The sequence below is a fragment of the Rhipicephalus sanguineus genome, chromosome 2 (genome assembly GCF_013339695.2).
Source record: "Rhipicephalus sanguineus isolate Rsan-2018 chromosome 2, BIME_Rsan_1.4, whole genome shotgun sequence".
NCBI classification, from domain to species: domain Eukaryota; kingdom Metazoa; phylum Arthropoda; class Arachnida; order Ixodida; family Ixodidae; genus Rhipicephalus; species Rhipicephalus sanguineus.
The window spans coordinates 185288391-185360479 of NC_051177.1; the positions used below are offsets into that span (position 1 = coordinate 185288391).

Consider the following 72089-nt stretch of genomic DNA (forward strand, 5'->3'; position numbering starts at 1 on the left):
GCAGGCACAAAACGCGCACACACGACCGACACAGCTGATCACTTGAGAAGTGGCGTTCACAAGGCCTAGCCGGCCTAGCTACGACGATCGCGCCGCCGCGGGAACGACTCCCTCCTCGCGTTTCTTTCTTTTTCTCTATGTTTTTTTTTCTTCGCGCGCGCATGCGGCGGTCTGGCTTGCTTTTAACCTGGCGGGGACGGGCCGCAGCAGGCTGCAGCCGCCAAGGCCAAAGGGCTTCCTCGCTTCCTCTGCAGCCGTTCGGAGGGTCGCGTATATCTCTTTCTCTGGGCTATCTGTGCAAGGGATTTTTAGTGGGCTGAAGCATGCCGCCTCTTTCTTTTACTTCTTTCCCCCGCACAGCTGCATACATGCCCGCCAGCACTGAAGGCATTATGGAAAGCTTCGGAAAAAAAAGAGAAAACATGCCAGAGGAAATGAGATGGGAGTTTTTTGTCCTTGAACTCCATTCGGCGAATGGCGTCAGATAGTGAATTTACCTCCTTTCTTCCACATAATTTATCAACGAAGTAAAATTGAGGGCGCAGAACTTTATTACATCCACCTCATTACACCCTAAGGGAGTACTGTCCAGATGAAGGTAGTATTAAGGAGGATTGTAGCCCTTAAAACGCCCAATTCGGCTAGTTTGCGTTTGCAGTGTACGTTGAGCAGATGTATGTACATTTAATTTTAAATAAGACGTTGTCCTCTATTATTTTTGAAGCAAAAAAAATATTTCGCTGCTGTAGTCACCGACGTATGTAATGTATAGAATTACCGCGCGATTAAAATGTAAAAAATTTCCACTTCGCATGCAGGTAAAGTGAACATGGAAAGTGTTAATTGCTCCAAGAAGTAGGTGCCGGTTAGCTGGGATTTTATTGAATGTCCTTCCGCCTTGTGTCCGTAAGTAACACGATACGCCAAGAATATTCGCGTTCACATCGTCGCTTTCGGGGCCTATATGGCGCCTTACTATTTCGACCCTTTTCCGCAAAGCAGTTTTCCACCGCCGACTGAACGCTTGCGAAACCACCTCAGCGCGTAACTAACGGTAGCGCACTCGCGATCAAGTGTAACACATTTGCCGGAACAGCATTTTTTACAATTTCATACGAAAAGTGCCACACACAAGCATCGATCTGTTAACATTTAATAGAACACAGGGGTGGATACAGGATTTTTCGCAGGGGGATCAACTTCTTGGAGAGCCTGACATGTGCTCTTCTTAGGGTATAAATTAAAAAAAAAATGTAAGGAGGGCGGTCAGACCATACGGACCGCTCATCTGAATTTGGCAGTGATAGCACATGAAATGTTTGTAAGATACGAGTAGTGAAGCAATACGCGAGCGATGCATCCCACCAAATGCTACCTTGAGAAACTCCACAATCGAAAACAAACTACAAGCAACACGCTGCACAATCGGTCCGTTCGCGGCGAATCGATGACACGCGCGAGCTACCCGCCTACCATGTAATTGTTATCTCAATATAATAAACAAAGTAATGGTGTCATCATCAGCACAAGCATGCGTGAGTAGCCACGATGCAGCTTTGAAGCTCGTACACGAAGCCGGTCTGTGCCAGGAAGCACAAGCGACGAAAACTGCCTGGTTGACACGAAAAGAGTGCTCTCTGATGAGTGCCGATGCTGTCCCATACATCACCTATTAAGAACGGCGAACGTAAACACGGCGTTAATCGTAAGCAGTAGCCGGAGCAAAGGAATGATCGCCCGCTTCTCGATGGCGGTGAGGAAATCTGATAACATGGGAGTTAGTTTCCTGTAAACCTTTTTTCAGCACCGCAGTTTCCTCAATCTGAGCAACACGGCACACGAAAATATGTCGGCATTGCCGTTCCTATCAGCCGCCACACGTCGATACGCACGCTGCGTGTGTGCACATGCGGAGCGAGCTTAGGCTTCAACACGTTGGAAACGTGAACGGCGGCCGCTAGATGTCAGCATATTTTGCATAAGTTCTATAGCCACCGCGTACACAGGCAAGAGCCCCCGAACGCAGAATTCCAGAACAAACTAGTATTTACACTCAACGCCCGTTTGCCTCTCCTTGCGGCAATGCGGGGTGTCCCCCTGAAAGCCAGACGTCGCCGTAGTATTGAGTCAACTCTTTTTCTGCCCGCGCCGCCCCGCCGGAGTCGCGGGGCACCGTCATGTTGAGGAACAATATGCGAAGGGAGGGAAGGATAGACGAAAGACCCCAACCGATTTCCCCGCCACAGTCGCGCAGTCAAGGCCACCGACACCTAAATGGTGACTGTCGGTAAAAAAAGAGGGGGGCGAGACAAACACCTGGCAAGCGAGTAGGTCGATAGACGTGCACTTCCGCACGCACCAGCCCTTCCCTCTGCCGGGCGCTCGTACACTTTGTCTACATTAAAGGCACCGCCGCGCGAACACACACAGAAAGCAATCCTTCCATAGATATAAGCATTGACGACGCCACTTGCACTGCGCAGTGACCCCTGGAAATATCTCCGCCTCAAGTTCTTCTTTTTCTCCTTGTTTTCCCTCTTTATCGTCCTTCCTTTCTCGTTTTTCGTGCAAAACTGTATAAATATGAGTGCAAGCAAGTACCCTTATCCCTGATGAAGGCCAGACTCTGGCCCAAACTGTCGAAATAATATATATATATATATATATATATATATATATATATATATATATATATATATATATATATATATATATATATATATATATATATATATATATATAAGGCTTAAAGGCGGATGAGTTACAAGTATTTTAGGAGTATACGCGCCGTCATAAAAAACATCTTTTTTGTCGACGTTTCGATCGGAGACCGACTTCATCAAGACGCTCCCATCGCAACGTCGACAATAAATTTGTTTTCCAGCGAAAGCTGTTATGAGATCACAACAAGGGCCGTTTTTAGCGCCGTACTGTCCACCGCCGCCGGTGTCCGTAACCACTATCGCTCGAAATAATAAAAAAAAAAAAACGAAACAAGAAAAAACTTCCAGCATGGAACGAGGTTGGAATCTAGGCCCTCTGCGTGTGGGCCCAGTATTCAACCTCAGAGCCATGCTGGTGCTTGAAACTGCTTTGCAAAATGACCCTATACAGGCTTCATGTCGGGAAGGAACCACATTAACATATGCAATGTAGCGTGGTAGAAGAGTAAAATAACAACCAAGTCTCACACAACGCGAGTTCTGTAAGCTGGGCATCACACAATACGAATTGCGCAACGAGTTGGTTGTTGAATGCTTCCAACCCATTACAAAGGGCTCTGCCATAATTCTTCATCGTCATCAGCCAGAGCATCAACACAGTGCGCATAATGCCTTACAGGTGTTTAGCAGGTACTACGGTTCTGCGCAGAGTGAAGTAAAATTGCACAGTGGCTGCTTCCCTAAATAACGAAAATAACGAAATAACGAAAAACGGAATAAAGAAATAACGAAAATTGCTCCACAGCATACACTCATGGAATGCACAACGTTCGCTCATCTGAAAATACCTTTGTCACGCTGGTATTCACGAATTTAGCACGAGCGAAGAGGGCACACGTTTATAATTTTTATAGCGGCACGACACGGTGAACCGGGGAATTCGGAGCCGAGGGTGTTTACGTCGATCGGCTCGGCCTGCATGACGCCCCACAAATTATGTATTGACCTTCCGCAAGAGCAAACACACGCCGATGGTACAGGAACAGAAGTTCGAACTTGTGCCGACGGGTTACCAGCGGCTTTGTACATACATTGGTACATATATAACCCCATGAAAAGTGGTGGCGCTGTGGTGTAATGGTTATAGTGCTTGCTTTAAGTGCGTGTGGTCGCGAGTTCGATTCCTGTGTCGTGCGTACTTGTATGCAAATGTCATGTTGGTGCATAAATACTTTGATGTTCATTTTCTATTATGTACTAGTGAATAACGGTAGCGGAAATTGGCCGGTAAACGTAATATAGTGCCTAAAATATACTTTTTTTTTCATTTCGCGAACGCTCTAGGGCCTCGTATAAAAGGAGGCTTTAACAGCTCTCAAAAGAAGCAGGAAAACTCTCATTGCGCTCTGTTCAAGCCCCCAAAATGGGTTACATAAAAACACCAACTTTACCTCCAAAAGGAGGCTTTAAAAGCTCTCAAAAGAACCAGAAAAACTTCCAATGCGCTCCGTTCAAGCCCTCAATATGAGCTCAATAAAAACACAAATTTACCTCCTTAGTTCCGTCTAATCAGTCCCTTAAAGGATGTAAATAAAACCCCCTTTTGAACCTCCTTTTGAAGGGGGTTTTGCGTAGTACCTTTTGGATTCACGTTATGCGTCGAGCCCGAAACTCCCTAAAAGGCTCAAACCCGTTTGCAGTGTAACACAAGGGGAATATATCGTCTGTGTGCCCCATAGCCGTAATCGTCATCAATTTCTCGTGTATTTCCTTGCGTTTACGCAAACAGCACTATGTGCGCTATACGCGCTGCCGCTCGTATCGAATGACAGAACACAGTGGAAACGGCAAGAATCACAGCACAGGAAGGGCCTCACTACGTGCCTGGGTCTAACGTGCACGCCGCAGTGTGCCGCGACGTTGGCCGAAGCGAAGTCTTGGCCACTGTAGCTCCTCGCGACGCAACGAGCCCTGTGCCACATTGACAGAATGTGGCCTCCTCATTCAGCGGCTCCGACAACGCCATCGCTGGAGAATGTGAGGCGTGTTCAACGTCTACGAACTCTTGAGCGAGGATGCGCCCCCACATTGCTGCTGTGAACCTTCGGCTCCCCGCTGGTGCGCGATGTACACAGAAAGGCCGCCGCACTGATCAGCAGAGGCGTCACGGTCCATTCGCAGTGGGTCTGAAGCCACTTCAGTGTGCCCAGCAACGCAACCGCCGCCGACTTAGCGGCAAGTTCACATCTACTGTCACCTTCGCTGTTAAATTCCGTTTCTGTGTTTTATTATTTCTCTCAGCTTTCGTTCATTCATTAAAGCAACAGATTCAACAAATTGCACATGCCATCTCGAACACTTCTCGCAGCGTCATGTCCGATTGTTAGCGACGTCAGAGCATCAATGTCTACGTAGGTGAGCGACGTCAGTGCCCAAATAAAAACGCAGGACCACTCATTGTTGTACGTCAGCCCCTCTATCTGGTGAAGCCAGCGCCTCCTCTATTTTTCAGTGCCTGGGCGAACGCTCTCCTCGGGCCGTCGAGCGCGCGCTCCGCGTCCGCTCGCCGCTGCCGCGTGGTGGCGCTGTGCAAGTAGACTACGGGAAGCTGGCGCTGAACGGCCGCGCGTATCACGAAGCTCACGAATTCGTGTATGCATCCGAGTTTAATTGCATGTGTGCTTCTTGCAGGCTTTCACAGGTACAGGGGCATGGAAAGAAACGCGAACATAGCGGCGCGCTGTTTTCATCACGCTCTAACCGTGGTGGCAATAAAGAGATGCTAGATGGTCCGTTATTGTGTCATAGATGACGTCGTCTTTTCATCAATAATCCAGGCTATAGCTACTTGAAAATAAATGCGAAAGAGCAAAGAATGCAGATGCCGCATGTTCGCGTGTCTTTCCATCCCCGCTGTAAGTATTCCGCAGGCAGACTGTCAGGCCGTGGTGCCGGCTCGATACTTGCACTGGAGTTTGATAGTATTCGCGTTTTATTTTCTACTTCAGTCTATTGCAACCGCCCCAATGCCTTAGCATGTCATACTGTTGTGTTCCACTCTGCAAATGGAACTGAAAGAAATCACGATTGTCTTTTTTTATTGCCCTTTATTGATAAAGAAAAAAAATCTCACAGGGTCCTGTATGCATTCATCTAAGACGACTGAAATGCGAAAGCCATCTTCTTCTTTTCCTTCTAGTCAATGTATTGAACATTTCCTGCCTCCCTCCGAGATATTTCTGTGCCTAACGTGGTTTTCTTACAGCCTCAAGGACCGGAGGCACTGCAAGCTTTCTGCACATCAGCAGACCTCCGTGATCGGCCCATTTTGACCAAGCCAAGATGTAATATGACGACGTCACGTTATGTGACGTCACGACGACGTCACAAAATTTTATGATCAGTGATGTCATATGATGACGTCATCACGTAATTATTTTTCGCATCACTCGTGCTGACGCCGCCGACGGTCAATTTTCGCGTTTGATGAGGCATCTAAGGCTTTCGCCTTAATACACTGTTCGGCTGTCGTTCCATGAAATTCCAGCTGCCGCTGGTGTTCGGTAGAGGTGGGTTGCAGTAATTAGGCGGGATAATTGGTCTCCTAATACATCCTCAAACTACACTAGAATATGCAGCCGTCGTTTACGACGCGAAGATTTCATAGAATATAAGAAGCGGCGGCTTACGAAGGATGCAGTGGCGTCACTCTTTGCAGACTACCCTTCACATTTGCAGCCCAAGGTATCAACCAAATCAAGCATGGCAAGTATCCCTAAACGTGACAGTGTTGCGTCCGAACAGTCAACGAATGCATGTAGTACCAGTAGCAACGCTGCCTCGCGATCGTCGCAATCTGCATGCAGCGCTGACATTAGGTCCCGAAGCTGAAGGATCGGAGCCCATGGACACTACATGCGCTACCGGCGAAACAACCGACAATCATTATGTACATATTCACTGGAAGCAGTTTAGTGACATTTCATGCTATTTAGCGCATGAACTCATGGCTTGCGTATAGTGTGCTCCACCAGTAGACGGTAGCACGCATCGGGGAACTTTAAGCGCCCAAGCTTTCAGTATTAGCTCTTGGCAAATGCTGCTTTCGAAAATCGACTTTCAGACAGTCAATAACCGACTCTCAGACAAGCGAACATAACGGTGACAAAACAATTTTCCGCGCATCACTGGCATGGGCTCTCTGGAATCGGGCTAGCAGACGACGCGCGAGCGTCTCGATCAAATAGCCGCGAAAGACATGCCTTCGAAATGGACTGGTTGACCAGAAAGACAAGTGCTTCATGATTCCCGTTTACAAGTTTTCATTACACTTCAAACAACGCGAATACAGCCGACAACTGAACCATATAGAAGCTTCGAATGCAGCCACGGCATTCGTTTCCGCGAGCGACGACGCGGCGGCTAGTCTACTACGGTGGCGGCGCCCGGCGGCTAAAGGCCGCACTAACGCCGACGGTCGGTTCCCATTGCGCTCCGCTCCTTCGCCCAGGCACAGAAAAATAGAGGAGGCGCTGGGTGAAGCGCGCCTACGAGAAAAAAGGCAACGGCGTTCAGTTTGAAATTTCACGTCTTTCCGCAGCGCGTAGCGTCGCAAACCTTGGCAGACGTGATTGTGAGCGGCCAGTGCATCCATCACACTTGTCAGCTCGAAATGCTCAAACCTGGTGAGGGGATCTTCGGGGTGCTCACCAAGAGGGGAGAAATTGACCCTACGCGATTAGCCCCGGCCAATACGAGGCATCCCTCCCTTCTGGTCTTTTAGTGGTCTGGGCATCTGCTCCTGTGCTACCCTTCTCAGCCACGCCGAAAAGAAAGAGACCCAGGAGTGTGTTGATTCGACGGTGGACACTTGACTCACCATGCAATAAAAGGCAATAAAAGGAGAGACCGTGTTTTGCGCACCATGCGGGAAAAAGGACAATTTCATGTCTGTGTTCAACTGTTGGCGCCTTTGTGCCATCATGAACAACAACATTTCTGACTTTGCTGTCGTTGATACGGGTAGGGCACATCTTTGTTTGAAATTACTTGAATTTATGTAAAAACGTATTGTACCTATATTTAATATATTGGAGGCCTAAAGCGCTCTTTTGCCTGCCTATTTTAGGCGCCTAAAACGCGCGTTTTTGGTGCCTACAAATCCGGCCTCTAGTTATAACGTCAAACATCATCATAGGTGTAGGCAAACCACAAAAACAGCAAACACAAACGAGGGAAAAGAGTGCACGGCGGCGGCCGCAACAACGCGCGATGTCGAAAGTCTCGAGCTTTTCTCCTTACCGGCGAGGCAAGTCCAACTTAAGTTACTGCCACACACGCGCTGGAGACATCGTAATATATCTTCATCCTAAACTGCCGTCGTTATGCCAACAAAAAGACATTATATATAGCGCGTCTAAGTGTTCTGTACACAAACTTATTTTTAGGTCCCCACACGCGGAAGCATGCTGCACACTTAATGTGGATGGAAATGTTATTATGAAGTACGCTAAAGCGTGTCGACATCTTGTACCTTCTGCAGCGCAGACACAATGTGTCATCAGAAACAATGATCTTTGATAATTGTTTGCATCGCTCGTTTTGTGGGAGCTTGTACAATAACACGCATAACGGTATCAACTCGTTAAGTGACAATTTTAGTTGGGCATCCGCAGGAGGCCCCGCAAGCAGGCTGCTGTTGGAAATGGCTGGAAGCCGACCACCGCAGAGCTGCTGCAGACGCTCAGCTAAAGGTGTGTAATTAGTGCCTACGAATGCAGTACACTCACCATTAGCAGCCGCACGTTGTCAGTGTCCGCAGCTCCATGAATATTCCGACCTCCAAGCGTCACTGCGAGCACGGAGGGCCTTACCTCACCGCCACGGAAGATGCGCATGTTCGCTCAAACACAAAACTACAAGACGTGCAACTGACGCAACCCGCACAACGCATTCCTAATGACTGAGGAGACTGGGAGAGGAGGCGGATCCGCCGCGCTTCCTCGGCTCCGTCGGCGAGCCATGGCGCCAAGACGGCGCCGAACGGAAAACGCGCGATATGTACGGCGTATAGGCCTGGTGCGCCACCGATGGCGGCGCTGCGAACGGCGCTCCGGTGACGCAAAGGCGGGGATTCGGCTTTTGTCGTCTGATAGGCTGTGGCTAGAACAGCAGCATTTTCGTTATAGACGTCACACTGTGGAGTTTCCAAGACACGTGGCTCCACCTGCCGGAAAAGTATTGGGTAGTACGAAGACCGACTCCCTCGCACAGTTTGCTGTGGGACAAGGTCCAACTAGCGAGTATGAAACAACGATTGTGCTTAATGTTGCGCATTTAATCCGCAGAAAGAGAGCTGTGAACTTCTCTCAGCTAGTCGGACGCGCCACTGAACCGTCATGAAGTGCCTGCTGGATCACTCGCCAGAACGACGGCGAAAACAACAGCAGACAAGACCGCTCCGCACGCTACGAAGAAACGCCGCGATCGACGCTACTATTGCGTTGTGAATTGCCACGGACGTAAAGCACTGCATAACAACGTTCCGTTTTACCGATGTCCACAACTGTCGTAACATAATTAACACGACTCAACATGAAAATCATGAAAGCATGTCATGTACAGCATGACTTGCGTGCCGCGCTCATGGTGCGCTGGCGGCCGTTTCGCTAGCTTGATATAACCAAAATTGGTATCCTGCGACGTGACTGTCTGATGGACATAAATACCACTAGCTAATATGAAAATCATGATACACATGTCATGTGCAGCATGACTTACGTGCCACGCTCATGGTGCGCTAGTGGCCGTTTCGCTAGCTTGATCTATCCCGAAATATTATGTGCATTTTGTTGATGCTGTGGCTAATGACGATGAAGAATTATGGCAGAGCCTTTTGTAATGGGTCGTAAGCATTAAACAACTCACTTGTTGCGCAATTCGCATTGTATGACGCCTCGTTACAGAATTCGCGTTGTGCGACATTTGGTTGTTATTTTGCTCTTGTACCACCCTACATTACATATGTTAATGTGGTTCCTTCCCGACATGAAGCCTGTATAGGGTCTTTTTGCAAAGCAGTTTCAAGCACCGGCATGGATCTGAGATAGGATACTGAGCTCCCACGCAGAGGGCCCAGGTTCGAACCTGGTTCCATCCTGGAAATTTTTTTCTTATTTCGTTTTTTTTCCTATTTCGAGCGATGGTGGTTACGGACACCGGCGGCGGCGGCAGAGGCGGACAACTACGGCGCCAAAAACGGCCCTTGTTGTGATCTCACAACAGCTTTTGCTGTAAGACCTAGCAGACCCTGCATCTCCCCGCCCACGTCATGCATCCGGAATTGAGGGCATACAGAAAGGGCTTTATCCAGCGACAATGATGTGGTCGTATTCACCGTTTTGCGCAGCTCTATGTTTTTCGCATAAAGGTTCCGATGGAATGTCCCTGCTTTGTATGCGCGTATTTAACTCTTCACAACCAAAATACACATCCAAAAGTTATTCGTTAAAAAATCGTTGATTTTTTTGCCGGGACCAGGACACCTGTAGAGCGTGTGCGACAAAGTGTGTCGCATTTTAGTTTCCTCTGCAAGCCATTTAATAATCACAGCTGCACTACAAGCGCTGTTCTGGCACAGTTATTGTGCCGTGTACCTCGAAATGAAAACAGGAATGACGTATAGAGAATATATTTGTTTGCTTGTTAAAAGCATTTGGGTCAAGGTTTCGGTGGAAAGCAGCACAGGTGCTGTCGCTTAGCTACAACGTAATCCGGAGCAAGCCCTAAATTTTAAAGTAAAGCAGCAATGAAAAAGAAATGAAACGTCAACCTGTATATAGCATGTGTAATATTCCTTTCCCTCTGAGCTGCGCATGACCGACCTTCATTGGCCGTTTATCCGCGCGCTTAGTGCTAACAGCAAATAGAGGAATATGCGAGCAAGACCTTGTGCCATGATCCTGATTGTTGTTGCAGCGTTGATTCGTCGGAGTGATGCCTTTCTTGATGACAACCCTGCACTTGGAGCCTACCAGGACGAAAGCAAGGTTATTATTTAGACCTGTTTATTTTGCTTTCCTTACAGAAAAACGCGTGGCAGTTATTTATACGCGCCAGTGTTGCGGAATGGGCGCCTCAATTACAATTACATTTCGAGGGTTTAGAACTTGCCGCCATTCCATTCCTTTCGTTGCCTCGGAACGAAAAAAATACAGCCCATTCCTACTCTGGGAATGTTCGGGCAGTTCAATTCCATTCCTGTAATTTCTCAACGTAGAAAAGGCATCTTGATAGTTTTATCGAGTTCAGAATGAACGCCCCATAAAGCTGATGTCATCAGATGCATTAAGTTCTGCATAAGTACACAGAACACGTTACCAAAGTCGAGGGATAGTATAGCTTGGTGACATTACAACAACCACCCTACTAATTCCCATAGGGGCAGTTCTCCCGCTGCCTATAGTATTTGCATGGTCAGCATGTTTGAACGAATGGTGCTGTTCTAATATTGTTTAGGCTTAAATGTACGTATTAATGCTAAAATGACGACATACAGTATTTTATTGCTGACAAAAGTAGTGATCAAAAAGACTAGCCAGTTTTGGCACGCGTCTGAAGCGGTCGAGAATATGGAGAAAACTAAGATTTGGTTTATGGGAAACAGAACACTGTAGGTCTACGGGTGTTAGTTGGAACAGCGCACTGCTCGGGCACCTTGTTCTTTTGCATCGAATACGGAACACTGGGCCGCACGGCTCGTCAGCACTCACGCTTGTCGAGCGCGCCTCGCAAGCATGGATGGGGTGACGAGAACTTTCTTTGTTCGCCCGTGCGCAGCTATGCAATTTCTTACTTGTCGCAAGGGTTATTTACGTGTGCCAGGTAATAAACTTCTCGTGAGATAAAGATCAGGCTGTGTTCTATTTTCGGAAAAAGACGCAATTCCATTCACATTCCATTCCGTGCACAAGGCGCCTAATTCCATTCCCATTCCATTCCTCCAAGCGTTGTCCCCATTCCATTCCAATTTCATTCGGGGGTCTCGAAAATGTGGAATGATTCCAATTCCACAATTTCATTCAAATTCTTGAGGGGCAACTCCGCAACACTGATACGCACAGGTGGTCAAAGTAGGAGCTAATGCTTATGTTTACGAAAAGTTGCTGAGCAGATTATACGTCACTGAACACATGACTATAGTTGGTGAAGAGCAAGGGACCGAATTCACAGAACTTCTTTTTCTTTAGTGCGTGCTCCAATTCGTCAGCAGTCTTCGCTAATGATATGCCCCACGTCTGTGGAACCAGGAATATTAACAAAAATGTTTCGCGTGAGACGTCTCCTGAATACGGGTCCAGGTGTATGCAACAAAATTTCTCTTACAAATGCTCCTCGCCTATTCGTCTCGCCCGTCGCAATTAGTACACACAAAGTAGCTAATTCAACTACATGAAATCCTATAGCTAGAGGGGCGCAGTGTGTAGACGCGAGGTACCAAGCTTAGGCTAAGCGCGTGGTGAGAATTTCAAGTTTTCCTAGAAATTCTGCTTCCCTACACAAGCTAAAAACACGTCGTTTATCAACATGCGCTTCTTCGCCTAGAACCAATGCAGGGTAGAGATGTGCTCGTTGACCGCAGTTTCATCTTTGAAAAGAGGGTTTGTATTCTTATTAGTCAGGTCCGTCGGGGCGCTTGCTCAGAAAACAGCTCATTGAGGTGGCCCAGCTCTTCACACAATTTATACATTGTGTTTGTCGCATGATAGGTTTAGTTGCTTATGTTCAATTAAACCCAACAAAAACAAACAAACAAAGGAAGCATAGGCGTGGGCAGGGCGTCTCATGAGTGGTAACAAATCATCTCGCAGACACCTCTCCCCTCTCAGCGGTTATCCTTTGTTTACTAATATTTGTAAAACCCCAACAATTATCATTTGTTTGCACATTCGATACCACACATGGTTTTATTTGATATAACATAACAACTAGCACAAATTAGATTACATGTAATAGTTAGGCAAATAGCAGAGGCAGACAGTTCTTGTTAGTTCTGCCTATATGATTTCAGGACTAAGAAAGTAAGGCAGTGCATTGAATTTTCCACCAAACAAAGGGTAACCAAAGATATAGAGAGAAAAATATACACTGCGATATAGTTCAACGATACTTGACAATAAGGAAAAAACAAGAATGAGTAAATTATGTGTTATCTATTAAATAATCGCATCCCACACTCTCGGCAGCGACAACGCAGCCCACCGTAAGTAAAAATTTTAAGAAGAAAAGAGAGTCCCGTTACTCATTTGCTCAGTCCTGGATTGTAACATATATAGCATTATTTAAAGATACACGTTATCTTTCTTTTAGATACCGTTATACAGCTCAGAGAGTCGCGCGATACGCGACTCTCTAAAAGACAGTTAATGTATATCCTTAGAGAGTTATATATGTGACAATTCATCACTCAGGACAAAAAGTAACGGGACTTTCTTTTTTGCTTGCAGTGAATGGTAAATTGACATGAAAATTATACCTGTCGAGGAAAGCTGACTGACTGTTGTGCATAAAGATTGACTCGTGGCAATATATACTTGTTACCTGCTCGCACATTCTCATATACATGCCAGTAGTCCTTCGTAAAGTACGTAGGTTTTCAGAATATATAAATATTTTACAATAGCATGCATTAATCTTCAATAGGTGGTGCTGTCGATTTGAGAAATGTTTCGGGAACCTACCCGACTTGTGGCACGACACTCTTTTTTTAAACAAGCATTCCACGGGATCTCCAGTCACCATGGGTCAATTCTGAGGAAATCTTTTGTTCTTTAAATACCATCTCTTCACCTATTTCCCTTTCAACTGATGCGGTCGGGGTGCGTGCAGTTATCGCCGAAGCAAGGCGAGGCATGTACTTATTCCAAAATCCTGGTCATGGCTACACTTTTAAGAGCTAAGCTTGTACTCTCTGTTTGGTCCAGGATGGATATTCAGGACCTCAATGCCTAAAGAGCCACTAATTCCAGAAAATGTCGATTGTCGCCTATTTATGAATGCATGCGCTTCTCTCCCGGAATCTGGTGATTGAAATATGAAAACAGAGGTAAAGCGTCACCTTCCTAGAGTTGATGAATATTGGTAGATTAAGCGAGTTACAGGTTTTGCATATTATTCATGAAACAGCGCTATTGGCCGCGAGATCGAGCGGAGTCGCCGCCTAGCGGCTTCTGGCTGAACCGCGCCTACTGTGGATTGCTCCATGCGTCGTCTGCTAGCCCCGTTGTGTTTGCCTGTGCGCATACGTCATGCAGATCCTAAAAAGGCGGTTTGTTCCGTTGCGTTAGTGCAACTTTAACCGCTCGTACGTATGCCTAACACGATGTAAAGAAGCATTTGGCCTTGATCGGCTGTATATGTACTGTAATAGGATCAGAAAATGCACTTGTCGAGAGTGCTGTGTGTGGTCGTCGTACCCTCGGTTCACGAGAGTCATATCAGTGGAGGTACCGCTCTGTGGTTGAAGCGCATTGCAAAGTGCACTTGGCGTTGCCCTAAGGATACGAAGTATTAAATGTGATGTGAATATAGCCTTTTAGCGGCGCGGTAGTAAAAAAAAGGCTCGCATATACTTGAGCGTTGTGGTTAGGTGTTGTTTATACGTTACGCGAAGAGCTTTAGTTGTGTACGGTCCTGGTCTCACTAGAGAGAATTGCTTCTGTTAAGTAACGTCTGACACTTCGGTACTTAAATTGTCCGCTAAAAAGAACAGAAAATGAAGTTACATGGAAATTACAAAACTGAGTTGCCTTGACCAATTTTAAGTTGTGACAAAATTTATACAAAAAGACCCGTGTACTTAGATTAAGGTACGCGTTAAAGTGCGCTGACGGTCAAAATTAATCCAAACGGCGTAGTTTACATTTATGTCGTAGTAATTTCACGCGAAGCCACATTTTTTTTCTTTACATTATCTTGAGCGTTTGTGTTGGGTTGTTTAGATTGACGGAAGGCAGCGGACATTATTCGTATGAAAAAAACGTACTTTGGTCACATGAAATAACCGGACCTTTGTTCCAATACTGTCGCGCAAGTAATCAATCGAAGAAATTTCCGTGCTGTAGAGTTACCTCTGTGTAGCTGTTACTGGAACAGAAACAAGCGTGTGCATGTTAAACGTCGCCGTAGCGCTAAAGCGCTGTCAGCCACGTATATTTCCTCAGTAAACCTATCAACTGTTCTACATTTAACGGAGAACTGAATAAGAAATGCGAATACATATTTGAGCACCCAGTGCACAAAGTGCTATTTCAACTCATCGGGCAGAAAATGGGCTTTCTTTTTGTTGAGGGGCATCCAAAGGAACAAGATGTAAATAGTTAATTCTGTCGCGCTATACAACAGTGCGTAGTACGTGGAACACAAGCTAAACATGTACTATCGCGCTCAGTATGAGCTACATCACGCGAGCGCGTGGCCGAGCGCACTGCAAAGTTGTACAGTGGCGCTGATCATGGCATATTTTCGAGATATCAGGAGAGAGTTTGGCTGCTCGTACGAGCGCGCATTGCCCCCAATTGCTTGCTTTCATCCTCGAAGTTATCATTTTCGAAGCTGATATCACCGCAGCGCTGAACGAGGGCGAGGGTAAAAGCAAGTGAAGGCGATGCGCGCTCGCAGGGACAGCCAAACACTCTCCCGATTACTCGAAAATATGCCATGATCGGCGCCACTGTACAGCCTTGCAGAGCGCTCGGCCACGCGCTCGCGTGATGTAGCTCATACTGAGCGTAATAGTACCAATAAAACAACAAGGATACGTCACCCATTGCGAAAACGCGTACTATCGCCGAAGGCGAGCAACACGTTTGTTGGCAGGTTGCGCTTCTGTCACAGGTAATTGTAACGTTCGGCGCGCTTCGTGCAATAATTCGGAAATGAAGAGCGCACATATTACCACAAAGCTGCAGTCGACGCATTTTGTTTGCCGGAAATCGGGTCAAATTGCTCTCAACGAAGCGCTGTTGTGCACGTTTGTATACGCGCCGCCAACCGCCTTTCTACGCTAGCGCGGCGACGGCATTTCGAAAGCCCTTTATAAACTCTCTTGTGGCTACTAATACAACTACACTAGCAACGTACCCACTACGCCACAAATCATAATTTTTTGTGAAGTTGGGAAGCACCCACCACGACATTACTCGTCATTCTGCGGAGAAGCGAGGTACCATCTGTAAGGCATTATGTGCAATTTCTTGATGCGACGGCTGATGACCATGAAGAATTATGACTGAGCCTATTGTAATGTGTTGGAAGGTTTAAATGACCCACTAGTTACGTATTCGCATTGTGTGACGCCCGATTATTATATCACTCTCCCACCACGCTTTATAACACACGCTAACGTGCGAAAAGAGATAGAGAGAGGGGAATTAACTTTATTGAGACCCTGAGGAAATGGATCATGGGAGCCTTATGGGCTTCCTTGGCAACCAATAGAGGTGCACTTGCGAGGAACCCACTACGCTATATATCATAATTTTTGTGAGGTAAGGAAGCAGCCACTACGCAAATTTTTGGTCATTATGCGCAGAACCGTGGTACGTGCTAAACATCTGTAAGGTATTATATGCACTTTGTTGATGCTGTGGAAAATGACGACGAAGAATTATGGCAGAGCCTTTGGAATGGGTTGGAAGCATTAAACAACTCACTTGTTGCGCAATTCGCATTGTGTGACGCCTCGTTACAGAATTCGCGTTCCGGACACTTGGTTGTTATGTTACTCTTCTACCACGCTACATTACATATGTTAATGTGGTTCCTTCCCGACATGAAGCCTGTATAGGATCTTTTTGCAAAGCAGTTTCAAGCACCGGCATTGCTCTGAGGTTGGATACTGGGCTCCCACGCAGAGGGCCCAGGTTTGAACCTTGTTCTATCCTGGAAATTCTTTCTTATTTCGTTTTTTTTTTCCTTATTTCGAGCGATAGTGGTTACGGACACCGCCGGCGGCGGCAGAGGCGGACAACTACGGCGCCAAAAACGGCCCTTGTTGTGATCTCATAGCAGCTTTCGCTGTAAAAACTAGCAGAGCCTGCATCTCACCGGCACGTCATGCATCCGGAATTGCAGGCATACAGAAAGGGCTTTATCCAGCGATAATGATGTGGTAGTATTCGCCGTTCTACGCAGCTCTATGTTTTTCGCATAAAGGTTCCGATGGAATGTCCTGCTTTGTATGCGCGTATTTAACTCTTCACATCCAAAATACACATCCAAAAGTTATTCGTTAAAAAAACGTTGATTTTTTTCCCGGGATCAGGACACCTGTAGAGCGTGTGCGATAAAGTGTGTCGCATTTTAGTTTCCTCTGCAAGCCATTTAGTAATCACAGCTGGACTACAAGCGCTGTTCTGGCACAGTTATTGCGCCGTGCACCTCGAAATGAAAACAGGAATGACGTATAGAGAATATATTTGTTTGCTTGTTAAAAGCATTTGGGTCAAGGTTTCGGTGGAAAGCAGTACAGGTGCTGCCGCTTAGCTACAACGTAAGCCAGAGCAAGCGTTAAATTTCAAGGTAAAGCAGCAATGAAAAAGAAATGAAACGTCAACCTGTATATAGCACGTCTAATATTCCTTTCCCTCTCAGCTGCGCATGACCGATCTTCATTGGCCGTCTTTCCGCGCGCTTAGTGCTAACAGCAAATAGAGGAATATGCGAGCAAGACCTTGCGCCATGATCCTGATTGTCGTTGCAGCGTTGATTCGTCGGAGTGATGCCTTTCTTGATGACAACCCTGCACTTGGAGCCTACCAGGACGAAAGCAAGGTTATTATTTAGACCTGTTTAATTTTTCTTTCCTTCCAAAAAAGCGCGTGGTAGTTATTTATACGCGCCAGTGTTGCGGAATGGGCGGCTCCATTACAATTACATTTCGAGGGTTTAGAACTTGCCGCCATTCCATTGCTTTCGTTGCCTCGGAACGAAAAAAATACAGCCCATTCCTACTCTGGGAATGTTCGGGCAGTTCAATTCCATTCCTGTAATTTCTCAACGTAGAAAAGGCATCTTGATAGTTTTATCGAGTTCAGAATGAACGCCCCATAAAGCTGATGTCATCAGATGCATTAAGTTCTGCATAAGTACACAGAACACGTTACCAAAGTCGAGGGATAGTATAGCTTGGTGACATTACAACAACCACCCTACTAATTCCCATAGGGGCAGTTCTCCCGCTGCCTATAGTATTTGCATGGTCAGCATGTTTGAACGAATGGTGCTGAACGAATGGTGCTGCGCGACTCTCTAAAAGACAGTTAATGTATATCCTTAGAGAGTTATATATGTGACAATTCATCACTCAGGACAAAAAGTAACCGGACTTTCTTTTTTGCTTGCAGTGAATGGTAAATTGACATGAAAATTATACCTGTCGAGGAAAGCTGACTGGCTGTCGTGCATAAAGATTGACTCGTGGCAATATATACTTGTTACCTGCTCGCACATTCTCATATACATGCCAGTAGTCCTTCGTAAAATACGTAGGTTTTCAGAATATATAAATATTTTACAATATCATGCATCAATCTTCAATAGATGGTGCTGTCATGATATGCCCCGCGTTTGGAGAACCAGAAGTATTAGGAAAAATTTTTTGCGTGAGACGTCTTCTGAAAAACGGGCCCAGGTGTATACAACAAAATCTCTCTTGCAAAAGTTCCTCGCCTATTCGTCTCGCCCGTCGCAATTATTACACACAAAAATAGCTAATTCAACTACATGAAATCCTATAGCTAGATGGGCGCAGTGTGTAGACGCGAGGTACCAAGCTTAGGCTAAGCGCGTGGTGAGAATTTGAAGTTTTTTTAGAAATTCTGCTTCTCTAAACAAGCTAAAAACACGTTATTTATCAACAAGCGCATCTTCGCCTAGAACCAATGCAGGGTGAATAGAGATGTGTTCGTTGTCCACTGTGTTCGTTGCCCTCTTTTTCATCTTTGAAAAGAGGGTTTGTATTCTTATTAGTCGGGTCCGTCGGGGCCCTTGCTGAGAAAACAGCTCATTGAGTAGGCCCAGCTTTTCACACAATTTATACCTTGTGTTTGTCGCATGATAGCTTTAGTTGCTTATGTTCAATTAAACCCAACAAACAAACAAAAACCAAACAAACAAAGCAAGCATAGGCGTGGGCAGACGTCTCATCAGTGGGAACAAATTATCTCGCAGACACCTCTCCCCTCAGCGGTTATTATTTGTTTACTAATATTTGTAAAACACCAGCAATTATCATTTGTTTGCACTTTCGATGCCGTCATGGACCACAACACCAAGGAAGGGCGTACACATGGTTTTATTTGATATAACATAAGAAGTAGCACAAATTAGATTAAATGCAATAGTTAGGCAAATAGCAGATGCAGATAGTTCTAGTTAGTCCTGCCTATATGATAGGCAGAACTAACAAAGTAAGGCAGTGTATTGAATTTTCCACCAAACAAAGGGTAACCAAAGATATATAGAGAAAAATATTTACTGCGATGTAGTGCAAGGATACTTGAAAATAAGGAAAAGACATGAATTAGTAAAATATGTGTTATCTATTAAATAATCGAATCCCCCACTCTCGGCAGCGACAACGCAGCCCGCCGTACGTGAAAACTCCAAGAAAAAAAAACCCCGTTACTCATTTGCTCAGCCCTGGATTGTAACATATATAACATTATTTAAAGATACACGTTATCTTTCTTTTAGATACCGTTATACAGCTCAGAGAGTCGCGCGATTCGCGACTCTCTAAAAGACAGGTATTGTATATCCTTAGAGAGTTATATATGTGACAATTCATCACACAGGAAAAAAAGTAACTGGACTTTTTTTTTGTTTGCAGTGAGTGGTAAATTGACATAAAAATTATACCTGTCGAGAAAAGCTGACTGACTGTTGTGCATAAAGATTGACTCGTGGCGATATATACTTGCTACCTGCTCGCACATTCTCATATACATGCCAGTAGTCCTTCGTAAAGTACGTAGGTTTTCAGAATATATAAATATTTTACAATATCATGCATTAATCTTCTATACGTGGTGCTGTCAATCTGAGAAATGTTTCGGGAACCTACCCGAGGTGTGGCACGACACTGTTTTTTTTACCAGAACATTCCACGGGACATCCAGTGCTCATCACCATGAGTCAATACTGAGGAAATTTTTTGTTCTTTGAACACCATCTCAGTTATCGCCGAAGAAAGGCGAGGCATGTACGTATTCCAAGATCTTAGTCATGGCTACACTTTTAAAAGCTAAGCTTGTACTCTCTGTTTGGTCCAAGATGCATATTCTAGCACCTCAACGCCTAAAGAGCCACTAACTCCAGAAAATGTCGATTGTCGCCTAGTTATGAATGCATACGCTTCTCTCCCGAAATCTGGTGATTGAAATTAGAAACAGATATAAAGCGTCACCTTCCTATATTTGATGAATATTGGCTGATTGGGCGAGTTACAGGTTTTGCATATTATTCATGAAACAGCGCTATACCGACACAGGAAGAAGTATGAAGAAGGGAGACACACGGTGTCTATAGATTTATAAAACCACCTCACTAAATATCTTGCACTCTGGTATGCAAGACAGTATTTCCACCAAGTATAAACAGCGGATGAACGTCATGCGCTGCACTGAGGACACGAGGACACATGGAATACCTACAACTTCCCACAGCGCAGAAAAATGAGAGGAAACGAGGCTTCAGCTCAGACCTAAAAAGCTTTACACAAAGAAAACTTAATCGCCCTGCACTGCGCTCCACTAATATGTTTCCTGTTTCAGCCAACCATGCAGTGCCACATGCACACACACACACACACACACACAAAAAAGAAATCACTGAAAGTGGAGTCGGTTCCAGGTGGACAACAAAGTACTCGTACACTGGTTCCCAGAGTTTAGCTACCATTGGAAATAATACATATAACGGCCATGTAATGGTTGTAACAACTAGCGTAATAATGTAATCACGAAGCTCCTAATTACCTGACATGCAGCAGTTTTTCACATACTACGTCACATATAAAATAAGCAGCGTAACATCGACATAGCGAATTTGCTGCGCTGCGGCTTCATTGATAACTATTGGCAAAGGGAATCATATACGTAGTTCATATTATATATATAATCGTAAACTCCAGAACGCTTGAAAAACTGAATTGCTTCAAAGAGCGTGATTAACTTCCACACTTCAGTCTTTCTGCACTGGGCAGGTACACCGTTTTCCTTGTGCTTTCCGAACGTAAAATTTCTGCCACAGCTCGTGTAGTGTACGCGGAAAAAACCCTGAGGCAGCGGAAGAAGTGGCCATCGCCCTAGCCATCGTTTGCCCCGGTTGCAGGTATATAATAAGTGACTCGCAGGCGGCGGTCAGAAATTATGCACAAGGCAGAATTTCACCAGAGGCCGCGGCTATCCTCAAAGCGAACGCGAATTATATCACCTCTGAAGAGACGGAGGAACGACACATTATATGGTTCCCGGCTCATACGTCCCCCCACACCCCCATACCCAACCTCAATGGAGAGGTCCATCGCGTAGCGCGAGGTCTCACGTTCCGCGCTCGTGTAGAAAGGTCCTCTCCAGGGGATGCAAATCCAGAGGAGGGCTGGACAGAGAGAGACAGAATGACTAGATACTGTGACATTACAAAATTTTATCAAAAATCCAGGTGTATTTATCCACCCCCAAGCCCCAAACTCGACAGGGCCCAATCGGTAGATTGGAGGCAATTACAAACCCAGACCTTCCCCAACCCCGTTCACCTCAGGAGGATATACCCAGACGTCTATTCAGACGATAACTGCAAATTATGCGGCTGGACTCACGCATCTCTTAGGCACATTCTCTGGGAATGCGCGGTTATAGGCGAAGAACATGCAGTCTCCCCAGATGAAGCTGCGGCGCGGTGGACGGCCGCGCTGCGCAGCTCAAACCTGCAAGATCAACTGTGGGCCATCCAGCAAGCCCGTGAGGCGGCGAGGAGACAGGGTCTCCGGTCCTCCTCGGGGGCGGCCTAGGCCCAGGCCACGAATTTGCCGGAGTTCTGAATAAAGTTGTTACCACCACCACCATTTGCCACTTTCTGGGCAACATCGGATATCTGGCTGATTTGGGAAATGAATCTTATTATACAGAAAAATAGAATGTGGGAAATTTTCACTTTGCGCCTATTTAAACCCCATATCTGGCAATCTTTCCGCACATTATTCCGTACCACACATTTCGTTATAAGCTCATAATTCGCAGCGTCCCAACACCACAAGAACACACACACAAAATGCTTTTAAACACCTACACTCCTAAAAGTAGCTTTTTGTAAGTTGCGTAACAAGTGTTTCGAACAACACAAAATAAACAGAAGTGTTTCACAAACATTTCGGATGATTTTCGTTGTTTGAATTGTCCAATGCGTTCAGTAAAATTATGATGTTTCGGGTTCATCCGCATAGCATAACAACACACTTGACGAAAATGTGCCAGTCAGGCTAGATTCACGACAGGTCACATTATATGCGCCTTTTTACCGAACACATATAATATAAGTGGTCTGAGGTGTATACATGCATAGTGCGCAAAGCCATTACGTGGGGCAATGCTCTAGATTGAACTTCGATATCTAGAGCAGCAGCAAGTAGGATCAAGATCTCTTAGTTTACCAAGGAGGACTTGTAAGCTGCTCTGTTTGATGGAAACTGTTTATATTTAAATTGGGCAGATCCAACGCCTTGTGGGAATCGGTATCATGCGAAGAAATGAGCGAGCAGTTCTATGCTGCATTTTTTGGCTTACGCGTTACGAGGTGGTTGGATGTGTTTTTGTAAGTGTAGTAGTTGTGTGCACATCGTGGGCTTACTAGGCACGTCGGCAACACTGCTGTTTAAACTTATGGTCTGACGTAACGTCAGCACTCACACTCGAGCACATAAAGTGCACTTTACGGTGCGAATATGTGAATATCATACGTAACTTTCGTTATCGTTGTAATAATATATGGTGCGCGCGGTAAGATAGGCAAGAACAAAACAGTGCGCCGTGCGGTGGCGACTTGTGTGGACGTTTGGATGTGTGCGCCGTGCGGGGGCGAATTGCGTATGTGCCGTGCTGTGGCGAAGAGAATGACGATCGTGTGCGCGGCGTGCCTCGAGGCAGCGTGACCAGTGCGTGGCCCGTGCGCGAGAGTCGAATTCCAAGGCTGGGATCTCCTTCGCTGGGCGTCCGGTCCATGGGAGAAACCACAGCCCTACCTCCTGGTGCCTCGACGTAACGGAGCGTTCCCGCCGTTCCCGCTACGGGAAGATCGAGCCAGGGGCCGTGTACAAGGCCGGGCCAAGCCTCGATGCCGTGTTCAGACGGGTACCCTCAGGGTTCGGGCCCACGAGCCGAGGGCGTCAACAGTGGAGCGGGTCCCTTGGGCGCAGAGTCCTGGCATCAACGGCCGCGGAGTAGACCTCCGTGACTTCACGCGCGCAGACCAAGCACCGAGCTACGGCATCGACAGAGGTCTACGCACGACGCCTTCGACTCGGCAACGTCATCGGCTCCGACGGCAAACTGTACGCCACTGCTTGACTGTTTCGCGTAGCAGCCATCACGTCGCATATGTAACTGTTTTCTATATTCGTTGAGTCCTTTCGTGTGTGTAAAGATGTCTTACGTGTGCTTGTCCACCTGCGTGCTGCGTCATTCTTTCTGGAGCGAATCCTGAACCCAAACACAACATCACAAACTGGCGAGCCTGCCAGGATTCACTCAGTAACAGTGAAAGAAAGCAGTTTCACTCGTGTACCAGCACACGTTCGGACTCGAACATGGACTTAGAGAAGCTTACCGCTGTAGGTATTCAACTCGGGCTGACAGGCGCAGAACTGAGCAGGTGGATCGAGGCTCAGCAGGCAAAGCAAAGGGATGAAAGAGCTGCGGAACGAGAGGCACTCAAAGAAGCTGCGGAGATAGCGCGCTTAGCTGATGAGAGGCAGCGTTAGATCCTCCAGCTAAAGCTACAGCTTCAGGAAGGAGCTCGGAATGTACCGGCTGCAGCTAATGACGTTTTGCCTGTACCCAGCACTTCATCACCGCTTAACCCACAAAAACTACTTCCTCTCTTCGATGAAAAACGCGACGACTTGCACGCGTACTTGAAGAGATTTGAGCGAGTAGCAACCGGTCAGGACTGGCCGGTTGCCACTTGCTGTGAGCATGTGCCTCACGGGCGACGCCTTAACAGTGATCGGTAGGATGACTGCCGCCGATTCATTGGACTACCAGAAGGTGAAGAAAGCCTTGCTGCAGAGGTTCCAATTTACGGCGCAGGGTTACCAAGACAACTTTCGCAAGGCAAGAGCTGCGGATGGCGAAACTGGAACGCAGTTAGCCGTGAGAATTGCGAGTTATTTTCATCATTGGTTCGACATGGCCAACGTGTCGAAAACGTATGAAGGGCTACGCGATCATATATATATAATCTCCGAGCAATTCCTACGCTGTTGCCAACCGAAACTAGTTATCGTCTTGAAGGAGCCAGAGGGCAAATCACTTGATGAGCTTGCTAAGCTAACTGATCGCTTCCTCGAAGCACAGAATTTGCCAAACATTAGAAAAGGTCCCGATACCGGGAAGGATTTCGGTGGCAAACCTAATGAAGCGCCCCGAAAACCGCAAGTTAAGTGCATGCTCTGCAATCGTTTCGGCCATTCGGCTCCCGACTGTCGCAGCTCACCTAAACAAATGGTAATATGCAAGGTGTGCGGCAAACCGGGACACACAGCTGAAAATTGCAGAGGTCAGCGCGCAGACAACAAACCGACTTCGTCCTGTGCATTCACAGAAGCACAACCGACTGGCCCTCGTCAGGGCAAAACATCAAGGTGCCCACGAAAGCAAGCTAGCCGCTCCAGTAACGACGACGAGAGCAGGAAACCCGCTGTACCTTTCCTAAGCGACGGGATGCCAGTAGTCGAAGGGCGATTGCTAGGACGAAAGGTTCGCGTGCTTCGGGACACAGGCTGCAATACAGCAATTGTCAGGCGAGAGTTAATTCCTGAGCAGTGCTTGACGGGCAAAACACGCAATGTCGTTTTGCTTGATGGTTCAAGTAGTCGCCTCCCCGAAGCCATCGTACAAGTGAAAACGCCTTACTTTTCAGGCAACATAAAAGTGGCTTGTATGAACCACCCACTGTACGACGTGGTTTTAGGAAACCTTCCAGGCGTCAGAGGACCATACGATCCTGATTCTGACTGGGAGCGAGCAGTTGCGACTGAAGAAGAGGAGGAGTTGTGTAAAGAACCGAACGTGACCAGGAACCCTCCACAGGCTTCAAGCGTGGCTAAAGCCAAAGCCCAGCAACCAAAACACAGCAAGATGCGTCCCTTGTGCGTCCCAGAAGTTGTGTCGAGTGACATTACCAAAGCGCAACTGACTGAAGGACAGCAGAAGGACCCCAAGTTGAAATCGCTTTTTGCTAAGGTGAACAGAGAATTTAAATCTGGAAAAGGCCACAGCTTTGAATTCGTGGAAGAAAATGGATTGCTCTACCGACGTTATCGCCTTGCGACAGGTAGAACATTTAGGCAGCTAGTAGTTCCAAAGGCGTTCCGACGAAATATTTTAGAAGTTGCTCATGAAAACATCATGGCTGGGCATCAAGGAATAAAAAGAACAACCGATCGTATTTTGCAAGAATTCTACTGGCCTGATTTACACGGAGACGTAAAACGCTTCGTGAAGTCCTGTGACATATGTCAACGAACCACCCCTAAAGGAAAAATAGGAGTCGCTCCATTGGGCAACATGCCTCTGATTCGCACACCTTTCGAAAGAGTGGCAGTGGATTTGATCGGCCCCTTTTCACCAGTGTCAGACCGGGGAAACCGATACGTTCTGACCTTAGTTGATTTCGCAACTAGGTATCCGGATGCTGTAGCACTTCCTGCAATTGATGCCATTCATGTTGCGGAAGCGCTTATAGAAATGTTTTCCCGCATTGGTTTGCCCAAAGAAATAGTCACTGACCAGGGAGCAAGCTTTACCTCCGACTTAATGAAAGAGGTCAGTCGGCTTCTCTCTGTGAAGCTCCTCAAGACGACGCCATACCATGCCATGGCGAACGGCCTCGTCGAGAAATCCAATGGCACCCTGAAGATGATGTTAAGAAGAATCTGCCAAGAGAAATCACGATCATGGGATAGGTACCTCGCACCGCTGCTTTTTCGTACCGAGAAGTACCACAGACAAGCCTCGGGTTCTGTCCCTTTCAGCTTATATATGGCCGTCATATCCGAGGACCGCTGACAGTATTAAGAGAACAGTGGACAAATGAGGACCTCGACGGCGAAACACGGAGAACCTACACGTATGTCTTTGACTTGCGGAATCGGCTGGAGGAGACGTGCAAGATCGCGCACGAACAATTAGAGAAAGCTCGCGCCAAGCAAAGAACATACTACGACAAGAAGAGTCGTCCTAGAAAATTGTGTTCAGGCGACAAAGTTCTCATATTGTTGCCTACTGACTCCAATAAACTTATAATGCAATGGAAAGGACCATTCCCAGTAATTGAGCGAAGAAATGACGTGGATTACGTCACTGACGTCTTTGGGAAAAACAAGATATTCCATTTAAATATGCTCAAGAAATACGAAGAACGGGAGCCTAGAGAGCCCCAACAGGTGTCAGTTGTCACAGAGGTTACCGAGAACACCACCGAAGGACAAGACGACGAAGTGAATCCTATGCCAGTACTGAACCTGCATCGCACGCAATTTTGCACCAGTGTCAACCTATCCACAGACCTTACTGCTGAACAGGTTGAAGTGGAATGCTTATTGGAAGAGTACGCCGACATTTTTTCAGACCTGCCTGGAAAGACTGCGCTCGTGGAGTGTTCCCTTCGTCTCACATCCGATAAACCGGTGCACGTCCCTCAGTACCCTATACCATTTGCCTTGCAAGAAAAGGTCGAAAACGAAGTGCAAGAGATGCTGAAGTTGGGTATCATTGAGAAGTCTCAGTCGCCGTACCACGCACCCATTGTTGTGGTGAAGAAACCAGACCACACGCTTCGGCTCTGCATCGATTTCAGGGAGCTAAACAAGATACTCATTCCAGATTGCGAGCCAATACCACGCATTGATGTCGTGCTTGCGCCTGTTGGTCAAAAGCGGATTTTTTCCAAATTTGACTTTACGAAAGGATATTGACAAGTACCGATGTCAACAGAGAGCCGTGAGAAAACTGCTTTCTCCAGCATGTCTGGTCTCTACCACTTTATTTACATGCCTTTTGGTATTTTAACGCTCTCGAATTTAAATTACCAATGTCTGTTCTCGCCGTTCCTGGGTAGATATAAACTGTCAATCACTTGTGGCTCATACCCGTACACCGCGGCCCGCGGTAAACGGGAATGAGCCACACGTGTCTGGAGGAAAGGTTCTGATGACGTACGCGACAGGATGTTCGTGTTATTGATTTCATGACCAGACAGTCATATTCGTCAAATCCTCTTACCCTCCCATGCCAGTTTTGGTCTACGCAAACGTAAGGAGGCGATCACGAGTGCACCCAGACGTAAGCAGCTAAATAGATATATACGTAGATAGAAGCGCTCAAAGGGCCTAGGGTTTGCCAAGAAATGCGTCGCATTTAATAATAAACCGAAGTGCGGATGCGTTCTCCAATTCTCATTGTCTTCAATAGAGCCCAAACGAGATATGATGCCTTACACTGTTAAAAACATATTTCATGGCACTTTTTGCACCAAAAGTAGAGCGGCGAAGGATCGTACGCGGCAAACGTAATCTTCGCAATTTTTATGGCGCTATTTGTCATGCCAGCATTTGCCAGAAAATGTTCGCTTATATTATTAGCTCATAAAGCAGCACCGGAAGTTTAGCACGTTATTCAAGGCGCTGTTGTGACGCAAAACGGCTCTTGGCAGTGGCCTTATGAGTTGTCGAGAGACGTCGCGCTTTAGTAGTGCCGCCAGCGGCGGACTTTAGCCGACAGGCTACTTCGGCGAGCTATGCTGATAAAATACGTTCAAAGGTTGTAAATATATCGACGTTAAAAGAGGAAATGAGTTGACAAGTGTCCCATGACGTTCGTTTCTCCAAAATTTATGCAAAATGTTCTGGAATGAAAGCTGGATACCTTGACGCTTTTTTTAATATCTCAGTGCTATACAAGTGTTTGAAATTGAGCTTATTCTTCCGGCTTTCTAAGCCTCTCTCCTCTAGTATCGTCATTGTAATACGGGCGTGAAGGCCAGTAATTAAAAATCGATTGCTAGACCGGCGGTGCTCGACGCGTACGTTAAGCGAAGCATTGCGTCAGTCATTGCACCACTCGACGCTGACGCAAGTAAAACTGCTGGAGCCCATCCATAGTAGCACCAAATGTTGACACGGCGTTGACGCCACATTGAGAAAGTACTTCATCGTTGTGACAAACATTGCGTGCCACAAGAGATATTTACGTGGCGCAATTAAAAAAAAATCTGGAGCGCTTTTCCTATCGGGAAAATGGGACAAGCGAAGCTTGAGGTGCGCGTGGCTGACCTACTAATTTTCTTTCTTTGTTTCTGTCACATTGCCCAATGCCCCCTCCTTACTTTTTCCTTCCTCCATGCCGGGCGTTGCACCTTCATCCACGTGCTTAGTAGCGCAACGCTTCAGTTTATACAGGGAGCAACGTCGCAAAGGCGTTCATATCCACAAAACAATAAAATGTGACAACGTGAAAAAAAAGTGACCTTGACAAAAGATCACATTGCCATATCATCATCATCAGCCTGTCTACGCCCACTGCAGGGCAAAGGCCTCTCCCATGTTCCGCCAATCAACCCGGTCCTGTGCTTTCTGCTGCCACGTTGTACCTGCAAACTTCTTAATCTCATCTACCCACCTAATTTTCTGTCTCCCCCTCACGCGTTTGCCATCTCTTGGAATCCAGTCAGTTACCCTTAATGACCACCGGTTATCCTGCCGACGTGCTACGTGCCCGGCCCATATCCATTTCTTCTTCTTGATTTCAACTAAGATGTCCTTAACCCTCGTTTGTTCCCTGACCCACTCAGCTCTCTTCCTGTCTCTTAAGGTTCCACCTATCATTTTCCTTTCCATCGCTCGCTGCGTCGTCCTCAATTTAAGTTGAACCCTCTTTGTAAGTCTCCAGGTTTCTGCTCCGTAGGTAAGTACCGGTAAGATGCAGCTGTTATATACCTTCCTCTTGAGGGATAGTGGTAGATTCCCATTCATGATTTGATAATGCTTGCCGAGTGAGCCCCAACCCATCCTTATTATTCTAGTTATTTCACTCTCATGGTTCGGCTCTGCGGTTACTACCTGTCCTAAGTAGACGTACTCCTTTACAACTTCCAGTGTCTCGCCACCTATCGCAAAGCTGCTGTTCTCTGCCAAGATTGTTCCACATTACTTTACACACATTGCCTCCCACATTGCCTTATAGGAAAGGCTTATCGCCGACAGGCCCACGATAGAGATAGCTGAGTTATTGAAAAAATCACAGTTCAAGGCGAAGCAATGAATGCGATAGCAACAAACTGTAGTGTTACACGAAGTGAGGCTGGCAGCTAACTGTTTTGCATCCGATCTCGCGTAACTACAAAACGCTTGTGTAGGAGAATACGGCCGCTCCAGGGAGAGATCCTCCCCGCAAAGTCACTTCGCGTCGAGAGCGCAGAACGTAGAAGGGTATACGAGCCGCCCGCTGTGATGGCTTTCGAGATTGCGCGCGCGCCAGCGATCGCCACCGCCCCCTTAGATTCAAAGTTCAAAGTTGCTCTTCGCGCGACGCGACACTCCCCCCCCCCCTCGCGTATATTAAGTATCGTTAAAGATGGGCGGGCCATTTCCTGTCTGCTTCGACGGCAGGCATTCCGAGCGGGGTGATGTAATCGCATGCACCCTCCGAGCGATGGGCCGTCTTGTTTGAACTCTGATTCGGCCGCGTTCGTCGCCCCCGCTCGCGCGTTTTTACGCGCGGTAGAACATACAATGCGCGGGGGGATCTTATCAATTAGGACTTCAGAGCGGAAGGACATGACGGTGATGGCGACGGCAAAAACCCGTCGAGACTGTCCGTATCATTGCTATCACAATAAAATGGCGCGTACAAATACGCACGAGATCGGCGCACCTTCGAGGGCCTCATTTCTGTACGCTCACCGGCGCAGGCTTCTCGCGCACGACGCTGCCACCGAAATATGTCAGTCATAAGCGCTTCGCTTAAAAACACGTCAGTTGTCTCAGTGTTCCTAGACAGCGTCAGTTTTGGGGGCAGTACGCAACCTCTGCTGTGTGCGCACTTCGCTATGCCACAATCTGCATTATCTGCACTGGCTCGAATGAACCCATCCTTGTCATAATGAAATACTGAAATGCGCATTACTCATGAGGCCGACCAAGCAAGCGCTCCCTACTAGAAACAGCGGGAAAGGAGGCGTATTCTGTATTGAAGGAATTGGGGTATTGAGTACGTATATCGTCACGTGGTCGTGGCGGTGACAAAGGCAGCAGTTGACGTCTTCAAGACCAAACTCTTTATTCGGGCGAACTTGTGCCCGGAAAACAAAAAAAAAGCTAAAGTACAAGCAATACACGCTCTACACTGATAGCGGCAGGCACCGCCGTCGGTCTTAGGACAATCTGATCTGCGGTAAAGCGCGTCGGCATTTATACATGTGGCACCAAACATTCGAGGCTTATTGCCGGTAGCCGCGGTAGTTCCAGAATTACCTCCACTCTTCGCGTGTGCACGCTCAAGCCTATCAGAATATTCTCAAACAACTGGAAGGTTCCCAAACATTCGGGCGCGGATTGCGCAAGGCAGTGGTTATACCAGTAACGGACTACTTACGTAAAAATAGCAAAAGAAGCGCGCGCCGCAATATCTTTGCGCTGAGAATATTCATGTTTCATTTGTTGTTGTTTTTTTACTGCGTAGTTGTGCAGATAGCGGGTAACGTGTTGACGAACCAGCGCACGTGAAGGGGCAGTTCATACGGGGATACATAAAGACCATGGTTGTACGCATTCATGGAAATCACAATTTTGTGCGCATTATGCCCACGCATGCAACCCTTCGAAACCAGAATACTGAGGGCAAGCTTACTGCTATTTAATAGTAATAATAATAATTCCTGGTGTTTAACGTCCCAAAAACACGAGGATTATGAGGAACGCCGTAGTGGAGGGCTCCGGAAATTTCGACCACCTGCGGTTCCTTGACATGACCTAAATCTAAGTACACGGGCCTCAAACATTTTCGTCTACACCAAAATTGCCGCCGCCGTGGCCCGGATTCGATCCCGAGTGGAGTGCCATAACCACTAGACCACTATGGCGGGGCTGGTCTCCAATAGTAGGCTAATAGTTGTTAGGGTCCTTACGTCGCAAAACCCCTATGTGACTATGAGGGAGGCTGTAGTGGAGGGCTCCAGAAATCTTGACCAGTTGGTGTTCTTTAACGTGCACATAAATCTAAGTACACGGGCCTCAAGCATTTCGCCTCCATCGAAATGCGTCCGCCACGGCCGGTATTTGATCCCGCGACCTTCGCGTCAGGAGTCGAGCGCCGCAACTTCTAGACCAACGTGGCAGCTTCCAATAGTAGGGTACTTAGTAATTTCAGTCTTCTCGCTTTTTATAAAGACGCAACCGAGCCACGTGTATTTGTGGCGTCCTCACACGTGCCGGCGAGTGACATGAGGCATCGTCTAAGCAGCACCGGCGCGTCGGTGGAAAGATTTCTGGCGACTTTGGAAGGTTTCGTTTTCACATTGGCTCTGACTAGGAAAATAAATGTATGGCATTTTAAAGGCAGTTCTTCAATTCCACGCAATCATCGAAGAGACAGCGATGCACCCGAACAAAATAGAGTGAACCTTGTTCCTTTAAGGGAGAAACGCAGACGTCCCTTATGTTCGTCTTTAAACGGAGTAACTTGCTTCACATATGCGTGATTGCAATGTTGCTCGCCTGTCAGAAACAATACTGCTGACGCCAGGCGAGTGAAGTGAGCAACACAGTTAGGCATACGAACTGCATCGATAATCACTATGCATCACTGGCAATCGCAACAAAAAAAAAAAAAAAACCTTCCGCAAACCTATTCTTAGGCCTGACGTGGCGCTGGGTTAATGAATGCGCACGGGACCGCAAGCTCACTACCAAAAATAATGAAATGGTCAGTTTGTCCACATACTGTGCTGTTGCAAATGGAACCCAATATTTCTCCATGACATTAGCGAGGAGCAAGAACGCCTGTACATGGGAGATTTAAAAATACATTTTTTTTTCAAAAGAAGAGGCAGCGCTTGCGTGAGTAACACATCTGTCTTAATCTATAGTACTGAAATGTCATTTTTGACTAACCAGATGGGTTGGAGGGAGTATCTTGTTTCAATTGATCGCGCCAGCGCATTTGCGCTTTTTTGATTCTATGTACTGTAGCTCACTGCGTTGAAATAAACCAGTTGGTATTATGTACTCAATCTGTTGGGTATGTCTTCTTTCGGATCTCTATTTCCGAATTTCGCGCAGTTAACAATAATTTTATGTAGCTGTAACAGCGCCAGAGCCGTGAAGTAAGCGGTAGCTTGCGACTCCTGGAAGGAATCATTGCTGCCAAAGTTACCGAATTCAGGAGCCCTCGTTCTATCAGGAAAATTGGGGCAAGGGAAGCTTGGCGGGCGCTTGCCTGACGTACTACTTTCCTTTTTCCTTTGTTTTTCTCTTTCTCTCCACGGCACTGCGCAATGCTCCCTCCTAACTGTTTCCTTCCTCCCGCCAGGAAATGGACCGCCATACACGTGCTTAGCAGTACAACACTTTAGTTGCAGCTGGCAACAGCGACGGCCACGCGTTCATATCCAGGCAACCATGAAATGCGGCAACGCGAAATGAAATGTCACCCGATAGCCTATAAGTCAGATTGCAGTATCAGAAACTGCTCATTGCAGAAAAACCCACGACCTAGAGAGAATAATTTATTGTAAAACGGGGCATACAAACACGCATGCGACCGGCGCACCTTCAATGGCCGGGTTTCTCAGCGTCCGTGGCCGCGAGATTTTTCCTTCGGTCACACCTACAACGCCAACGGCAATACAAGCGTCGCTTGAAAAAAAAGTTATCGCCTAGGGGGCTCACGAAGGTAGTGTAAAAGAGGCTTTTTACGGACAGCTCGCGAGGTAATCATAATAATAATATTAACAATATTATCTGGGGTTTTACGTCCCAAAACCAAGTTCACGAGGTAAGCTAATTCATGGATAACGCCGGAAGACGCCGGCAGCGCAATGCAGAGCATGCAGTGATGTTTGCATATATACACTCGTTTCAAGTTTTTCAGGTATTGGAGACAGTCCACATTCCGTGTACGCAGCACGCACGCTACAATACGCGTTTCATTGATATGAACACTATGGATAGCGCCAACCAACCTGAACACAACAGCGTATACACATACCCTAGTATGAAGCATGTGCACATAATTCAATGCCCTAATACGGAGCGCAGAATCCTATATGTAGTCTCTGGTGCTGGCCCACTCTGGTGCCTGGTGAAGAGCCCTTTTTTCAGCTCTTTTCATATGAAGATTCAATCACAGGTTGTCTGTATATACATATCACATAATAATAATTATTATATTTATAAGAATTACAATACCAATAATCTTAGTAAGAAGAAGAAAATGTACATATAGAAGTGAAACGTTGTACACTAGCATATGAGCCCGTAATCATTACAATCTCACTGACATACGTAAAAACAGTATTTCAAACACACAGGCATAGTGATCTCGTAGCAATCGCTTGGACACGCTGATTTGTTTATGTAAAGCCACTTAATATTGAGCGTTGTGTTACTATGTTGTTGAAGTTCCTGTGACCCACAACGCTCTTGCAACTAGCGCCATCTCTCGACAGCGCGCCACAGACAGCCTTCTTTCCATTGCTTTCGTCTTCTCCTGAATTGCACCTCTATCTCTTTATTTTTTATCGTTGCTGTGGGAGGGCGCGGCTGGCACCGCAAGCACATATGGCCATACATGCCGCATGTGTTGCTGTTGTCGCGTCGACTACATTGGATGATTTGGCTGTGAATGATTGTGTTTAAGCGTTGACCAAAGCTAGGACGATGAGCCTTGGATTCAATCACTCGTCACCGCATCAACGACAATGCTTTTGATACGGTGAAAAGCCTCTCAGTAGTGTACCAGCGTTTCTCCGCGACTCGCAAATATTTTTACCTGGGGTGGACACAGTACCCTCCACCACACAAATAAATTAAGCAGGCCACAGGCTCTGATACTCAGACAACTTCAGGCCAGGACGTACCCTAACCCCGCGCTATTGCACAAGATTTATCCAGAAATACAACCAACTAATGTATGTTCATTATGCGTGAATATAGCGAATCTAGAACATATGCTCTGGCGGTGCCCCGTGTTATGCGGCCGCGAAGACATCACGCCGTCAAAATGGGAGGCTGCTATTACCAGCTCCGGACACAAAGAACAGCTATCGGCAATCCAACGGGTCCGCGACGCAGCAGAGAGACTTGGTCTATCTCTTCCGTCGTGGGAGCGGCCCGCAACGCGCTAGAGCGCGTTGCGGGGGGCAAAAATAAAGTTTATTCATTCATCCATCGTAAGAAGCAACAAGACACGACGGTCTCACACTGCGCGGCGTTCCTTCGTCGGCGATGTGGTGGCTTTTGGAGTCGCGGTATTTCCAACACATAAGTGGGGTAACCAGTTCTCCATCGTGGTAACCACTGAAGTAACTGCAAGCCTGCATGTACTGCGTGTACTGAATATAACTCAATGTACTGAATGTACTAAACGCAGTACCCGTATACTACTTTGTTACAATTATATGACGGCATTTGCCTGGAATACAAGCGTGCGACCATTTTGCAACAATTCTGTTGTCTTTATTGTGTTGGTTAATACGCTTTACCTTTAAAACACTTTTTTAGGGTTGTGAGTGAGGGTGCAGCAATTACCTGCTACTATGGTAGTTCAGAAATGTTGCCCACACAAGGACACAGGCAGCTCATTCTGGAGGGAAGAGATAGAAGAAAGAAGGAGCAATGAAAATGGAAAAGAAAAAGAAAACGAAGATTCGGGCAGAGATAAGTAAAAACACGTGAAAAGCTTCTATAAGTGGGTGACGAGATCTGTTTGTTCCATAAAAGTCATCAGAACTCGATGGGCCTGGTCACGTCGGGCAGCACACGATCTCGGCAAGAGCGTGTGCTGCCCGACGGTCGCACACGTACATCAAATGAGTCTATATCCCTTAACAAGCAATGCCTGCTGTGTAAGTAGCGTAGGCTCTCCAATATAAGGTGGTGAAATGTCTCGCACGAGCCAGAAGATGAACATGACGGGCTGTCTGCACTTCCTGAAAGTATAAGCGCTCGAGTATCAACACAGGGCCAAACCTTAGCTTATATAAAAATGCCCTTCCGCGACGAGGCAAGCCACGACTACGAACACGGGAACGGAATGATCCGTTTATGACACACTGTTCTGGATGCTGCTTTAGAAGGTGTCCGCGAATCAGCAGACGAGCAATGTCAAACATACAGTTGCACATGCCGATGCAGGACCGTATGTAAGAGAGGCACGTAGTACATGCGCGCATTATTCCGTTGTAATTCTGAGTGATGTCGTGCGTAATTCAAAACGCGTGTGATTGAGGATGGTGGCCTAACACAGAAAAGTGATCGGTTTACTTTTGAAAAGTATGCAAATGTGATGCAGTTTAACGTTTCTGATGAATGTAGTTCAGTATGGGAATAAACACTTTGTGAAACAATGCCGCCCTATTGCTTTGGTACTTTCACGTATGCATTGTGCCGCTTTATCACGCTTGTGAAAAGGTTAAAGAGAAAGTGCCTTTGGTGTTTCTTTACATTGCGTGTTGTAGAGGCGAGTGGTGAAAGTGTCGTGTCGTATAAATGAGTGCTATATGATCAGCAGTACAAGTCACAAGTTGTTTTGTCTCAAACAAATATCGCTTCGCTCAAATTAAAAGGTTACCTGAGAGTGCATATGACTGCATTTCGGAACCAACATTCTGAAACCTCCATAATGCTGATTTTTTTTCTGAAACAAATAACCCTGTCTTGCCCTATAATATTTCCTTATTCCTAGAGAATGCATAGCTTTCACTTCCCTTGTCAAAGCCAGGATGGACTCACATGGCACTGCATACGTTTTATTCTCTTTTAGTGTTTGAACTGGACTGAACCCTGGTATGTAATATACAGAAACTACGAAGTGGATCCGCTATTCGGCGACAGCACCCAATGCGCGAGTGCAAGTGTAGTGACGAGTGACCCGGCCGAGCCAGCATTTTGGACTAAAGAACAGGGCGAGACCACACGGTGAGTCAGCGTCTCCTGGCAGTGCATCATAACTCTTCAGTGTTAAATCATACGCCATCATGCTGCACGGATGGTTGTTAAAGTGTGGTAAAGAATGTATAATCAACAAATGCGGGAAACGGTTTTCACTGGTAATCAGGGTTTCTATGAGACTTTTTCTTGAAATTTTTTCGATGTAATTTAAGCGACTGTCAACCACTCCGATAAATATTTTGGATTGTGGTGAAAATTAGAAGTTTGTTTGTCAGGTCGGCAGCAACGAGCGTGCATTTGAAGCGTAAACAAAGAATTCTATTCTTGATTAGACGCTTAAAGTGGTGAAAAAAATGACCGCCTGCGTCATCGAACAGCAATGTGGGTCAACCGATCGGTAGAGGCAAGACACCCACGCAGATAGACTGATTATGTTTTAAAAGAAATATCTGTAATTTAATATTCTATTATATACACCTGTGGCAGCTTCACTGTGCGTCAAAGAGTAACTTTTGCTTTTTTTACCCGTTTAAGCCGGTCGCAAGAACTTTTTTGTGTACAATGTGCCCAAAAAACTACCATCCTGACCTGGCACACGCTCTCTTAATTCTCTTTACTGTAATATTTATGAGAATAATATCTGGGCTTTAACGTCCCAAAACCACGATATGATTATGAGAGACGCTGTAGTGGAGGGCTCCTCCGAAAAGTTTGACCACCGGGGGTTCTTTAAAGTGCACTTAAATCTAACTACACGGGCCTCATACATTATCGCCTCCATCGAAAATGCAGCCGCCGCAGCCGGGAAGCGATCCCGCGACCTTCGTGTCACCAGTCGAGCGCCATAACCACTAGACCACCGTGGCGCGGCATTCAATTTATCGTGAGGCTGTTTAAGCTATCGATAACTTGTGTTCCTTCGTGCAAAACGCCTCATGTGGGTAGGCGCCACAGGAATTGGGCAAGCCCCACTACCGAGTACAGCAGGTGCGAGCGTTAAACGAAAACTCTACTGGCGAAGTCGAGCACGGGAAGCACGTGCAAGAGAGAGAGAGAGAGAAACAAAGAAACAAAAAAAAGAGAAAACAGAGGGAGAGAGAAAGAAGGAAAGAGAAAGAAAGAGAAAGAGAGAGAGAAAGACAGCGATATAAAGAAAGCGAAAGAGGAAAAAATTGGTCGCGTATCTGCGTGCTTCGCCTGCAAATGTCGTCGAAAGACGTTAGAGGGGTGCCGCGTTAGAGGCACTGTATATGCTACCTTTAGGCAGCAGAGTAGGGCATAGGTCCGGCTAGCAACCACAGCTATGCGGTGAAGTCGCACTCCATTTTTGCAGGCGACATGCCTACCGCGTCGCCGATAAACATGTCTGGCGTGTCGAAGGCCGGGGATAAACAATGGCTGTCGATGACTAGTGTTAATTGGGTGAGCTGCAGCGGCGGCGTCGATAAATACCAAAATCGGCCCGAGCGTCAGCTTCTCCTCAATGCATGGTTGCTAGCGGCTATGGAAGACAGATGCGCAACTCTGCTACCTAAAGGTAGCATAAACAGTAACTCTACGCTGCGTGAGATATGGGCGCCATCTGGCAATACGTCGGGAAACGAGCTTGTGCTGACGGCTCGGAGGAGGAAAGTTCTTTCCTCCTCCGAGGAAAGTTCAACTTTGGCCGGGTGCCTGAATCGGCTGACAGACAGACAAACAGAAAGACAGACAGAGCAAAAGTTCTGTGTTTAAGCTCTCCAAGAAAGACTATAGTCTTTAAAAATTCGGCATATCCCACGCCTTGTGGCAATCGGTGTTATGCGAAGCAGCCAGCGAGCAGTTGTCTATGCTGCATCTTTGGCTTCGAGCCAAGCGTTAGGTGGTGGATCGACGTGTTTTTGTAAGCGTAGTTGTTGGGTGCACATTGTGGCCTTACCAGGCACGTTGACTACACTGCTGTTTAGAGGGTAACTAATGTCTGACTTCACGTCAGCACGCACCTTAGTGCATACACGTGAGTGTTATCAAAATTAAGTGCTTTAGGGTGCTACGATGTAAATAGCATACGTAAGTTTCGTTAGCGTCTTTTCCGTAGTTGAGCAGCGCTTGTATATAGCTTGCTGAATCATACGAATAAAATTGTCATGTTTTTTAGACTTTTATTAAAGCGCAGCCAACAATGGAGCCACAACTGACCTTAACACGGCATGACGCCTTTATCATAGGAGCACCTATGTAACGTTTATTGCTTTGGCATAAAATTAGATTACCAGCACTGCAACCACAATTGACGCTGCACCGATATTACGCCTGCATAGGGTTTTTCTCAAGCAGTCTCTAGACGTGGTGTGGCTCTGCGGTAGAATTCCTGACTGCCACGCGGAATGCATGGGTTCGATTCCTGTTGGGACCCAGATCTTTATTCTTTCCATTCGTCGGCTCAACGCTGCCGATGTCAATTTTTAAGCTATCGCATGTAAATTACCAATGTCTGTTCTCGCCATTCCTGGGAAGTTATAAACTGTCAGTCTCGTGTGGCGCATAACCGCTTACCATATGCGGGTATGTGCCACATGTGTCTCGAGGAAAGGCTTGACGACGTACGCGGCAGTATATATACGTTATTCATGTCATGACCAGGGAGGCACATTCGTCAAACCCTCTTACCCTCCCACACCAATTTTGGTCTACACCAAGTAAGAGAGGCGATCATGAGAGCACATAGACGTAGGCGGCTAGATAGATAGATAGATAGATAGATAGATAGAAAACAAGCGCTGAAAGTACCAAAGGTTCGCTAAGAAATGCTTCGCATTAAAAAAATGGCGAAGTTTGCAATAAGTCGCGCAAGGCCTGAAACAGCAAGACTGGACAATCCTGAAGCCTAACAAAACAGCCAATAACCTAGAAACAACGTAAAAATTAGCTAAAGCCCAGCAACGGCCTAGAAGCAACCTAGAAAAAAACATAGCTAAGAGTTTGCAGCTACCTAGAAGCAACTTAGCATCAGCTAGCTAAATGCATAACAACTACCTGGAAACAACCTAGCATCACCTAGCTAAAGCCTAGCAACAGCCTAGAAACAACTTTGAGTCACCCAGCTAAAGCCAAGCAACAACCTAGAAACAACCTAGCATCACCTGGATAAAGCCTAGCAACAACGCAGGAGCAACCTAGAAACAACCGAGCATCAAGTGGCTAAAGCATAGCAACAACCTAAAAGCAACCAGATTATACTGCAAAAGCGCACATCTTTGCTGAAGCATTACGCGACTTAATGTAAGCTTCGACGTTTTTTTTCGCTCGTTGAAAGGCGGCACTCGGTGGCGTTTCCGGCGTCGATCTTGAGTTCGTCGGTGGACTAACGCGAGCCATGTGAGCACGGCACCTAGTGCTGGCGCAGTAAAAAGGAGGGGGGGGGATACCCTTCTGGACGAACAGTGGCGCGGCTGTCTTCACGGAGCCATTCCTGTGAGTTCTCGTTTGTTGATATTTACCGCTATTCACCTGCGCAGAAGTCACTTCGAAACACGGTCTATCTCATGGAGTCCTACACTGAAGGATAATTTGCCTTCAAAAGGCGTCCGCGTTGACTGTCATGTCGGGTATGTAACAAAGAAACACATAAACTACGTCAACGTAACAAAGAACAGCAGCGAGCTTCTCTTTTTCTATGAAGCACGTACTTCTCGGGAATGTTCGTTTTATCCGAACGTTTGGCGTGAGTGGAACCAGTATATTTCTTTTCACAGCGCCAAATTACCATTGTTTGCATAAGGCGCCAAGTTTTTTGCTCCACGGCGATGGTTTTTTACATCGACTAAACAAAAGTGCGAACACTGTGGTAATAATGCTTTATTCGACTGATCGCGTGCCATAAACGACTATTAAAATAAGAGGTTTATTGTTAAACAAAAAACGAATTACCATTGCAAGAATCCTATGAGGTGAAGATGAAACTCCTGGAGAACCTCGATCAGACACCCCACGAAGGGGGTTCCGCCGCAGTTATTGGCCCCGCCCACACCAGTACTGGAAGGCCGTGGCCCTGCGTCTGTTCGTAGGCCTCCTGTGCTTCAGAGGGCTGGACTGAGAGTTCGCCACTTTTAAATGCCCTCTCCCGGTCATGTTCTGTGCTGAACTTGGCGCCACGTAACTCCGGACACTGCCAGAGCATGTGAGTGAGTCTGAAATTATCTGCCCCACAGCTAGATCTATGCTATATCCTAGATCTATGCCATCAGCAAAGTGACTAAACGTACTACGAGACGGGAATGAACCTGCCTGCAGCATGTGGAGAGCCGATGACTGCGATCTAGTGAACTTGGAATGCGGGAGGGGGTACCTCGATCTTGAAAGTTGATAGTGAGACGTAACTTTGTGAAAGGTGCCAGTTAGATCCTTGAAGCTCTCCGCGAACCCGTCTGCGGACCCCCTCGGACCGCCACGGCACGTCATTACTCGCATGCGCTTATGGGCAAGTTCGTTGACGTTATGAACTGATGGGTGAACCCCTGAGCCTATGTAGGACGGCAAGCCAAGTAAATGTGTGAAAGCTTACTACACCCCTCGAACTCCGCAGCCTCTCTGAAGATTACCACCGAGGCGAAGGCCCAGGTGGCACTCATGGAGTCAATGATTAACTGAGGACGCGAAGGCTCCTTCATCGCTAGAGCTATCGCTCCCTGCTCTGAGATGGAGGCAGACACTTTCCTAACAGAAGCTGAATAGAGTACGCGACCGGGGTGATCAAGAACCACGGCCGCAGAGCTATCGGAGCGGCCATACTGCGCCGCATCCACGAAAGCCCTCTTTCTAAGGTATTTAGAGACGAACTCAAGCAGAGACCCAGCCCCTGCATTTAGCAGGCCGACATTGCACTGCGCATGGGCGTTACGCGGGAAGAGTTTCACCTCGTAGGTAGCCCTCATTGCTTGTGATAAGAAGATATTCTGGACCTTCTGTTTCGCACTGACCTAATGATTGTAGCCCAGCGACTCTAGGAGATGATGCCCTGCCTTGTACGAAGACAACCGCGCGACCTTCACTAGTTTCTGTGCCTCCATCACCTCCAACAGGGTGCATGCTCAGGCTCATGAGCCTGTCTGCGCCGCTGCTCATGAGGGTCCTAGCCCCCTTTCGATACTTTTCCGCATTTAACTGTAGTTTACCCTCCTCGTGTTTTCACCAATTTAGTGCTGATGCGACGTTAATATTGTGGCTCATGAGGAACGTGTTGTGGTGCTGAAGGATGTTGCTTTCCCTCAGCCCTCCCCTGCGGTTTGAGACCCTTAAAATCAGCCTAAGCATGTTTTTCGTCTTGGAGGCGATGCGGGCCAAAACTTGCGGGTTCCTGCCGTTGTACTAAACAAGCATGCCAAGTACCCGAATACAGTTGACTCTAGAAATAGACCGCCCGTCGCTTATGGTTAGCGTAACCTGTAGGTGATCAAGGTGTGAGTTGGGCCTCCTCCCGGGCCGAACCAATTTGTAGAGAAGCAACTCCGACAGGGAGGGGGAGAGCTGCAGCCCCATACGCTCCAGAAAACGTTCGTTATTAGAAAGTGCCGACTGGAGCGCTCCCTCCACCTCACCATTCGAAACTCCCATGCCCTAGACAGTAATGTCGTTTGCGCATAGGGCGTGGTTGGTATTGGCTGCAGTGGAAATAATGTCCGAGAGGCCTTTCATGGCTATGTTGAACAAGAGAGGCGAAATGACCGCTCCCTACCGCTTGCCTTTTGCACCCAGGGTAAAAGCCCCTAATTTGAATTGCCCAATCATTATGATTGCTTTGCGGTCCCGGAGGAAGGCGCGAGCATAGGCGTGGAACTTTGGTACGAACCCCAGGCTCTCAGTAGGATTGAAAATTGGGTGATTTGGCAACGATTAATAGCTGCTAGAGGCAAAACAGCGCTAAATAATAGGGACCAAGAAAGAGTAGACACGGCACGGGCACTGACTTTCAATTGAAAAATGTATTGAACAAACATCATAACATACTTTTATGCGCATGCTCTTAAGAGGCAAAAAACTGATGACGACATCCTGGCTAGATACAAGGCAACTAATCTCGACACTGTTAACGATTAGAACAATAAAAGAATTACACCATCTCCCGCTAAAGGGTACCATGTGTGGACGCGAAGAAGCGGGGAGCTGGTTCAATTGAGCGGGAGATGGCGTAATTTTTTTCTTGCACCGTCGAGTCTGTGCCTCCCTCTGGCGTAAAATCAGCGCGGTCTTCCAGTCTCCATCCAGCTCCCGCTACGTGGAACTGCCGGCGTATGAGATATTCGACTCCCGCAAAGTGGCAAGATCACGTGCGTCTGCTTCTCTGCAGTCCATGCTATAGGCCTGACTGGCTGCCCAGGCGGCGCTGCGAAAACGGTGCTAAAAAGCGCCCCCTACGATAAGTTATTTGGTTTCGAGTAGTCAGACTGGCGGCCGCATGCAACATTAAGCTCAGATGCGCAATGGAGCCGCCGCTGTCGGTTGTGCTGCGCTTTGGATCTCGGCCAATTTCTGGCGTGGCTGAGTTCTTCAGGCCAAGCAATCTGCGTAAACGCAAGAAGCTCGTCAACGTCAAGTATGTTTACGACGTGCAGGAGATTGAAGGAACCATTTCGGCGCGCTGCAACTCGCAAGTGCAGCGAATCTCATACGACGTTGAACTCGAGTTAAGTTTTACGGGGCATGCTCGCGCGATTAACGACAGCGCATAAACGAAAAGATTGCTGTTAAGAAAGCCGAAATGATTTGCATTACACGACGAAACGGAATCAAGAAAGGTCCAGTGACGAAGGCTAGCCGTCGGCGGCTCGAATGAGCGCATTCGCGCCGTGTGCCGTTTTCTGCCGCATTCAGTCGCAAACACACTTTTCCCCCATACACGGTCGTAATTTTCAACATTTTCTTCTAGGGAAGTCGTCAAATTCTGTCAGCGTGCGGTGGCGGTCGAGAAGCGACGGCGCGCAATGTTTACAGCCGGCCGCTGGAAGCAGCCGGCTGTAAGCTGCCGGAAATATCGTAGGCACATGGCAAATATCGTAGACTGATGGCATCGTTTTTCTCGTTTCCCACGAAATGCCGGCTGCATATCCTCGTGATCGCCGTCGGCAGCCACGGCGTGCCGTCTGGACTGCACACAGGGAATATATACATATGTAAAGGCGTGCACGCGCGTACGAAAAGTAATCAGCACGTTACGTTGCAAACCACGTTTTGCTCGCGTACTCACTTCACGCGTCGGACGGCACGTATCCAACGGTTCCGTCGCTCCACTTCGTACGGCTTTCAGGGGAACCAGTAAAACCGCACATTAAGATCCTTAACCCCATGTTCGAGGCAATTAACCACGCAACAATAACGGCGGCGACCGCGCTTCGGGACCGCGCGCTGCTCAGAGCCGTCGCCCGGGCCACCTGCTTTCGGCACGGTTTGTTGAAGCAGGGATCGCTTGTCAAGCATGTCAGACTCTGCAGGCATAGCGGACAAGTTCCTGCGTACGTTTTAAGCACTTTTTGAGCCTGAAAACTCGGCGCAAAATTAATAAAACGCTCAAAGCAACTGAGAACTGCGTAACTCGCCGGTCGGCGTCCATTTTTGACTACCCAAGCAACTTCGGCGCACGCCACCAGGCTCCGCCACAGTACTCAAAACTCCACCACGTCAGCCCTATTGGTGTCGTCATGGGATTCTTCAGCGTGGGAAGGAGAGCACGAGCGCCTAGCGTCTAGAGCCACAGAAGCAGAGGTGGCCTTGAGGCAAAGTGTAAAGCAAGTCTTCCACGTCTACAGTGAAGGCGGAACTACTGTCTTGATGATGATCAACGAGATAGTCCACCAAAGATTTAGAATTCGGTACGAGAAACGGGTCCGTTATATTAGGAAATTCGAGTTGTCTTTGCAGGAAACTGGATGCGACTTGAAGCTATGTGCCTCGCTCAGAAACAATACCCGGAATGGCATGTCCAACTTTAGTGTTTTGACAGTGTAGAATATGTCCAGCAGAATCCCGTTTGTCTTTTTAACATCACCGGCGACTGCTTTCAGGAATCAGGCCGTTCAGTAGTTCAAGGACACTGTTAAATCTTGAGTCGCTTTTCTTTTACTAGAACGAAATGTTTCGCTACTGCACATCTTGCTTTATCCATGCTCTCGACCGCCTGTAGGATGAACTTATGTGAAAATATATCTCAGGCCTTGGCGAAGACGAGGGTCCATGCTTCTCAACATCTCGGTTTCGTCGGTCGATAATTTGTCTCTTAATCAGGAGCATCACATTCTTAGGTGAGAGGCCCGGCCAGAAGCCTACCATATTATGTGGAAAAAGCGCTATCCTCGATATACCGAGATACCTTGTTATGTACCACATGCTCCATCACTTTCCCCACGCAACATGTAAGGGAGATGGGATGTATGTTCTCCTTAACGTGTGCCTTGCCCGGCTTGGGAATGAGTGCCGCCGAGGCGGTCACTTGAAGCATCTAGGACGCGCGCTTCTGCCCAGCGGAGATTGACCTCCCTGTTAACTTAGCGATGGACTCATCATCGAGGACTGCGCAGCAACCTGTTCGTAATTCCGCCAGAAACCACAGCTGAGCGATAATCATGAAGCACCTCTTCGATCTCAAATATTGTAAAGGGCGAATCGGTTTCCTCCAGCGGTCTTCCACCGTAGACCGGATAATTCGAGGCCACAGAGGGACCAACCGGAAGGTATCGCTTTGCCAGTTTCTTAAGTACAATCTGGTCATTGACCCCTCCGCTCTTCTGGACTTGGCCCAAACGGTGGGTTGCGAACCTCTGATTACCGTTGAAGTTAGTCTCATCGAGCAGTACCTTCAAAGGCTCTATTTGCGTCCGCTGCGCATCTGCCGGTCTACTTTTGTGCTAACTTCACTCCACTGCTGCCTAGACAGCTTCTGACAATAGTCCTCGGTTTCTTTATCGTATCTGGTTTCAGTTTCACCAGCACAACAAGTGTCATCGAGTGCAGCAACCAGTGTTGCCAGAGTCCCTACACCATTTGAAGAAGACAGAAAGTATATCGAAAAATTTTGTTCAAAACGTTTTGCTCGTTCCCAGGCAAGGCTCGAAACTTTAGACGGCAGCTTTCTATTACGATGCCAAACAGAAAGACGGAGAAGAACGGTAGACAGTCCCGTTAAAGTCGACGCTGGTTGGTTCGCGAGAATGCGTTGTGCAGAAATCCGAAAGTTGCATTGGCTTGAAGGTACCCTCTATTATTATCATTTGATATCATAGCAAGGTTGACAAATGCTTTGATGACGCCTTGGGTTATTTTACAAAGATATTAACCCTCTGTGGGTTCATCTGTATTTCTCACATAATAACAGAAAATAAGCCTGCGGAGTATCTAAATAATGGGCTTATAACTAGTATGCAGTAAATTTACCAAAATACGACCATTAGTATATGCGAAAAAAGTGGGACGTATGTGTCTCGTTCACCCATGACATGTCTTTGAAACAGTGGGACAACACCTGTCACATTGTCTCATGTGTACACCAAGCTGTAATTCCTTCGCCAGATTTCTTGCACGAAGCGGCTCGAATGAAATGGTACAGGGCGGCACTTCAGAAACTGCGCAAAAAAATTCTGGCGCAACTCATTTCCAGCTGTGATCACAATGTCAGCCTGCACCTGTTGTGCTGTGTCAGCAGCTCTGCCTGACCTCCTTGCATACGCCAACTATTTTACATTTTTTTGTCGCTTCTCTCGGTGTAGATAAGGACGAGAACCTCAGTTATGCCTGACTTTCCGCCCAATATAAACATGCGGCAGTGAATCAAGGCAAGCCACATCAACGTGGTGTCACCGAATGCACTGAATACTCTGAAATCATTTATGAACTCCGTCTAGGTCTTAGCTATTAGCTTTTCTCAAAGAACTTGTGTATTCATGTTCTCTAGCCCTCCCTCAGTGCGTAAGCATCGATCTCGTCATTCTTTTTTTTCAACACTCCATTTCAGGAGCAACGTTTTAGTCACAGCTTTTGGTCCATTGCCACTGGTAACGTAGTGGTAAAAATGGACAAAAGGAATTTCAAGGCCTTCCCCGTCATAAAGCGTTGTCTTGTGATGTAATAACGTCCATCAAACCTGAAAAAAACATTCATGCCGGCCTGTTATGTATCTAGGCTCAGCAAGGAACTGCTTCATTTGTCGTTCAAGTGCCATTCGACACGATTATTAGTCCATATACTGTTCCAATATTGAAACAAAATACATAGTTTCATGCCAGAGCTACTTCTCTCGAAAATCAGAAAATGAGAAACACACCATACATTTAGCAATTTAGTTATCCTGAACGCAATGAAACAGCAGTTTTAAAAAAATTTCTACCGAACAAAATAAATTTAAACTCAACCTATCAGCAACAGCACACGTCGTAAACGAGTGGAATATTTTTTCTTCGTTTCCTAAATGCTTCCGACCCACGGCAGCAGAAAATTCTAGCTTCTATGGAGACGCACACCAGCGGAGGAACCTGTTACTGAAGAAAAAAAAAAGGTGGGTCAGATTTCTCCCACTATCTCTCGAAGGGTTAACGCGATAGCCTTAAACAGCTCGGTTGGCAGAAATTCCGGTGACGGTGTCATTGTCGATGTCGGTGACGACTTCTTTGTTTGTGAGCGAAAAATTTGCGCTGTGCGCGAGCGAAAATTCGAGGTAGATGCAAATAAAGAAGTAATAAAAATCAATGTTGATCCATTCGTCATAGGAATTGGTATAACAGGAAAGTGAAACGTGTCCTTAGAAACGTAGGTCAATGTTCATTGTTCATTATTGAATAGGAGCATGCTCAACGTCCGTTTATGTTTGGCAGCTATAGCACCGCTTGATGTGAACACACCTACGTCGATCCTCGTGACAGATCTCAACACCAACGACTAACGTTAGTGGTCATGATTAAACATTTGTGGTAGCTGTAGTTTTTAATACCCACCTGGGCACAGAATATGGTGAATGCCGCGCAAAGATTGCATCAACAAGCACACAATCACTAACTCGATATGCGCTCATGGAAAGCGTCGGCATTTGAGGAGAGTAATGGCAATGGGTGCGCTCTCCAGCATTTGCGTAATATAAACTTCTGCTCATGCAGCAGCGCTTCTGGAACGTGAGAGCCACAGCTGCTACCATGAGCCATGACGGCGCGATGGCGACTCGCTGCTCGCTGGCGTATTTCTCACTTCGCAAAGCAATCGCTCAAACGGTACTGAAACGAGACAGAGGCGAAATCGGGGTGCGAGCTTCCCATGCGCTGAGACTACCTAAGCGCGTCCTGTCGGCGCTCGTTAGTGTCATGATGCAGTACCTCACCTGTCCAACACGGCGACACCGGCCCACGCCAAGCAAGGTCACTGTGAAAGGGAGATCTGAAAGATATAAGACAAGTTTGTAAAGTTTCACGCATGAGCGTCAATAGTGCAGTGGGTAAAGCACCCGGCTCGTATCGTCACCGACCGCGAGATCGTGGGTTCGACTCCCAGGTCATCCAAATCAACGACACCTTTTCTTCCGGTTTTTCTTTGTCATCTGTTCGTGTGCCTTTTAGCGACGTCACATATGTGCGGAAATGATGTATGTCAAGTCTTGGTAAACCCCTGCATAAAACACGTTTCTGTACAAATCGTTCGTTCGAGTGGGACCGGGTATTCGAACCTGCGACCCCTCGCTCCGTGGCGCGATGCGTTTAGCCGCTCGGCCGCCACGCATACATCCTCTAGCATGCTAACGGCGAGCTATTTACGTACACCATTGTTTCAGTGTGCTTTAGCATGGCCGAGGCTTCTCTATCACCTTCTAGGTGGCACAAAGATCCCACGGGCGCGGTTGAAATGACGTCTCCCCGCGTGTTTCGTAGCGCCGCACGTAGTGATATAGGAGCCGGAGGGCGTCCACACTTTGGCTGTACTTGCGGCACGGTTTGGGTTTCGACCGAGAAGCGAAGCCGGCTAGCGATCCGGAAGGCGATACGAACACGGTCCGATTACGCTATCGCGTTCTGCTCTTGAAGGCGAAGCTGAAGCGTCCTCCAAGTTCTTTCGTTGCGCCGATGATTACTTCATTTCTTTTTGTGGATGAATTCGAATCTGTGGTTGCGTCAGCAAGCAAGCAACTGTAATTGAGTGTACGAGGGCTAAAAATTGCAAAAAAATATTTTCTGAGAGTCGCAAAAGGCAATTTCTAGACATTTATTTAGCGTTACAGGGAGAGCCACGTGCACTGGCAATATTCTCCCAGATCTTCAAAACAGTTTTAAGCATCTGGTGGAAGCACTCCTAGGGTACAAGAAACGGAATCTTCATCTCATTCCTTAAGTCCTCTTACCGCGAAATGTGTGTACACAAAACGAACACAAGCTTTACTGCACATATTAAGCGTCTTTTAGGAGTAGGTTATCCCTGCACAGTAGTAACAGCGCGAAATCACCCGTCCCGTGTTGATCGTCCTTTTGCCTTTTGCCTCTCGTTTTTACTTCGCGCTGTTCATTACTAAGCACCCATACTAAGTAGCGCAGCTTACCACTCTTGAGTTTTTTTCTTGCGCTGCTAAAGACGCTGAAGCTGATCGTTTATTGAAGTCCATTTTCAAGCCCAAACATGGTTGCAGAAAGCATGAAGTGTGTTCTAGGTATTCCTTACATCAATTCTTAATCTCACAGGCTAAAGAAAGTGGGAAACAGGTAGAGCGTTGTTGTTCTTTTAACAGCTACCTATAAACGAGATAAGATATGCGCCACCGTGCAGAAAAAGAATGAGCAAGTTATAGACAAAAGGCCGGCGCTCATTTTTTCCTAGTAAATACCATTAAGAAATGCACTGACTGTCGCAGAAATTTGGTGTACAGGGTGTTTCAAGAAATGCTTTATAAATCCTCTGAAATAAGGAAAATGAGATATTTTCACGCTCACTTCATAATTACTTTTTCTTTGGAGGCAACGACCTAAAGATAAGTAGACCATCAATAATGACAGCCTAATTAAAATAAATAAGCAATTCACTATTTAATTAGCTGAAACAGGTGGGCGAGTAAAACGGGTAAATTGCAGCCCTTCCTGCGAAGAGGCTATTGCCGCTTTCAGATTTCGCAAAAGTAGTCGCTGGCAATTATTAGCGAGTAATGAAATGTGAGCAATTTCGCCGCAGAAACTGACACCAAAACTCGGAAGAGTGCCGCTGTCGTACTCATCCGAGACGTCCAGAATCAGCAAGCGTCAATCTGCCAACCACCGATCGACTTCGATTCGTGGTTGTGCGGGTTCTTTTGCGATTAGAGCACTACAGCGCACGCACGTAACAAATGCACAATTAACACCACTGCAATCGCCGTCAGGAATAGTGACGGACGTCATTCTGGGTGCCTCCTAGTTTCCCTCATCGAAGCTTCGGTTTCGGTTACGCAGGTGAAATTGGTTGAATGTCCCTGCTCCGCATTATTTCCACAGGCCGACTATTCACAATGCCAAAGTGGCAATGGCCTATTCGCAGGAAGGACAGCAATTCTCCCATTCGACCAGACCGCTTGTCTCCGCGAATTCAAAAGTTAATTATTAACTTTGTTTATATACTGCCGTAAATGCTGTGTCTATTATTCTTAAGATGTCTCCCACCACAGGAAAACCAGTTATGAAGGCAGCGAGCAAATATTCCATTTCGCTTATTTTTGATGATTTTCGGACACATTTCTTGAACCATCCTGTTAAAGTTCTTTGTAGATGTGGCCGCTTCTACGCAGGGCAGACGAGTCGTTGTGTTATTCCCATATTAAGGAGCGTAAGAGGTGATTAACCGCGGCTCACCTTCTACTCTAACTTTACATTGTAGAGATTCTAATTGTAAGCCTGAGTTCGCTGAATGCGTAGTGTTTTACAGGCACAAGAAGAAAAAACGCAGGTAATGGTCGCGCCCTGGTGTATCTTTATCAGTAGCAGCGCATGTGTGAACCAGGAGTCGAATAATTGCATGATCAAGTATTGAAATGCCTTACTCTCTAGTTCTCTCTCGCGTAGACACTGAAGTGTGCAAGATGTACAGGTGGTGCTCTGTGCCAGCGCTTGCGCAAAGAGGTATTTGTGTCTATTTTATTTTCCGCTGCAGTGCGCTTTTTCAGTTGAAAGCCGGTATTTGTGTTGTCTTTCTCTCTTTGGCGTCCGTGTTCGCGCGCCTACCAACTGTTATTGTGAATTTTTACTAACAAGCTAAAGTTTATGTCATTGCAGAAAGAAGGTTTGATTGGCGGTTCCAGGGGCCGCGCTTCGATGAGCGTCACATGCAAAAAAGAGAGAAAACACATTACCCCGTAAATATCGGCCATTTGAAGAACCCCAGACGATTGAAATGAGGGCTGAGCCGCCCATTACGGCGTCCTTCGTAAAGATATCATACGTTTGGCACGTAAAACTCCAGATATTATTCATCGGTTCCTATGGCTGACAAGGCACTTACAACAGGAAAGGGGCGTATACTTCTAGACATTCCTTTAAACTACTTGCCACTTTTCTAAGGGCGTGCGAATATTCAACCATTTCTAATAGCAAATACAAAAGCGTTCTATTCGATTCAGTGCTCGAATTGTGCATATTCAAAATACCGAATATATTTTTAATACTTTCCGAATAATTGGCACCGACGGAAAGAACACAAAATAACAAAACGTTCGAACAGCGAGGGATCATTTTTTGATGTTTCAATTATCGAATTACCAAGGTTCACGCAACCTAAGCTTTTACGGGACTATCGAGGCCGTACTGTGCACCGAATGAAGGTGTTGTTGCTTAAACGTCCAGTGACGCCGAATCAAGTGTCTCATACAGTATCATCATTATGAGATTCATGATGATGTTGGTCCATGAAACATTGTTTCATTTTCGTGTTTCCCTTTCATTTAAGAGCTGATGATGAATTATGACCTTGAATACCGAAGTAATAATAAACATAATAATATCTGGGGTTTAACGTCACGAAACCAGGATATGATTATGAGAGACGCCGTAGTGGAGGGCTCCGGAAATTTCGGCCACCTGGGCTTCTTTAACGTGCACCTAAATCTATGTACACGGGCTTTGAACATTTCGTGATGAGTGCGCGCCTCTACAGGGCGTGGTCGCTCGTGCGCGAGCCTATCTCGTGATGGCGGTGGTCTGTATGCCTTGTGCTGTCGCCGCAAGTTTGCGTTGAGAGCACGAAGGTCACGTCGCTCAGTGCAGCGGCCGGTTTTGCGAAAGAAGTGCGCTGCTCCCACAAAAATAAGTTACAACTGTGACAGTTCGCGCTAATCCTGTGTATGTTCGTTCCGTGAGTCCTTTCTGCTTGAGCAACGCGTTGCAAGTTTCGAGCTATTTGCCGTTCTTCCGTGACGTTACAATTTCTTGCTATTTCACTGCTTTCTATGCGTATTCGTATGCGTATTCGTATGCGTATGCGTATTCGACTCAGTGATAACACTATTCCATTCGTATTCGATTAGATTCTAAAGCTCACTATTCGCACACCCCTACAGTTTTCTATTTTTCCCAGAAGGACTACGCACTCGCTGTTCCCGCGTCCCGCACGCACAACAGGGCAAAAACAGGAACAGCGCGCCCGTTGTAACAAACTTTCCATTTTAAATATAAGATCTGAGTGACTACGGATCACATATACAGCATTGGTTTATTTAACCTAATTCGCAGATATCATGGGGCGATCTCTCTTGCATAACCTGTCTAAATTCCTCTTATTCGTTTAGGTTCTTAAAAGATACCCTGCTGTCATCACCGGGCTACACATCGAAAAACTTGGTTCATGTCCAGAGTGCAGCACCCGGAAAGCAACCAAGCGAGCGTAAGTTCGCAGTTTCATGAAAGAAACGTGTACGGCTACAATGCATGCGTAGCCTGTGTGAAAAGTTTTCGCTTAACGAAGATATCCTAACAGAGAAGAGAAAAATCGCATCGATGTGTGCTAGATTACGCCGGTTGGATGTACCCTCAGTGGCCTTTAACGAGGCTTGTCCTTCGGTCGAGAATGTTCTTATCATTACTTCACTTACCATAAATTTATATTTCAACGCAAAGCTGCGACAATATGAGCAGAAGCAATAGTATTTCCAGCGGACTTGTTTTAAATACTAAATTATGCCCCGGAATTTTATTCTATTTTTTTTTCAGATCCCGATGTGGACTTCTACCTGAGTGCTGCTTTCTTGAACTGCAACAGATGCAGGGTGGTTCGTTACCACAATATCAACGCAGGTATTTTTTATAGTTATGATAAAGTGACTCCAAATCGCACGTTATGACGCCACTGAAGGTAAACATGGGGTATAGTCATTGACTTTGTTCGTGTTTCCGCAGAAGCTCAATCACGAGCTGACTGCGCTGGTTTCCTCGATAAATGACGGGGTAGACTAAAACGAAGCTTTTGTTGCTAACTACGGTGCGCTTGGACCGCTCCTCATAGGTTTCGCTAAATTATATTGCGGTTTTACCGGTACAAGTTAGCGCGCGAGTTCTGTACTGAAATAAAAGCATCATGTCACGAGTCCCAACTCTTGAGTTTCCTTACCTGTCATGTCATCTTAGCAGGATGACATGTTGTGTTGCTAAACTCGAGGTCGCGGACTCGATGCCCGTCCACTGCGGACGCATTTCGATGAGGGCGCAATTCAATAGCACCCGTGCGCATAGATACAGCTCCACGTTAAAGAACACCAGGATGTTGTACGTAGTCTTTCACTTAGGCATGCATCGTAATACATGGTTTTGGCACGTAAAATCGCACGAATTTTTATTAACAACTCTTGATTTTGCTCCTATACCATGGCATGGTGCTGCCATCAACGCATCAATTAAGCCCCAATCCAAGATCAAGAAACTTTATGCATCAAATACCGGTGGTGGAACTCGCCACCAGCATCGATGTTTCGCTCTTTCCTCCCCTCTCCCTCCTCCATTCGCCAAAGCACTCCGATAATTACAGCACTGAAGCGTGCATTGTGCGAGAGGAGTTCGGGGAGGCTCTGTTATTAACATCGATGCACCCTCGTTTGCACGAGAGAGGGAGGGAGATTAGACGCCTGCATCCGCATCCTGCACCGGGACCGCCATTCTGCATTCTGATGATTCACGTCAAACGGAGCATGTGAGGGTTTCGGGTGCAGTACCGCAAGCTCTTTCGTCCGTCTATTCCGAACAGTCTATCTCACGAAATGTCTGGAAGATCATGCGTCACATGAAGTGATCGTTCCACGAATATGCAACTTTATTGCAATTTATACACTTGCTATTTGTATGCCGTCGCGACTTTGACCAATACATGTGAGCTAAGGTACGCTTTCTATACTAAGAACCACTGCGCGCTTGTTATCGTATAGCACACTGCTTTGCCCTGCAGTCAATTCAAACCTTTGCTACCCCAGGGTGAGTGATATGATGAAATGTAGTGCACACATGTCTGTTTCTTGCATCTCTTTACGAAGGTCTTTCTCCCGCTAGAAATAGCAATTCCACACCCTGCGCAAGAAAAATAACATGACTTTACATTAAAGACAAGGAACTCAATACAGTCTGTTCGGATTCTTTTGCAGGAGCGGGATGCGCTCTCTGGAAACCGGAAAGCCAGATGAAGGAGAGGCATGAGTGCTGCGAATTCATTTACGACCTCCTGTGCGGCACCTCACCAAAGTACCACATCTCCGAAAACTGCCTCACAAGTTCCTGAGCTTTCAGCCTAACCACACAGCAGGCGTCTGAACTGGTTATCCGGCTGCGTATGCGTTGTTAGGTGCGGCAATAAATATAACTGCAAATGTTTCGCTATTGTATGCCGTCTTTATGGAGCAGTCGTTTTTGCCTCAGCTTACGTTGTATACTGGTGCACAAGTACACAGCGACAGCGCAGATATATAGCATCAGCCTCGCGTGCAAGAGGGCCGTGGTTTGAACCCCGGTGCCGCACGTCTCCCCGCAGCACTTAAACAGAACACAAACTCCTTGTGCTGATGAAATAGCATAAAGAGCTCCTTGGGGTGGGGCGTCATACTCGTGACCACAATCGGTAACGTCCTCCCGCACCAGACAAGAATTTACCCCCCTGGTGCAAAGCCTGGCCGCTACATCCTATATGAATGCACCAATAAAACCCCAGTCCTCACTCCCCAGTGGCAACGAAGGAACTGAACATGGCGATCGTCAGACTGGCAGCGGAGGGTGCGAAGAATCGCTGGGTCTAGACAGGCCGTCATTGAAACCTGATCCTAGTAACGTTTAACGCTAGAGCGCTATCTACCGAGGCAACTATAGAAGTGCTGTTCAGAAAACTAGAAGGTGTAAATAGCATGATGTAGGGCGCAGGAAGGTTAGGACAGTTGAGCCCCTCGCAGAGCTAAATAACGAGCTCCTCCTATACTATCGTAGCTTGATGGATAGCAGAGAAATTCGAGTTGGGTTTTTTTGTCAAAACGAATATGGCTTGTAACATAGATGAATGCTATGGCATTAATGAGAGGGTGGAAGTTCCGTAATTAAATTTAATAGAGGTGCGAACTGAAGCGCGTACAGGCCTGAAATCGGGACTCGGTCGAGAAACCCGAAATCGAGAAACCCGTGTGCTCGGGATCACACATGATGAAGGAAACGAAGTACACTGATCAAATAAAAGCCCTAAATAAAACAATGTCTCGGCTTCCATACGGAGACATTGTTGACAATGAACTCGCTCATTGTGAAAAAGCCTTCCGTATGGAAGCCGAAACGTCGTTTTCTTTTAAGCTTTTACTTGGTCAGTGTACTTCGTTTTTTTCATCTCGTACAGGCCTACACGCTTACATTTTATGATGACGACCAATTAGTGGAAAGCTTCTGTGAGCATCACACCATCTCCGCTAAAGGGCATCATGAGGCGATGCGAAGCAGCGTTTCGGCATGTCGAGCCCGCGTTTCAGAGGGGAAGTGGAGAGGGGAAGGGGAAAGGGGTGGGAAGAGGAGCAAGTGAGAGAGGGGGAGGGAAAGGGAAGGGGAGACCAGGTAATGTGGGAGAGAGGAAAAGTGGGAGAGGAGGTATGTGGAGAGGGCTCGCGCATGCGCAGTAGGTGTGGTCAGGCCGCACACCACCACCACCACCGGTTTAAACTCCGCATAAGATGCTTCGCATCTAAAACGTGAATCGGTAATGAACAAGGTAGAAACGCGGTGTACTGCAGTACTGGGAGACTTCAATACCAAGGTACGCAAGAAGCAGGCTGGAGACCAGGTAGTGGGGGAATATAGCATCGGTACTCTAAATGAGAAAGGTGAGCTATTAGCAGAATTCGCAGAACGGAATACATTATGGATCTTGAATATCTTCAACCGAAAACGGCCGAACCGAAAGCGGATCTGGAGGAGCCCTAATGGCCAGCCTAAAAATGAAATTTCATACTTAGAACATCAGCGGGAACACGACGGAGACACAAGACGAGAGGGGAACAAGATGAGCACTGCCTAACAACTGAAGTTTATTGAAGCAAGAACGAACGGACGAAAACCCAACACCATGCATGAGCAGGAATTTTAGGGCACGTGAAAGAAATAGCTAGGCGTGCGTGCCCTGGAAACTAGCAAACAAACAGAACGTTCAGACATAAAATATTCACCCGTCATTTTGATGAGAAAATTACACATAATCTCCCCCTACGGGCAACCATGGTGGGATGCGAAAGCGTCGTGGGGTTTGCGCATCGAGTTTCCGTTTCTCTTATGTGGCTAATAAGACTGTGGTTGTCGAGGCGCTTGAGTTACCGCTTGCCGACGCTGACGTTCGGCTTCCCAAGCCTTCCTCTGCTCCGTGGCGGTGGCGCTGCAACTAGCGCCGACGTTGTTCATGGCGTTTTGCACACAGTTGCACAGAGAGAGAATGACGGATGCACAGCGAACGCGCGCTTTCGCAGCCTCGCAGCTTCGAGATTCGCTTGCCGGCGTTGCAGTTTACGGTCAGCTTCGCGAGCGTCCATAGCGCTGTTGCGAAGTAGAGTGCAACTACCCAGGCAGCACGCCGCCTCCGGACCGATCTTGGCCCAACATCGGCAAATGACGGCAGCAATATTGGCCCCACGTTGGCAAATCACGCTCGCGCTACTTTCACCCGCATCGGCCCGACGTCGGCTAGCCGCCTTTGGGCCGATGCGGGCTTGCCGGCTTCGGGCCGACGTGCGCTAGCCAGCGTCGGTCCAAGACGGGCCTGCCGTTATTCAGCCGATGATGGCAAGCCGTCATTGGGCCTATGTATGCTAGCCGATGCTGGCGCGGTGTCGGCCCCGCCGACGTCGGGTAGCCGCCGGCCTGACCGTTTACACTCGTTATTAGATTTTAGCAGTGGTTGCTTACTGTGCGTTAAGAAGGGTAGTACTGTACCGTCATGGTCTGCACATAGCAAGTTTATATGGGGACACCGGCGGTAGTTGCTGGATGCGTAAAGTAACTTGATCAGGCAGGCTGATACACGTGTCATAAAGTAAAATGGCTGCGTGCCGACCACGGCAGTTCGACATTACTGTGGTTACTGTACTGTAAGTCAGCAGCGCTGAAATAGACTATTCGCGGCCCAACGGCATTCATCAACTACCACTGGAGCCATATTCGAAATATGCTTCCTAATTAGAACGACTGCTCCACTGATGTCTTAGTGTGCGATTAAGACCCACAATTCTGTCGAACCGCGCAAGGCCGAGAACGAAAGTTAATATTGTCTCTAACACAACTAAATTGATGAAAGGCCTGCTGAACCAACTACGCATGCGTCTGAGAAATTAAGGAGCAACACATTTGCAAGGTGATAAACACAAGTTTATTCACATATATGAAAACACGCCAGCAGTTCCGGAATAATTATGCCATAAAGAAATATCTAAACATCTATAGATACCGTAGCCAACATCTATAAAACAACCCCACAGCCACCGTATTCCTCAAAAAAAAGCAAAACAATCCTAATCGAGAATGGGGTCAGGCGCAAAATCATAGGCTTGAGTAGGGTTCCCCTTCAGAGGGGAGGGGGGCGAAGGTTCATAGTGGCGCCCCCCCTCCCTATTAAGTCAATGTGTTTGGCAGACCTTGCGTCCACCTCTTCTTAGGTGACTACGGGGAACGGCCGCCCCCCTGCCCCACTGTGCGCACGCCTATGCGAAGCGTTACAATCTCTTCAACGTTATGCGCGGCACATTCACTATAAATATTGAAAGAACTAGAACGGGCAAAAATAGGAATAAGGATTAACGAAGAATATCTTAGCTACTTGCGTTTTGCGGACGATATCGCGCTTTTCAGTAACGACGGTGCCGAATCACGAAAAAAATTCTGGAGATGTAAACGAAGGCAGCATTAAAGTAGGAGTAAAGACGGACCCGAAGAAAAGAAAGATAATGTTAGGCGGCTTGCGGAAAAAGCGAGATTAAGAGTTGCAACTAGACTAGAAGATTGTTTATACGCGTGAGCTAATTACGAGCAGAGGAGCATTACCCCCCCCCCCCGACGTTTATTAAATTCACCAAGGAACGGTAGGCATTCGCCACACATGACTGGCAATTAAATTAGCGTTATCCTTTAAACGGAAGTTGCAGTTTTTTTCAGTGATAACTTAAGGGCCAAAAAGATGGATAAACTGCTGCACGCGACGCGAAAAACATTGCGAGCGGTACCACAAGATCAAATGAACTCTACATCTAAACAAGATAGACACGCACGCATTCCTAATCTGAAGGTAAGATTGTAACAGAAAGGAATCGTGCATAAAAACCACTCACGTGTGCCCATTGGATCGCTAAAAACACGAGCGAATAAAAAATGCAAGCGCACCATATCAGAATACACAAAACACGATGATCACTAGAAAAAGCGAAAAACAAAAAATCTGATGACAGGTAACAGTAGTGAACACGTGGCCTTATATGAGGTGAGCGAGTTCAATATGGAAGCACGGGGCCACTGGTTTCTCGCTGCGGTGATCTCTGCCGAAAACAATGCCAGAATCCTGCCGCGTATCCGTCTCGTGCACGATTTTGACTTTCCACCCCACAAGTCCACACACCGCACTTCTGCAAGTATTCTGCTGGTCGGAGTGAAAAAAACCTGCTCCCGCAGCTACGATTGTCTCTCCGTCGGGTCGGCTACCCTACCCTGCCTGGTCAAGCGAGGTTCGCGACAGTGACGCTGAACGAGGGGAAGGGATGGAGGGGGGGTAGAGGTTGAAGAAGACGAAAAAAAATTCGAATTCTCCCTTTTTGAAAGCACGGCTCAGCCTACCACAATGGCGTGTGGTCCCCCCACCATGTCTATGGGTATGCCGTTTGAGTAATACCCTTGTCACACGGGTCGTCTAACCACAGTTAAGTACAACGGCCGTTAAGTCTAACGGCTGTTGTACCTTGTCACACGACAACCCTAACTGCAGTTAATCCGCTAACGGCCGTTTTCGTAAACGGAGGTAGGCAACCCCTGTTAGCACCTTAATCTGACAACATGGCTGCCTCCATGTCGGACGCGAGCAACTCGGCTCCCAGCGAAATATCAAGCCAAAAGCGTGTCAACTGGACCGTTGCGACGATGGAGGCGTTGATACGCATTTTGGGAATATAAATTACCGGCTTTGAGGTACCAGTTTGTCCGTGCTGCAAAAATATCGTGTGCATTTCACGAGACTGATACACAGCAGCGTTCGTTCATTGAACAGGGCTTCACGCTATTTGATAGACGCGCATCAAAACACGCTGCTGACGCGTCCATAATCGAGCGTGAAGCCCTGTACAAGGCGGTGTAATAGCGGTGTTGCACGAACGCAGCCATGTATGAACTAAAGAACGCTTAGAAGCGCTGCAAACGTGTGACAGCGCCTCTGTCTGGTTTACGGTAACTGTGGTTACGTCCGTTAACTGCAGTTGGGGATAACAGCGGTTAAGCTTACCCGTGTGACAAGGGTATAAGACGCTCGTCGAATTTTCAATGCATCACTTGTTGCCACATGTCGCTACATGAAAACTTTGCGTACACCACGTTGGAGCCGCATTTTTCATCGTTGTCCACGTGCCATAATAATACTTTTATGCGACTGTTTCTGAAAGCACATGGGAAGCAATCGTTGGGCGAGATTTTTACTTGAAAAAGATATGTATGTCACAAAATGGACGGCAACGAAGTGTAAATACGAAGTGCTTTTTACGATTTTCATAAAGTAAAATTATGTGACATCACTGAAGCAAATGCGCTTGTTACGCTTGACCCAAACACGCGCGTGAGTAAATATGTGTAAACACAGAGATCGGAAACTGTCCGTGTAGTATATGAGCGCTCGCGCCACACATTCAGCGGCTGAAAGGATATAGCGCTATAATTAGGATGACATGCTCGATTTATGCAGAGTTAGTGTTGTCACGGGTCGTGACGTGGACGAAGGCAGCAGTCAGCACGTCAGAGATGAAAGTCATTATTTGGCTGAACTTGTGGCCGGGAAACTGGAAAGCAATACACTGATAGCGTCGACCGTCGATCAACTGACAAGCGGTGAAGCGCGTCGGCATTTAAGCATGCGCAGTCGAATATTCCGGCGTTATCACTGGATGTCGTGCAAATTCTAGAATAAGCTTGAGTGTGCGCGTCTCGCGTAATCTTAACAAAACGATCTACAATTATCGCGAAGCTTCTAGAAAACATAGGCGCGGTTCGAGTTGAGCGTTGCTCACAGTCTTTGTGGGCGGAAACCGAATACAGCAAAAGCGATAATAAGAAACGCACGTGGCAGTATTCACATAAAACTTCTTCCGCTAAAAGCATTCGTGCGGGAATGTTTGGGTGAATTTTGATGCTGGATACAATAGTGAAATCGGCCGACCAGTGGCAAAAACATTTACAAAACAGAGGTACTTCGAATTTGGCCCATGAAGTTAATGGTATGTGTTATAACGTTTCAACATACTTGATAGCGTTGAACAACTGGTCAACGAAGTGGCCATCTAATTTGAGTCAGTCATTCTTCTATGTTTTGGTAGAAATGTGACTGTGCTACTGATGGACGGCAACGAAGTGCAAATACGAACTGACAAACACGTGGCAAGCACGTGTTTGTCAGTTCGTTAAAGGTGGTCAGCGGGCTAGTTGATTTGGAAACATTGAAACGACAAAACGTGCCTTCACTTCGCCCGGTCTTTTTTTGCACCAGTCATTGCCATAGCAGAAACTAATAAGAGAATGCAAGCTATTCAGTCGGCGATATTTAGCGCCCCGAGTCGTACGTGCGGCATTAGCACGGTACCATATTTGAACTTTGTCATTTGTGCTGGTACAGCAATCCATGTAGCGGCATTCTGCAGCTTAAGCTACAAATATGCAAGTGCCTAATGCTCTATTGCATTACAATTGTATCCTAGGCGGGCGAGCTGCCGTGCTTCTTCGACGGGCTGAAGGTAGAGCGCAACGTCGAGGTTATTCTCGTCACTGACGGCCGGCAACACGGCGTCCAGCGTCATTGAGGGGCTTCCGTGAACTAGGTTGTACGGCGTCATATGTGCGCCGTTTCTTACACTGCCGTATTTACTTCAGGTTATGTGCGGAAGATAATATGGCGTCCCATGTCATGTGTTCGACGTACAGTACATTGCCAGCATGTCGGCGAGGGATTAATTTACCCGCTCGGTGAGGCCATTCGCCCGCGGGTGATGTCCGTCGGTGACTTGTGTGGCTCTACTTCAAGATGGTTTGCGTTAGCTCTGCCGTAAAAGCCGTACCTCTGTCGGTGACGAGGACTTCCGGAGCGCCGCGACGCAGGAGGACGTTCTCAACAGGGCATGTATAACTGTTTGAAGGGAGACAAGAAAGTTCCAACATCGTCGATAAGCCATCGGCTCCGCCGATGTCAGCTGAAGCACGGCAGAATGACAGCATGCTCGGCCCAATGTTGGCGGTGAAAACCATCGGCTCGGCTGATGTCGGCAAAAGTACGGCAAAACGGCGGCCAGCTCGGCCCAATGCTGCCGGTGAAAGACATCGGCTAAGCCGATATCGGCGGAAGAACAGCAAAACGCCGGCAAACTCGCCCAATGTTGCCGTTGAAAGAAATCGGCTAAGCCGATATCGGCGAAAAGACGGCAGAACGCCGGAAAACTCGGCACAATGTTGCCGGTGAAAGCCCAACATCGGCTGAAATGCGGCAATATCGGCCCAATTTTGCCTGCGAAATTCAACGGCACCGCCGATATCGGCGCCAGGCTGGCAACGCTGGCCCGAGGCGGGGCCGCGCAGAGCCGCCGTAAAACAAATATCAGCCCGACGTTGTGTGCTGCCTGGGTAAGTGCAACGGGAGCGAGCGCGCGCCGCATAATATACGAGCGTACAGCTGTGGTGGAGATAGAGAAACGGGAGAGGAGAAACGAAGCAGAGGCAGCGCTCACGCCACCTACTCCAGCCCACCTCGTTCCAACTCCTCGCGCTCACGTGAGGAGAGGGGCAGAATTAGCACATGCGCAGTATCGGTGCGGACGCCGCAGAACGGACACTGCCCTGAGCATAAGATTCTTTCTAATCTAATGGCACTTCCGCGAGTTAGACAGTGCACGTCCTGTGTCCTTCTCGTCTTGTGTCTCCGTCGTGTGCGCGCTGATTTTCCAAGTATGCACTGTTTCCATCTCGCCCACCTCTCCACCTTTCCGAAATTGACTTTATACTGTGCGCACACCCTGGCATTGTGCATGCTGCGGAGGCGCTCAGCAAGGTAGAATGTAGTGATCATATTATATTATTATTATTATTATTATTATTATTATTATTATTATTATTATTATTATTATTATTATTATTATTATTATTATTATTATTATTATTATTATTATTATTTATTATATATTATTATTATTATTATTGTAATATTACTACTATTACTATTGTTATTATTATTTTATTTTACGCTCAGGGCTTTAAACATTGCAGAGGGGAGGGGCAAGAAACAAAACACACATGTAAAAACTAGCCAAAGCACAGAAAGATTCAATAATAAGAAAAACGAGATAAACAATGCATTATGAAATACAAGTCATGAAAACAATGAGGCACTATCGTATTAGCGGTGTTCAATGCATATTACATCGAAGTTGTTAATGCTTGACAAATTGCGTCAGGCTTAGTAATACTGGCGATTGATGCTGATAAAAGATTCCAGTCACGACATGTGTTCGGAAGAAAAGATGGCAAGATGTCACATTCACCTAGACGTGAGGAATGAACAGAGCAGGCTGATGCGGAAGAACCCAACTAATGAATTAGCGGTAAGAGATAAAGCAGAGGGATCCAGGTTCTCGCTGTACAACCGATACTTGGCTCTAACCAAGGAAGCCGACCTTGACGTCGCGGGTACGGCCATTTATCAAGACACTGGCAAGCACTCCTAAGAGAGGGAAGACTTCATTATGCAACTTCAAAGCATAAAGGTTCTAACCCCGTTCCACTTTTTAGCGCACAAACGAACAACGACCTCATATTCCGAAAGGCAGAACCTCATGCACTGGCACGCGATGATGGCAGATGTAGGAACGCGTCGAAGTCGGTAACGGTTCACACATACGAAAGAGCCTCTATGCGAAATGCTGGTGCAATTCTGGATCGTAAAATTTTGTTACCATTATTGCAAAAGCCGCTTTCAATAACTTCGCGTAATACTCCTCAAGCGGCACCACCAGGAACTTTATCGAGTCCTAGAGTGTCAGTTTCTTCTCAGTTGGACGTACAGTCATCGTTGTAAATAAATGTAAATCGCAGTCACACAAAGTTCCGATTCTCGATTGGTTGAACACAGAGTACGTTCAGGTTTACCAGGAACTACCGGCGATGCCCAGTGTTTTCCGCGACGATTTTAACCAGTGTTTCGCAGGCCGACACGTGAAAAGCGTCCTCATGCTCAGTAAGAGGATTTTGTTATATTGCCTTATAATACTGCAGATTTGGCCATTGGGCCTGAAGTACAAAGCCCATGAGTGGGTGATTTATTGAATTACTTGTGCGGGCAACAATTTTGTTGTTGTTGTTGTTCTTGTTGTTAAAAACAGCATAATCATGCCCTACGTGGCACAAAGTCAAAGCGTTGTGTAAAGAAAACATTCGCATGGTTCCGTGGTGCGTAATCGCAGGATACAAGCAACTTATGTGTACGCTTGCAGTCGTGTCTTGGCACATTGTAGTGAACTGTATAGTGTGTCTTTGCAGTGTCGGTTCTTCTGTTCTTACTGTATACTATTCTCGAACGTTTGCTCTCATTCGGAGTGAATTTGTTTTGTCAAGGGGGAAAAAAGTGTAGCTTTGCCCGGGACAGAAGTTCTGACATTAACTTCCATGTATGCTCACATTCGCCAGTTCTATGTCACTGGGAGCGAGCTCTTCGTAGCAAGGTTTTTTTTTAAATTTTTGACAGAAGGAGGTGATGAATTCGGGGATTGGTGGACATCTGGTGGTGTGTCAGCGTGCTGGGCATGACGGGGCTGTGTGCGCGCTCCGGGTGGCGCTTTCCTAATTCCTTGCCTCCACTACCTTGAAAGAAGGAAATTCTGGACACCGAAGTGGTTGTACGTACGATATATTGCTTTCACTGGGCCGGCGCCCGGGCAGGATAGGCATAACTGGGGGGCCGCTACCACCTGGATGATGTCGGCGTAAGAAGAGCGCCAGTAGTCGGCGACCGGCAGATTCGCTGTGACCTTGAGATTTGAGGCGTTCCAAGTCCCACATCGGCGATATTAGATAATTCCTGGCGTGTTCTTTGGGACAGCTTTCTGTTGTATTGTGTAATGTTGCATTGTATACCATTGTAACGGTGTGAAAGAAAGATGATGGCTTTTAAGGGCGCGTTTTTTTTGTTAGACAAAATATTAATGAGAAATAACAGACAGTAATGCCAAGGAAAGTATAGGAGATGTTATTTGTAATAATTCGGTGGTATAGCGGTTACGGTGCTCGGCTGCTGACCCGAAGGTCGCGGGTTCGATCCCGGCCGCGGCGGTCCCATTTCGATGGAGGCAAAATGGCAGAGGCCCGTGTACTTAGATTTAGATGCACGTTAAAGAACACCAGATGGTCGAAATTACCGGAGCCCTCCACTACGGCGTCTCCCATAATCATGTCGTTGTTTTGGGACGTAAAACCCAAGATATTATTATTATTATTATTTGTAGTAATTGGGATATAAATGTAAAGAAAGCAAAATGGACGAAGAGATAATTTGCCGCCGGCAGAGACCCAACCTGCGACCTTCGAATAACGCGCTCGATGCTCTACCACTGAGCTACGGCGGCGGTCATCCCCCCGTCCACTCTATTGGGTATATATGTGCACTTAAATCTATGAGTGTTAGTCAGCGCCGATCGCAGCCATGGTGGCGAGTGTGGAACACTCTTTTAACGCGATATCGTTAAAGAGCTCGTGTCGCAGAAATTCCGTTGTCGGCGACGGTGTCGGTGACGGCGTCGTTGAGTGCGAGCGAAAAATCGTCTGTGACCGAAAAATTGAGAAAGATGCAAATAAAATAAACAACAAAAATATTCGGTCCCATTGAGGATCGAACCTTAGAACCCTAAGAAACAGTTGCACTCTTAAAAAGAGGATTTAAATCAAACCGCGAGCGTGAACAACGCGAGTTATACCTCATACATAGATTTAACACCCTCGAATAAGGCATAAATGAGAACCCTTTTACACTTGCAGCAATTAAAGCACTGTAAAATAATAATATACATAACAATTGAAGATTTCGCGGCACTGTAACTGCGATGGTGACTGGACAGTTGAAATATCTTTAATTGTCACCATTCTCTCTGAAGTAACACTGTCGTCTTTGTCCACCTCTATCTTACTAACCGACCAATGGTTTTAAGCTTGACATGTCTCATAAACCTTATGCAAAATTGCTGCCATCTGTCGTAGGTTTGACGAAGCTACCGATTCGGAGCCATGTTGGAGGTTTGTGTCCGGATCGTATGCTGTCGTTGCTATTTCTTCTTGCTTGCATATGCTTTAATAGTAAGCATTCGAGGCATAAAAACGTCAGACGAATGTTTAAGGGCCTGTACACGTTACCGGCATTTCCCAGTTATTAGGTTGACAATAAGTATGTGTAGAGAACTACCACACAACGAGAAGAAGGTACAAGTTTGTCTAAGAGTCACATGTAAGCCTGTCGTCGTTGAGAATGAAGCTTTGCACTGGGTTATAAATTTTGGCTGTTTTCAGTGTAGAGAATAAAACGTTGTTAGTTTTAGCGCACGTCACGGCACAGCGATGACGGTAGGAAAGTGCTGTTGGCCCATTTCAAAGCGTATTTCATAATGGACAGCCTACGTTGACCAGATGTATGTACATTTCATTTTAAATAAGACGTTGTCCTCTTTATTGTTTTTGAAGCGAAAAAATATTTCGCTGCTGTAGTCACCGACGTATGTTATGTATAGAATTACCGCGCGATTAAAACGTAAAAAATTTCCACTTCGCATGCACGTGAAAAGTGAACATGGAAAGTGTTTGTTGCTCCAAGAAGTAGGCGCCGGTTATCTGGGGTTTTATTAAATATCCTTCCGCCATGTGTCCGTAAGTAAGACGATACGCCAAGAATATTCACGTTCACATCGTCGCTTTCGGGGCCTATATGGCGGCTTACTATTTCGACCCTTTTCCGCAAGGCAGTTTCGCGCCGCCGACTGAACGCTTGCGAAACCACCTCAGCGCGTAACTAACGGTAGCGCAGCCGCGGTCAAATGTAACACATTTGCCGAAACAGCATTTTTTTCCAATTTCATACGAAAAGTTCCACACACAAGCATCGATATGTTAATATTTCATAGCACACAGGGGTGGATACAGGATTTTTCGCAGGGGGATCAGCTTCTTGGTTAGACTGACATGTGCTCTTCTTGGGGTATAAATTAAAAAAAAAAGTAAGGAGGGCGGTCAGACCATCCGGGCCACCCATCTAAATTTGGCAGTGATAACACATGAAATGTTTGTAATACGACTAGTGAACCAATACGCGAGCGATGCATCCCACCAAATGCTACCTTGAGAAACTCCACAATCGAAAACGAACTACAAGCAACACGCTGCACAATCGGTCCGTTCGCGGAGAATCGATGACACGCGCGAGCTACCCGTTGTTATCTCAATGTAATAAACAAAATAATGGTGTCATCAGCAGCGCAAGCATGCGCGAGTAGCCACGATGCAGCTTTGAAGCTCGTAGACGAAGCCAGGAAGCACACGCGACGAAAACGGCCTGGTTGACATGAAAAGAGTGCTCTCTGATGAGTGCCGATGCTGTCATATACCTACCTCATCTATTAAGAACGGCGAACGTAAACACGGCGTTAGTCGTAAGCAGTAGCCGGAGCAACGGAATGATCGCCCGCTTCTCGATGGCGGTGAGGAAATCTAATAACATGGAAGTTAGTTTCCTGTAAACCTTTTTTCAGCACCCCAGTTTCCTGAATCTGAACAACACGGCCCCCGAAAATATGTCGGCATTGCCGTTCCTATCAGCCGCCACACGTCGATACGTACGCTGCGTGTGTGCACATGCGGAGCGAGCGTAGCCTTCAACATGGCGGAAACGCGCACGGCCGCCGCCAGATGGCAGCATATTTTGCATAAGGTCTATAGCCACCGGGTACACAGGCAAGAGCCCCCGAACGCAGAATTCCAGAAAAAACTAGTATTTACAATAAACGCCCGTTTGCCTCTCCTTGCGGCAATGCGGGGTGTCCCCCTGAAAGCCAGACGTCGCCATAGTAATGAGTTAATATCTCAACTCCTTTTCTGTCCGCGCCGCCCCGCCGGAGTTGCGGGGCGCCGTCATGTTGAGGAACAATATGCGAAGGGAGGGAAGGATAGACGAAAGACCCCAACCGATTGCCCCGCCACTATCGCGCAGTCAAGGCCACCGACACCTAAATGGTCACTGTCGGTAAAAAAAGAGGGGGGCGAGACAAACACCTGGTAAGCGAGTAGGTCGATAGACGTGCACTTCCGCACGCACCAGCCCTTCCCGTTTCCGGGCAATCGTACACTTTGTCTACATTAAAGGCACCGCCACCCGAACATACACAGAAAGCAATGCTTCCATAGATATAAGCATTGACGACGCCACTTGCATAGCGCAGTGACCCCTGGAAATTTCTCCGCTTCATGTTCTTCTTTTTCTCCTTTTTTTCCCTCTTTCTCGTCCTTCCTCTCTCGTTTTTCGTGCAAAACTGTATAAATATGAGTGCAAGCAAGATGTACCCTTATCCCTGATGAAGGCCAGACTCTGGCCGAAACTGCTGAAAGAAAAAAAGAAAAACTTCCGTTGTTGCTGTTCTCCCAGAGGATCTTCTTCACTATATATATATATATATATATATATATATATATATATATATATATATATATATATATATATATATATATTATATATATATATATTGAAATAGGGGTGTTGTACGTCAAGAAAGGGTCAGACGTTGCTTTGCGAAAGGCTCTTTATCAGGCAGGTCTGGCTACTGGTGAGCGCGTGCGCGAGCGACAACACCGGGCCACCGATCGTCGTCGTCGTCTTCCGTAACAGCGGAGCGTCTGTCATTCACATTCAGTACAATATATATATATGAGTGAGAAGAAGGACTCATGTACGAATTTAGTTTTATTAACGTTTCGGCTGGTGGGCCAGCCTTATATATATATATATATATATATATATATAAATATATATATATATATATATATATATATATATATATATATATATATATATATATATATATATATATATATATATATAAGGCTTAAACGCGGATGAGTAATTGGATGCCGCAAGGTTATAAGTATTTTAGGAGTATATGCGCCGTCATAAAAAACATCTTTTTTGTCGACGTTTCGATCGGAGACCGACCTTCATCAAGACGCTCCGATCGAAACGTCGACAATAAATTTGTTTTACAGCGAAAGCTGTTATGACATCACAACAAGGGCCGTTTTTGGCGCCGCAGTTGTCCGCCGCCGCCGGTGTCCGTAACCACTATCGCTCGAAATAAAATAAAACGAGAAACAAGAAAAAACTTCCAGCATGGAACGAGGTTCGAACCTGGGACCTCTGCGTGTGAGCCCAGTATTCAAACTCAGAGCCATGCTGGTGCTTGAAACTGCTTTGCAAAATGACCCTATACAGGCTTCATGTCGGAAAGGAACCACAATAACATATGCAATGTAGCGTGGTAGAAGAGTAAAATAACAACCAAGTCTCACACAACGCGAGTTCTGTAAGCAGGCATCACACAATACGAATTGCGCGACGAGTTGCTTGTTGAATGCTTCCAACCCATTAGAAAGGGCTCTGCCATAATTCTCCATCGTCATCAGCCACAGCATCAACGGAGTGCACATAATGCCCTACAGGTGTTTAGCAGGTACTACGGTTCTGCGCAGAGTGAAGAAAAATTGCATAGTGGCTGCTTCCCTACTTCACTAAAACTATGATGACTTATAACGCAGTGGGTTCCTCGCAAGTGCACGTCTATTGGTTGCTAAGGTAGCCCATAAGGCTCCCATGGTGTCCATTAGCTCAGTGTCTCAACAAGGTTAATTCCCTCTCCTAATCTATTTCTCACGTTAACGTATGGTATAAAGCGTGGTGGTAGAATGAAATAACGACCGGTCGTCACATAATGCGAATTACGTAACTAGTGGGTCTTTTAAAGCTTTCAACCCATTACAAAGGGATCAGCCGTAATTCTTCATCGTCATGAACCGTCGCACCAACAAAGTGGACATAATGCCTTACAGATGGCACCTCGCTTCTCCGCAGAATAACGAGTATTGTCGTGGTGGCTGCTTCCCAACTTCACAAAAATTATTATTTGTGGTGTAGTGGTATCAGTAGCCACAAGAAAGTTTATAACGGGCTCTAGAAATGCCGCTCTTCCAGATTTCCCAGTGACTGTGCTTCGCTTTCCGCGCAGGCCTGGCATTTTTTCTATGAAGGCGCATATACTCTTAAAAAATAATATATATATATATATTATGAGACAACGTTTAGGACGCTCAAGACACTTCTTTATTGTGTGGAGTATGCGCCCCTCAACCCAAACCCAAGCAGTGATGATGAGTATGTACATATGAGAAGACGAAGCGCATAAACAATGCTCACACTAAGTTCCCCCGCGCGCGCGAGCGGCCGGCCCGGCCGCGAATCAAGCGGGAAAGGTACGCCGAACGAAGGGCTTGAGGCGCGAAACGTGAACTATCTCAGACGCACGGTAACGATGGTTCGAAGAAACCTCGATGGGAGTGACAAGGTAGTTGACTGGGGATGTTTGTTCACGGACAACGTATGGTCTAAGAAATTACGATTGAAACTTGGCACACAGTCGGGCACACAACGTATGGTCTAAGAAATTACGATTGAAACTTGGCACACAGTCGGGGAGTACGAACAGGCGTCCAAAGTAGTGCTTCATCTCCAGGACGGAAGGTGATGTCGCGATGAAAGCTGTCATAGCGCTGCTTGCGTTCGTGTTGACTGGCCTCTGTGTTGAGTTGAGCACGCTGTCTACATTCGTCCAGCCTAAAGACGAAATGTTCTGGTGTAGTTCAAGCGGTTTTCGTCGTTATATTGAAGAAAGAGGCGTGGATGGTTTGTCGGCGCGCGACCGTAGACGAGGTAGAACGGTGAATATCCGGTAGTCCGTTGGACAGAGGTGTTGTGCGCAAACGACACGAAGAGTAAGATTGTGTCCCAGTTTACGTGGTTTGGTCCGATGTACATTGATATCATGTCTGTTATCGCTCTGCTAAACCATTTGTTTGAGGATGGTACGCTGATGTCGTCTCATGAACTGTCCCACAAGTTTTAAGCACTTCCTCAAGAATTGTGGACAAAAAGGTCTTCCCGCGATCACTCAGCAGCACGCGAGGTGCACCATGACGCAACACAATGGCTTCCAAGAAGAAGGCGGCCACGTCTGACGCAGAACTAGTGCGTAGACGGGCGGTCTCTGCGTACCGTGTGAGGTGATCGACCGCTGTCACAATCCACCGATGACCTGCTTGCGTTACGGGAAGTGGCCCGACTAGGTCTATTCCGATGATGGCAAACGGTGTTTCGGGACATGGGATAGATTGTAACAGGCCAGCAGGAGGTGAAGTTTGTCGTTTGTGGCGTTGAAAAAGTGCGCAAGAAGCGACATACTTGGCCACAAAGGTAGAAAGGCCAGGCCAGAAGAAACGGCTCCTAACGCGGTCGTATGTCTTCTGAAACCCCAAGTGGTCAGCAGATGGGTCGTCGTCTAGCGCTTCGAGAACTTGTGTACGCAGCGAACGGGGAAGTACTGGCACCCACCGATGTCTATCGGTATTGTAAGTATAGCGACGCAGCACGTTGTGTTCCAGCTTGAACCGCCATGGCTGACGACGTAGTCTGGCCTTAGGTGGAGAAGACGTGCCACTTAGGTATCCGATGACTCGGTTACAACAGGAGTCGTCACGTTGACGCGAGGCAAACTCAGCGCAGCGGTTACAAGATAACGACTCAGCAACTGGCGGTGGCGATAACGTGTGTGAATTTGAAGCCTCATGAGCACCTGGAGGGTGCGTGGTCGGAGATGAAAGTGGCAGGGGGCAGCGAGAGAGGGCGACGGCATCCTGATGCTGTTTGCTTGACTTGTACACAACGTCAAAAGTGTACTCTTGCAAGCGAAGTATCCAGCGACCGAGGCGCCCAGACAAATTCTTAAGTGAGGACAACCAGCATAAAGCGTGATGGTCGGTAATCAGTGATGTGGCGTCCATGAAGGTACGGTCGGAATTTTTGTATGGCCCAAACTACAGCGACACATTCCTGCTCTGTTATCGAGTAGTTCTGCTCCGCAGGTGTTAGTGCACGACTGGCATAAGCGACAGCTCGCTCTTGTGAAGTGTCGTCGCGCTGTAGAAGGACAGCACCGATTCCATGGCCGCTTGCGTCTGTGTGCAGAAAAGTAGGCGCACTCTCGTCGAAGTGACGGAGGACGGGCTCTGATGTTAATGCACGTTTGAGGCCTTGGAACGCACACTCGCAGTTATGGGTCCAACCTAAGGCTGTTCCTGACATCAGAAGCTTGTGTAGTGGCCCCGCAATGGCAGCAAAGTGACTGATGAAGCGACGGAAGTAAGACGCCAGGCCAAGGAAACTTCGCAAATGTTTCTGATTTTCTGGACGAGGGAAACGAATCCCGGGCAGCAATCTTGTCCGGGTTCGGTCGAACGCCATCTTTACTGACAAGATGGCCCAGTACTTTAACGTTTTTGCTGGCGAAGTGCACTTCTTTGTATTGAGCTGAAGTCCAGCGTTCGAAATACATGTTAAAACTTCGTCCAAACGCCCAAGGTGCTGAGGAAAAGTGGAAGAAAAAATAAGGATGTCGTCTAGATAACATAAACAGGTTCTCCACTTTAGGCCTCGTAAAACGGTGTCTATCATGCGCTCGAATGTTGCAGGAGTGTTGAATAATCCGAAGGGCATCACGTTGATCTCATAAAGCCCATCCGGTGTTGCAAAGGCTGTTTTTCTTTGATCGCTTCGTGCATAGGTATCTGCCAATACCCGGAGCGGAGGTCGAGACTGGAGAAATACTCTGCGCCTTGAAGGGAGTCGAGGGCATCGTCGATGCGTGGCAATGGATAGACGTCTTTCTTTGTGATCTTATTAACGGCTTTGTAATCGACACAAAATCCTACAGAGCAGTCCTTTTTCCGCGCCAACACCACAGGAGATCACCAAGAGCTGGACGAAGGGCGGATGACGTCGCGTTTGAGCATGTCGGCGACGTTGTCCTCGATGATTTGCCGTTCCGCCGAAGACACGCGGTATAGGCAGCGGCGTACAATGGAGCTGCCGTCCGTTTCAATGCGGTGCTCTGCGAAGGAAGTGCGGTCGAGGACCTTGGAATGTACGTCAAACGAAACGCTGTGCTTCTGAAGAAT

General features: G+C 47.0%; 1 protein-coding gene across 1 annotated transcript; it reads left to right on the forward strand.

Annotated features, from left to right (window-relative positions):
* Positions 1 to 17357: 17357 nt before the first annotated feature.
* LOC119382094 (uncharacterized) lies at positions 17358 to 51965 on the forward strand. Its single transcript, XM_049413002.1, has 3 exons — positions 17358 to 17495; positions 35981 to 36135; positions 51851 to 51965. The coding sequence occupies exons 1-3, from the start codon at positions 17382 to 17384 to the stop codon at positions 51963 to 51965; spliced, it is 384 nt and encodes a 127-aa protein (XP_049268959.1). The 5' UTR covers positions 17358 to 17381.
* Positions 51966 to 72089: the final 20124 nt, after the last annotated feature.

Excerpts from the sequence above, each read along its gene's own strand:
- LOC119382094 (XM_049413002.1), top strand. The coding sequence starts at position 17,382 with ATGCGAGCAAGACCTTGCGCCATGATCCTGATTGTCGTTGCAGCGTTG. Across the intron at positions 17,496-35,980 it reads CCTACCAGGACGAAAGCAAG|TGTTTGAACTGGACTGAACC; the intron begins GTTATTATTTAG and ends ATTCTCTTTTAG. Across the intron at positions 36,136-51,850 it reads GAACAGGGCGAGACCACACG|GTTCTTAAAAGATACCCTGC; the intron begins GTGAGTCAGCGT and ends TTATTCGTTTAG.